General features: G+C 41.2%; 2 protein-coding genes across 2 annotated transcripts; both read left to right on the top strand.

The window, feature by feature from the left end:
- Positions 1-15,493: 15,493 nt before the first annotated feature.
- On the top strand, positions 15,494-16,254 carry LOC145401399 (histone H5-like). Its single transcript, XM_080273737.1, has one exon. It carries the CDS (start codon positions 15,542-15,544, stop codon positions 16,082-16,084), a length of 543 nt encoding a protein of 180 aa, XP_080129863.1. The 5' UTR covers positions 15,494-15,541; the 3' UTR covers positions 16,085-16,254.
- A 1,280-nt stretch (positions 16,255-17,534) lies between these two features.
- On the top strand, positions 17,535-53,586 carry LOC145401329 (EF-hand domain-containing family member C2-like). The gene is made up of 16 exons (XM_080273654.1): positions 17,535-17,546; positions 26,147-26,285; positions 29,103-29,179; positions 31,837-31,962; positions 36,008-36,114; positions 36,963-37,173; positions 38,921-39,031; positions 39,839-39,974; positions 40,464-40,635; positions 41,971-42,113; positions 43,802-43,977; positions 45,426-45,585; positions 46,403-46,534; positions 48,093-48,231; positions 52,806-52,902; positions 53,423-53,586. Exons 1-16 carry the CDS (start codon positions 17,535-17,537, stop codon positions 53,546-53,548), a joined length of 2,064 nt encoding a protein of 687 aa, XP_080129780.1. The 3' UTR covers positions 53,549-53,586.
- Positions 53,587-60,948: the final 7,362 nt, after the last annotated feature.

The following is a 60,948-nucleotide window of genomic DNA, read 5'->3' as shown; positions in this document are numbered from 1 at the left end:
GTGTGGTATGGTGTGGTGTAAGATAGGAGTTACCAATGTAGCTGGATCAGTTAAAACAGAGCTGACATTTAGAGAGAGAGGGAGAATCTGACCAGAATGTGATCAGAATGACAGATGTGTAATGCGATATGTAATAAATGTGACTGATAAGTGATATGTTCTGTAACTAATGTGAGAGTGTAATGTCTGCGTGCGTGTGTGGTGAATGTGTGACGTGCAATGTGCGATGGGTGATGCTTAATGTGATTAGGGTTCATAATAATCTATAGTGTGGTGTGATGAATATGTGATGTATAGCGTGATTAAATGTGATGTGTCGTATGAACACTGATGTGATATTTGATGTATAGTGTGACGTGTAGTGTGATGAATGTTGTGGAATGTGATGAAGTCTGATGTGTGTACGTGATGGGTAATTAGTGAGACAAGATTGAACTATGAATGTGTGAAGCGCCGTGTTGTAATGTGCATGTGATGTGATGTCCTGCATGTGTGATGTACATGGATGTGCAGTGAGCAGACCTATTATGATGTGCGGCGCTGTACGAATGTGCGGCGCTGTACGAATATCATGTATATATGTGAAGTGTAGTGAGATGAGTATATGTGAAGCATATTTTGACGAGTATATTGTATGTGATGTGCTGTAGGTGCAGTGTAGGTGATGTGAATTCGTGATGTGAGCTTGTTTTTTAGTGCGATGTGAATGTGATGTGGATGTGCAATACTGTAAGTATGAAGTGTAGTGTATGAGTATGTTTTATGTAGTGATGTCTGTAATGTTATGTTTGAGATATGAAATGATGATGTGGATGTGATGAGTATCTGTAGCACAATGCGGTATAGTACATGTTTTGTGAAGTGATTGTACTGTGTATGTGTGATGCTTGAGCTAAATGATGTATGTGAGGATGTGATGTGCAGTGTTGTGTGAATCCCTAAGCCATGTTGTGTGTAGTGTGAGGAAGAACATAAGAAGAGAGGATTACTGCAGTAGGCCGGTTGGCCCATGCTAGGCAACTCCTAGAAGAGTAACTGAACAACTAGAATGAGATAAGGATAGCAGGAAGGCAGGAACTAGGTGGACGGATGAAGCAGATAATTTTGCTGAGCTGGCATGAGCAGGGTGACAACTAATACGTGTCCTCCTCACTTTCTCCCGCCCCCCCCCCCTGTCTCTCTCACATATACACTCCGTTCTCTTTTTCTCTCGCAGACCCCCCCCCCTCTCTCTCTCTCTCTCTCTCTCATCTGCTGTGTCTTTTGCTTCTCGTGTACACAGTCCCTATCCTCACATACTCATCTTCCCCTACACGCTTCTCTCCTACCACGCCCTCGTCTGTCTGTCCGTCTTACTCCCCCAACACCCTAATAGTACCCCTGCACAGGAACTGTCTGTGTGAGTCAACCAGCCTATTGCAGTATTTTTTTCCTCATGCAATTGTTATTAAAGGATGAAGTGACGTAATACAAGGTGATGACAACGACGACGACCACGATATGACGACGATGATGACAATGATTATGATGAACAGAAATAAAGAATGAATAATATCAGATTGATTTATACTCACCTCTGTCTTAGGATATGAGTAATTACATAACCGTACCAAACATTAGTTATATCCTAATCCTAACACTTTAACACACACACATAGATAGATAGATAGACAGATAACTAGACAGACAGATAGATACAGATAGATATGTCTAACAGAGAGAGAGAGAGAGAGAGAGAGAGAAATGTGATGTGGATATGATGGCAAGTGTAGTCATGAAAGTGTGGTGACTGTGATGTGAATGTTTAACTGTAACGTAATGATTGTGTGGTGAACGTGTGATGTAGCCTGCATGTAGTATAATGTGATGTTATTTTGCGATAAATACATGTATAGCAAATGTGCAATATGTAGCGCGATGAGTATGTGGTGAATGATACAGTGTGCATAAATCTTGTGTGAAGTGACGTGTAGTTAGGTGTGATACGCAGAGCCCTGTGTATGTGAGATAGTGAGATGGAGTGAGAGGATGAGGCAGACCAAAAAAAAAAAAAAAAAAAAAAAAAAAAGTCTGGTACTTTCGCTGGGGCAGAATGGAATAGGTTAACAACCAGTGAGTCTGAGTGGAGATAGACTTGTGGAGAAAGTGAACTAGTTATGGATGAAGACGACGAAGCTCTAGGCGATTATCATGATTTAATTGGTGAACCGATGTAATCACAATAAACTAAATAAGTAACTATAATAATAATAATAATTAGTGGTAGGTGGGGGTGCTCACCATCCACTCACTCGATGTAGTGCTGCTCTCGGGTGTCTGCCCTTTCCTCTTCTCCATCCTTCTTTCCTTCCATCCTCTTCTGTCTGTCTTTCCTTCATTCTTTCCTTGTCCTTCTGCCTACGGGTGACTTTACACTCCCTCTTCTGTCTTTCTTTCCTTCATTCTTTCCTCTTCCTTCTGCCTGTGGGTGACTCTACACTGAGTGACAACCCAAATGGTTTCCTGTACACTAGGAAACCAATTACTACGCTGGGTGGTATCCATATAACCAAATTTTGGCGCCTTATGGTTTAGTAGGTAATTACTGTGATCCAATCGGATTGAGCCGATGAAAGTTTATATCCAAGGGGTGGTTGGGGTTGATTGCTCATGTAATGCCACTCAGGGATGAGTCAGGCTGGTCACTCTCATCTTAAATGTCGGGACCAACAGCCTAGCCCCGGGCTCCTACGCTCCTCATTGGGCAATGTAGGATTGGATGATGGATGGATGGATGGATAATAATAATAATAATAATAAGACACGAAATAAAATTATAAAATCTTATCACACTGATGTTCACCAAATACTCTTTGTCTACAGCTATATGAATGCTTTGAATTTGAGTGGGTCGGTATTTCAGTTAAGATTCTACCGGAAATTCCATATCTTACTCGGTGTACTTTGGTGTGGTGTTGGTATGGTGTGTGTGATGTGTAGGGTGGGGTAGGTGTGGTGCGTATGATGTAGGTGGTGTGATGCAATTATGTGGTGTGACCAGTGGTGTGGTGAATGTGAGGAGTGGTGTGGTGTATGTGAGGAGTGGTGTGGTGTATGTAAGGAGTGGTGTGGTGTATGTAAGGAGTGGTGTGGTTTAGTAAGGAGAGGTGTGGTGTATGTAAGGAGTGGTGTTGTATATGTAAGGAATGGTGCGGTGTATGTAAGGAATGGTGTGGTGTATGAGGAGTGGTGTAGTGTATGTAAGGTGTTGTGTCTGTGAGGAGTGTTGCGGTGTATGCAAGGAGAGGTGTGGTGTAAGTGAGATGTGAGGTGTAACGAGGCATGGTGTGTGTGTGTGTGTGTGTGTGTGTGTGTGTGTGTGTGTGTGTGTGTGTGTGTGTGTGTGTGTGTGTGTGTGTGTGTGTGTGTGTGTGTGTGTGTGTGTGTGTGTGTGTGTGTGTGTGTGTGTGTGTGTGTGTGTGTGTGTGTGTGTGTGTGTGTATTGTAATGTCTGAGATGTGGTGTAGTGTATACTGTGTGGTGCAGTGTATATGTGAGGGGTGGTGTAGTGTGTATGAGGGGTGGTGTAGTGTTATGAGGGGTGGTGTAGTGTGTATGAGGTATGGTTTAGTGTATGTGTGAGGCGTGGTGCAGTGTATGTAAAGTGTGGTTTATGTGTGAGGTGTGGTGTCGTGTAAGTGAGGTGTGGTATGGTGTACTGTATGCGTGAGGTGTAGTGTTTTGTGGTGTTCTGTATGTGCGTAGTGTACTATTTATGTATAACGATGTAGTGGTGTGCGTTTGTGTGTGTTGGGTGCATGTACTGTTCTCGTATGGCAGTTATTCCATTGTCCAGTCCTTTCCTGCCCAGAAGCGTGGGGAAGGTTAGGTAGAGAATATATATATATATATATATATATATATATATATATATATATATATATATATATATATATATAAAGCAGGGTTAAGCCAGGTGACCACAAGAGGTATTCCATTGGCTTAGTGGCACCGTTTGGCTGGAGCAAGAATTAAAGTTGAAATTCGACTGGCAACAAGGAGGTTTGAGTTTCCAGTCAAAAATTTGGATTTCGAAAACTGTTTTTATATATATCAGACATTTTAGCGTCAACCCTTTGGCGGGAAAACCAAAGACGACAATAGGACGAGCTGTAAGTCTCTGGTGGGCCTATATTTACAAACTTTTTCGAGCTTAAATTGTATATATCATTGTTAGTTAAGTTTATACATTGTCTTACCCATACTGCTACCATACACTTCATAGACAACCTTGAGGGAATACTTGGCAAAACACACAAAGAAGAACTTTCTGATAGGAGTTGGCTGCTGTGGAGACTTGCTTATCCTTGAAAGTGCTTAAGATCCCATTTAAATACTTCCTCAAGACAAAGTTTTAGTTGCTCATACCAGCATTGTTGTAACATTATCCTTCTGCACTGTGATAACTCACAGTGACAGTAACTTAAGTATTATATGCAGTAGGACGATTCTTTTTTTTTTTTTTTTTTTCCCTTGTCCCAACCGTGATATTTTATTCAGACTAGAATAAATTTTCGAACTGGATGTAACCCTGATTAAACCCAAGGTCTAGTGAGATAACACACCTAGATTAAACCTTTCACTATGAAAGGCCTCTTGAGATGCGTAAAATTCTGGGGGGTAGCAAGAATAAAATGAAACGTCCTTGGGCTGAAAGGATTAATAACAAAAAAAGGGGCGGGCAGCCACTCCTAATGATAATATCTTATGAAGAAATCGTCTCAAGCTACATAAAACCGCCTTGTAAGTTGAATAAAATCGTATCTGTAGCTAAATATTAAGCCGAATGTCTCAAATATTATACTCTCCTATGCTCACTATAATAGTTTCCAAAGTCCAATATAATAATCAAAGCTGAGTACTGTTGTCTCCTAAATTAAATATAATAATCTTAGCTGAATATAATCGTCTCAAGTCAATTGATAATCTAAGCCGATTTATATCCCAAGCCAAATAATTTCTTAACTTGAATAAAATCGTACCGGTACCTAAAAATCGTCTATACAGGCAGTTCTTGACCCAGTACCACTATTCACCGTAGCGTACCGTGCAATACTGGTTCTGTCAGGGTAAAAACTACCAATTTCTCCTGTTTTTGTATATTCATTTCGTCTTGCACACACACACACACACACACACTATAGCTTAGTTACTCACTGTGGTGTTTGTGATGGATATTTGGTGGTGTGATGTATGTGGTACGGTTGTGTGATGTGGCGTATGTATGGCTTGCAGCATGTGGTGTGGTGTGGTGTATGTGGCGTCGTGGATGTGGTGTGGTGGGAGTTGTTACGTGGCGTGGTGTGGTGTAGTATGGTGTGGTGTGGCATGTGGTGTGGTATGGTGTAGGTGGTGTGGTATGTGTGGAGTGGTGTGTGGTGAGGTATGTGTGGCGCGGTGTGTGTGGTGTGGTGTGTGTGGTGTGGTATGTGTGGTGTGGTATGTGTGGTGTGGTAAGTGTGGTGTGGCGTATATGGTGTGTGTGTGTGTGTGTGTGTGGTGTGGAGTGTGTGTGGTGTGGAGTATGTGTAGTGTGGCGTATGTGGTGTGTATGTGTGGTGTGGGCTGTGTGGTGTGGTGTGGAGTATGTGGTGTTGTGTGTGTGGTGTGAAGAATGTGGTGTGGAGTATATGGTATGGTGTTGTGTTGTATGGTTTGGTGCATGTGTGGTAGGGTGTGCTGTGTAGTATGGTGTGATTTATGTATGGCTGGGACTATATGTGGTATGGTTATTATTTTTGTGGTTTATGTGGTGTATGCGTGGTGTGGCGTACGCTTGTGTTATATGGTGTAATGTGTGGTATGGTGTGCTGTGTTGTATGGTGTGGTGTTTGGTATTGTGTGTGGTATGGTGTGGTGTATGTGGTATGATGTGTGGTATGGTGCTGGGTGTGTGGTGTATGTGCGGTGCGATGTGATGTGTGGTGTGTGTGGTATGGTATATTCGTATGTGTGGTATGCTTTACTCGTGTATGTGGTGTGCTGTATGTAATATAGTGTGGTATGGTGTGTGTATGAGTGGTGTGGTGTGATATAGTATGGTGTATGAGTATGGTGTGGTGTGCGTGGTGTATGAGTGGTATGGTGAGGTGTGGTGTATGAGTGGTATGGTGAGGTGTGGTATATGAGTGGTATGGTGAGGTGTGGTGTATGAGTGGTATGGTGTGGTGTGTGGTGTATGAGTGGTATGGTGTGGTGTGTGGTGTATGAGTGGTATGGTGTGGTGTGCGGTGTATGAGTGGTATGGTGTGGTTTATGTATGATGGTGACTATGTGGTGTGGTTATTTGTGGTTTATATGGCGTGGTGTTATATGGTGTGGTGTGTATGCGGTGTACGTGATATGGTGTGGTGTCTGCAGTGTGACTTGGCATAAGTGGTGAAAGATATTTTGTTTATGCTGATATGAATGGCATAATGTGAGCATCGTGTAAGTCCTGTAGCAAAAATATGGTATATTTATAGCATGTGTAATTGCATGTGGTCTGCATGTATGATATGTATTTATAATGAGTTCACGTGAGTTATGAAATAGGGTGCTATAGCTTTGAATTCATATTAACAGCGATGGAAGTTTACTTTAGTTGTGATGGAAGACAACTCAGAATGCACAAATGACTACTGTACAGTACATATTTTCAGACATGAATGGACTACACAAATAAAATCAACATCCATGAGCGGTATTTTTTTCGATCTATATAGAAATAAAATTCTTTGCTAATCTAATTGCCCATACAAAGTTAAATGGGCAATTAAATTCACGAGCTATATGATTTATATAAGGCTTTGTTAAAATATATATATATATATATATATATATATATATATATATATATATATATATATATATATCCGGGACGAAGATGTACTTGGCAGGTTGGTGATGGGTCGAATGCAACGTGTCCGAATAATATCGTTGTATTATAGTACTGTAAGTTTCGATTCACATTACCGATAATGATTTGAAATACAAAGATGTTATTCGGACACGTTGCATTCAGCCAGTCATCACCAACCTGTCAAGTGCATCTTCGCCTCGATTTAAAAAAAAAAAAAAAAAAAGTTTAGTACCTGAGACTACTGGTGTTGTATAAATTGCTTCCGTAGTTACATAAATTTTACACGAATAGCAGCTACATGACATTTTTTAATTACTGGAAATGTCGTAACTAACATTCTACAATACGTAACAACAGTTTCTAATAGTAACTCCCACAGAAACATAGCTCTCTTAGAACACTCTTTCCTTCACTGTTGTAACGGTACGAGGTGACGCGAGCTTAGCGCCCGTTTTGAATCCTACGCGTTGATTGGACGACTCGGTGGGAGCGCACAGTATGAAATTTCCCGCCACGACAACCACACTCCCTCCCTTCCCCTCCAACACGCTCTCTCTATCCTTCCACCCCCTCCAGCCCCTACCTCTTCCATCCCCTCCCCCTCCAGCCCCTATCTCTCCCTTCCCCTGCCCCTCCAGCCCCCCTCCCTCTCTTTCCTCTTTCCCTCTTCCCTTTTCTTCTTTCCCCCTTGCCTTCCTGCACTTCTCCTTTCACCTCACCCTCCGTCCCCTCCTTTATCGTCTCTGCTACCTACCCTTCTCCCCCTCCCCCCCTGCTGCTTCTTCTCCCTCCAGGCCCCCGCACCTTTCTACAGTACCCCCTTCCCGCTCTGCTTCATCTCTCTCGCACTCCCTACTCCTACCCCCTCCCTCCCTAAACACCTCTCCCCACTCTTTCCCGCCCTGCTTTCTCTCTCGTCTCCCGCCACCCTCACCCACCCTTGTCTCTCCGTCCCCCTCCCCTCCCTCTCCAACCTACTTCACTCATCATTCTCTCCACCCACTCAACCACTCTCGTTTCCTTCCTCTTTCACTCCAGCTCAATTACAAAAATGCATTTTTTTTTTTTTTACAATTAGAATGTATCTGCCTTTATGTATCAATCCTTCAGAGAGCAGGTCCCCAGTATAAAATTCTGATTACGATTTTATTCAGATGAAACCACTGCCCTCTTAGCCCCTTCGACAGTAGCCCTTTTAATATATTATTGTTGGCTCTGGACGATGTTATGCAATTTGAGACATCTTTTGTAGCGTACGGGTAAATTGTTCTCTGGAGATTAAAAGAATTACACAAGAAAATCGTCATAGGATTGAGGTTAACTTAGCACAAGGACTATACACCTTTGCTCTTATCAGCACAAGGACTTTATCCTTGATCAAATAAGACAAAATTTAGACCATTCGTAGTGAAAGGAACATCTTTCATGACTTTAATGCGAGGTATTTAAAACTACTGAAAATTGCCTGAAGGTGGAGAGTTTTCTCACTGAAGGGGATAAATACAACAAGCATGCTCAATGGATCTGCTGTCAGTGTAATCCATACAGTTTCCATCGAAACTATTTTAGACGAGGTATTAACTAATAGCTGAATATGACTGTCTTGAAGTAAGGAAAAAAAAATCCCCTCGGAGAATAAAAAGCATGCGCAATGGATGTGATGTAAATGTATATCCTGAGTACCATACTATAATTTATAAATTACCGTAGATATGTTTTCTGTCGCCAGTACATCCCAGGTAAGCCATAGTTGCAATATACAGTTTCTAATCATCAGCTCGATTTATGACGCAGTGTCATTTGATGAGAAATGAGGGGGTTAAATGCAACAAGCATGCGCAGTGGATAAAATGTAATCTACATGCGTCATATATACTCCATACAGTGCCGAAAAAAAAATATATATACATGCAGTATTATACTGTGAATATACCTACATCACGCCACTTTTATATTATCTGCTCCTTGATGACGCAGTGTCAATTTGAAGCATAAGACATCAAATTACAGTACTCTCGTATGTTTCATATTCTTTTCACCGAGAATATTCTGTGATTTTATATACTTTGACAAAACAAGACAAAACCTATTTCGTAATGTTCCTCTCAGCTGAACTGTGATTTCGTCAGATTTTTTATTGCGTATGCTGCTACGAACAAAGGAAATCCAAGCTACCAGAGCAAAATAAAACCCTCCTGAGTGATGCTGCTAAATGTGTTGTAGAGTGAAGTTAAGGAGCATCAAGTTCCCGCTATAGGCAATACTTTACCAAGGTGAAGGCAAGTGTGCAAGTGTGCAACAAGCATCGTTCATCCCCCACATGATCCGAAGGCACCTATCCCCCCCCCCCCCACATCCCTCTCTCTCAGCGAGTTCAAACACACGGAGTGAGTACCCCCTTGCGTATCTACAGCGTTGCCAGCTCACTGCTTGACGAGAGAGTAGACGTGGCACATTCATTAACATGCTATTATCTTTCAAACACATGATGTTTTAAGAAAGAACAACTATCCATACGAAAGTTCTAATGCGAACTCACCATAACAATGTGATGCCAAAGGATAGGGGCTTTTTTTTCATTTGCTTTCCTCTCACTTGAAATTCAAACTTGGCGCGTCTCCCCCCCTTCCCTCCTTCTCCACCCGTTGTCTGGCCGCGCGCCAACCCGATGTCAAAAACTGAACCAACTTTTCCTTAAGGTTTCGTATGTTTCATATAACTTCGAAAACAATAGCTCTGAGAATACTTTGCATAAGCTGGGAGTCACACGGTAATTGTTACTTATTTTGCCACAACCACTGTCTTTTGAATGATCTTCACTCACAAAAAGATGCGCTAAATATAGGAAAAACTGGAGATGTACTGGATAATTTTGTATATGTTGCCTGTCACATCGGTCACTCCCTCCCAGCCCCGGCTCCTCACCCGCCTCTCCCGCGTAGTTCAATCTCTGTTCGGTCTGCCACGTCTACACTAGCCTCTTGGTGTTTATAAACACCAACAACAAATGCTGTCTGTCATAAATTATACTATGTTTGCTCTGCAGTCATTTTTCTGCTCACCTAGTTAAAGTTTCATAGATGATACTTGTAAATGATGAAATGCAAAATTCATGGAACTTATATCACGAAAAAAATGTTGCCCCTAAAAAAAAAAAAAAAAAAAAAAAGTGAAAGCTGAATGAGTCATTTAAAGTTATTTTTATGTAATATCCAATTGTTTACATAAAAGAAAGTAACTACCACTATCCCTAGAACTGACGATATATATTTAAATTATTCATACAATCATCATATACCTTCCTCACCTGGTCCAGTTGCTGAGATGATTCAAAGGCTTAAATATAATCAACGCGGGAGTTATAGATTTGGCTAGTGTCTAAGGTTGAGCCCCCCTACCTGCCATCGAGGGCTTAATTTTAGCTCCCGGGTGTAATGTAGGTGAGTCAGGTCTTGCTGTTTTCAGGGCTACTTGAACTCACACCGTTTTGGATTCACTCCAAAATATCGTACCATACTTGATCTGTGTATCCCACTTTAAACGAAAATAGTTACACAATGAAATCACACTACAGTGCCTAAAATAATTTCAAATAAATTATCTGCACTGAATTCAAAAGTGCACACTGAATTCAACCTGCAATACCTACACGAATATATTTATACCACTTTGAATTTGCACGTAAATAACTGAACCATTGAATTCGCATCACCACTCTGAATTCACTTTAAAATGCATACTACACTCTGAATTCACACCAGACACTCCTTTGAATTTATACTAAAATAACTGCATCATGAATTCATACTAAAATACCCACAATACTTTGAATTCACTAAAATATCTACTTTACGCCACTTTGAATTCACACTACAGTACACCACATAGAATTCACACTAAAATATCGATATACAAAAGTCGTTCAACACAGCTCATGCAAAGTTAATGGTATACCAACCAACATGACACCTTCCTGTCTGTATGACTATTATACCAACACATCTACCTTACAATTGGCTTTCTAGATATCCGGCATACAGGCTGGTATACCAGTTCAAACTAGATATACCGTCTCACTAGATATATTAACCCATTTTTAATACCGTCAATAGATTTATCTTACTGCCTACACTACAGTCGTATATACCAGTTTATACCCGATATGCCAACTCATATATACCACAAATAAAAATATGCGTCAGTTTTATATCGTCAGATCTATCTTGCTCACACTAGATGATCATTGTCAATTCAGCTAGGTTCCAGGTATACTAACCCATTATAGCTATGCCTTTTAATATGCTATACTATTTTAGGCTAGATATACCAGTTAACACGATATATTCTAACCAGTTCACACCTATGAAGCTTACATGACTGCATACACCAGCACTCTGATATCCTAGGCCAGTTCACACCAGCCAGCTCACACGACCGAAAACCAAGGCACGAGATATCCTATACCCGTATCAGTTCACACCAGCCACCTCACATTAGTACTCATATCTGCTCGTCGGGGCATATAAAACCTTTCAAGGTACCAGTCTAATTCACAGTTTTTATCATTATTATCGATAATTCGTAGTTCTCGCCTGATTCACGTAAGATATCCGAATTGTATATAAAAAAAAAATAGATACTACTACGGAAATACAGTGAATTAGACATGATTATGACAGTATGTTCTTACGTTCACCTTTAATAACCATTTCTAAATATCCTAACCGTAACTATTTAAGACTAGTATATAGCACAGTACTTTACACCAATGCAAATAAAATACCAAATTCATAAACATCGAAATAATACCACGTTCATACCCATTTCTTGAGGATACGAAAAATCTCTACCAAATAAAGCCAAGAACACTAGTAAGATACCAGTCATCACACCAAAATTCCACCAGGTATATCATCAATTAATACTTGTATTACCGGAGGTTTGCATTATACCAGGCTCATACGAGACATTATACCACAACATATTAAACAGCAATAATTACCAGGTCATACCAGCCATTCATACCAGAACATGCTCGACAGCCACATCATACCAGGCCATACCAGCCATATCATTGCACGTAACAGCCAGCAGTATCATAGCAGATCGCTAGGCATCAGTCACGTGCCACACTATACCAGAGCCATATACCAGATCATGAGTCATCAGGATATACCAGATGACCATATCAAACTAGTAAATTGCTAGATTATACTATATACTAAGATATAACAATAGTCAAATAATACCATGCTCATACCAGGAATCCGTATAATATCGGGCATACTCAGTCTAGACTACAGCATCATTTTTAACACCAGAAGCATCTCGTTATACCAATGGTGTGGAGCCTGCACTACCCCGATCAACGTAATAGTACAGCTTTCAAAGTAATTCACCATATACTAATATTCACACTAGAAATGCAGCATCATTTTATTGCCAGGAGTCAATTGATTATACCAGGTGGTGTCAGACGACATCTCATGATCAATCTATTCTTTAAGGACTCACGCCAAGATTCAAACCAGAAACTCAGCATCATTTTGAAACCAGAAAAGGCAGATGGTTATACCAGCTGGTTTGGTACTGCTTTTACTATCAGTATAATATCGATACTTTCAAATAATTTCTAGAATACTTCTGCAAGGACTAAAAACAGAAGCGCTGAATAATTTTCATACCAGGAGAGGCTTCTGATAATACATGCTGGTGTGGGGCCATGCTCATCCTCTTACCACTGATACAATACCAGTACTTTGTAATAATATACCACAAATAACAAAGAGTACATCACGTTATTACCAAGAGGCAGCTGATTATATCGCGGTGGTGGGCAGGACTGCTTTCACGATCAGTATAATAATACCAGTCAGTACTTTCAGTTATATAAATTCAAAGATAGTGTTATACTATGGGATTCTAGGAGACATACCAAGACTCATACCGAAAGCGCGCATAATTTTCCTATCAGATGAGGTAGATGATCATACCAGCTGGTGTGGGGCAGGGCGGCTCTCACGATCACGGTCAATAATAATACCAGGGGCAGAGGCAGAGCGTCGGCACAGCTGCTGGTTACCTAGAAAAAAAAAAATTCTATACCATGACGGACACGTACTTTCCTCGTATTATTATTATTATTATTATTAAAAATCAGTCAGTTTTTAGTACCCATCCGATTTATGCTGGAAACATGATGATGGTGGTGGTAGTGGTAAATAAATAATAACGGTACTACTACTACTACTACTACTAATAATAATAATAATAATTCATATCCTGTAATTACCATTATACGTGAGAAAAGGGTGTGTGAGCTGGGGGACGGTGGCGAAATGGCGGGGAACAGGACGACGTGGAGGGGATTTGTTTGTGGCCACCCCTGTCGATATTAAGGCGTCTGAAGTGATTGGATTATGTATACACAGAATCATTATACATAATTTAATCACTTCAGTACGATGAAACTTATAACTTATCATTTTTGTGTGAAGAGCCAGTTAAAATAATTATAATTTAGAGAAATCCTTCATAGTGAGGTGGGGGCAGATTTTCATTCTCACTACTGTCAGACGATTGTGTTCACCCCGTACAGTGAAGGGATTACAACGCTGTGCAAAAGGATGGACCGTGTTTTATTCTTGATAATCCCAGACGATTTCATTCAACTTACGAAAGACTCCTCGTAATGAAGCGATTAAAAAAACTACAGTACAAATAGCTAGAATAGGAAGACCAAAACTGGAAAGCTGATATAACCATCTGAAGACGACAAAAAAACAAATTACTGCAGAACAAAGAATAGAAACTACAGTAAAAGCTAAACAAAATCTAGTTAGAAAAGCAAATACGAAAGTTAACTGCAGTTTTCGGTGTCACATCAATTTACCTGGCCATACTAGTACAATGCAAAATTAATGAGAATGGGACAAAATAAGAAATAAACCAATATATTCTTCGGTATATTCAACAGTATTTTAGCCTTTCAGTACGATGACGTTTTTTCGTAAACTTCTGCTAGTTAATTTTAATCAGCTCAAGAATGTTCCGTAGCAATGAGGACAATGAATCCTAACTCCTCCCGCTCCATGTCTCGGTATGTATATAGCATTTAATAATGTGGAAAAAGATGTTATGGAATCGATGAGGGTAATCGATGCAACATGAGTATAATTCTAGCAGACAAATAGTAGGCCTATAAATAGTGAAGTGTTTGTAGAAACATTTCCAGTGAAAAAATTTATTACTGTATTGTATCTGCTGCTATACAACATGGAAGCTTTCATCCTAAACTGTGATGAAGAATGACATGATCTGGTGTGTGCACTTCGTGGACAATAGTATGTTCATATTCTGTATCACCAAATATGGCATGTGGTGAAGGTACTTAAGAATTCATAGAGAACTTAACCTAGCCTACAGTATCCAGGTCTACGAAAGTTACTGAGGCATGTATGACAGTATAATAATGATAACCATATAAGTTGTTACCTAGGTTAGGAAACCGTTACTCTATAGGGACAAAGTAGGCTGTATCCTGCAGCCTAATACCTAGGTTTGCTTCTGCTATGTTCATCAATAGAAGTTTCTCATGAACTAGTCCACCGATATGGTTATCTTGATGCATTAGCATAGGTAGGCCAGAATAATGCAAAAGCTGGAGTTTTTGTCTGCAAATGAAAAAGCCATTGCAAACTGATGAAGCTAGGGGTCCTATACTTCCCTGTTATATATCTCATTTCCCTCATCACTTCTTTGACACAGTGCCGTTACATAAGGATTTCGTCTTACAGTGAAGATTGTCACTGATTCTCAAAATGAAATCAAAGTCAAGTAATCAATTAATATTATTAAAGGTAAGATTACTCTGGCACACTCCGACCTCCATGACCGCTCCATTTTCAACCTCTCTAGCCAGGGAGTAACTCGATGAGATCAGGCTAAAAATGTCTTTTTTTCTCCATCCCTGGCTCAAAGTTGTATGATTTATGCACTACAGTTACCTATAGAATTGTTCTGAGTTCATACACTATCCATTTCAAGCCTTAGTTAAGTTTATATTGAGAGAAAAATGAGTAAGACTTACTCATGTAATCTGGAGACATGGCCGCGAGAGGTGCAGTTTGTGTTTGTTCATCTAAATTCTCTCATTTATTATACTAAGTCAGTGGGTCACAGTGCTTATTCACTAGTATAGTTCGGACCACAAATACTTCTCCTATCGAATTATATATAGATTATGGTAGTTAACATGCATATATAGGAGATATAAAGCCTTAAATAAGCCGAAGTACAGTTTCGTATTCGACTTGCTCTCGTATATACGATGATTTCTCAGTGCAACTGCATCGCACTTCGTAAGATCTGTTACAGAATTGTAGCTGAATCTATATTCTACTGATACAGTGCAAAATTATACAAAACAAATGATTCTGAAGGCTGTGGCATCCCATGGAAGTAAGTTAACAAACACAAATGGTCGCGAGCCCCGATCAACTTCGAACGAAAACGAGTGTTCATGTTTACGCTGGTACTTTTGCGTCCGCACCACCCGCATATAAGTTCCGTCGAGGCAGCGTGAGACATCATTCGCTCACTAGCCTCCGAGCAGTAAATACATCACTTGCACCAACCTCTCCATATCAATAGACCAACGCCATGGCTGACGCTGCTGCTGCTGCCCCTGCTCCTGCCAAGAAGGCCACCAAGGCAAAGAAGCCTGCTCCTAAGCCCACTCATCCTGCTTACGCTGTCATGATTGCCGCCGCAGTCAAGGCTTTGAACGAGCGCTCTGGGTCTTCCCGCCAGGCTATCTTGAAATATATCGTGGCTCATTACAAGATTGGTGACGAGAAGAAGGCTGGTGCAAGTCTCAAACTTGCGCTGAAGAAGGGAGTGTCATCTGGTGCCCTGAAGCAGGTTAAGGGAGCTGGTGCATCTGGGTCTTTCAAGCTCGTCAAGGATGAGAAGCCAGCAGCCAAGAAGGTCAAGAAGCCTGCAGCCAAGAAGCCAGCTGCCAAGAAAGCCGCTAAGAAGCCTGCTGCGAAGAAGGCCGCTAAGAAGCCTGCTGTTAAGAAGGCCGCCAAGAAACCTGCTGCCAAGAAGACTCCCAAGAAGGCAGCTAAGAAGGCCGCGAAGAAGCCCGTAGCCAAGAAGCCCGCGCCGAAGAAGGCTGCCAAGAAGCCCGCTGCCAAGAAGTAGATGACGAGCAAGACCAAGTTTAGGTGTTAGCGGCATCTCTAGGTGCGACCTATATTACTTCTGTAAGAAGTGTTTAGTTTTAAGTAAATTATATTGTACCTGAAAATTTTCTTATGCAAGAGTCTTCTTTGTATATAATATATATATAAATATTCTAGAGTTTTTATATATATCTTTGTTTCTTTCTCCATGTGATTAAGGACTGGTACTGGGAATAGTTGAAAAGGTGAATGCAACACGGGTATTGAAAAATAAAACGAACATTGGTTATTTAATGAAATGAAAACTGGTTGACTGATGAACATTGAAGAACTGGGTATTGGGGAAGCTGAAATACAAGTTTGGGAAATTGAATTATAAATTTGTGTCTGCGATGAAAATTGGGTTTTCAGAGCAATGGATGCATAAGATTTTGAAGGGGGGGGGGGAGGCTGTAAGGGAACGGTGAATAGAGTACGATACCTTATCTACATTGATGGGTTGGGAAAGATGAGGAAGGAGAACTAGTGAAATGAAATTTGAGAAAACTAGAGTGGTTAACTGATGAACATGCAAGTCTAAGTAGTGGACATTGAGAAATCTATATATAAAGCTTGGCAGTAGGGGATCTACAGTGTTGAGCTGTCTACTTTGGGTACTTCGGGATGTAATTTGGTCATTAAAAGCAGTGGTTATCGGGAAAAAAAAAATTGGGAGGAGGGGGTGGGGAAATGGAAATGGGCTATAAGAATATTGGGAATTCAGAGCATGATAATCTACAATAGGGTTGGCAAAGCTGAGGAAGGAAAAATAGTATGCTGAATAACGGAACTGCCACGTAATAATAATAATAGTACATAAATCCTTTAGAGATGAATATTGGCAAGTGCTGACGTTGAAAGGTAGGAAGCTATTGCTATACGTAAAATGGGGAAACATTGGTTAGTGACATGGGTTGAGTTGAAATGGCTGAAACAATTTTACACAAACTGTACCAGCTAACGATATTTGTTAAACGTACATGCACGTAATACCACGATGATTGTAAAGAGGAACATGCAGTATATACCGAGAATGACATTGGAGCAAAAGGGATGTTGATCATTCTGCATTTTGGGAGTGATGCCTCGGTTCGTCACCTAACAATGGATGTGATCTAAATAATCAATACTCTGCCTAAATGAACCTTGTGTTGTCGAGAAATGAAACTTCGCAAGGTTTGTATGCTGTCACAAACAACAGCTTGCAACTAATAATCCTAAGTATTTTATGGACATGTAGGCAAGATAATGATTGGCTATCAATATTTGAGTCAGTTCTCTAGAGAGGAAGAAAACGGGTGTATGAGGATTACAGAAAACTGGTGTAAATAAACGTTGCTATGGCAACGTGAACGTGGACTCTAAATTAGCAGTGTACATTTCTCCAGCTTCCTATTTAGCTTAGACATTCGTGACTGGCTTGTTTAATCATGGGAGACAAGGTAAGTTTGGATAAATATTTGCCTTTTTTTTTTTGTATGTAATTACTCTTGTCAACAGTGAGCTGTAATTCAGTTACTGAAAATGCTGAATCAAAACTATTCAACCTACCAGTACAGTGACAAATTTAACCACGTAATGGATTTTATAAATGCAGGGATTAAGGATACCTGGATCACTTGTACGGAGTAAGTTACTGAGTAGTATTTCTTTAGGACAAGCTATATTCTGGTTACCACGATGCGATTTAGCAACCTCTTACCGTAGGAGAATAGTAGCTTTTGGGCACCCATCTGACGGGAACGTCGGCAAATTTATGGTCCCCATTATATTTTAATCTACATGCATCTCTGCTCTTCAAGACTTAAGGGTTATATATTATGAGAAAAGCATTATATTACTAAGTAAAATCAATCAACTTTGCCATGATGAGAAGTATAGTATTTATAAATTATTATTATTATTATTATTATTATTATTATTTGTAGCGAGAGAGACCTTGGCACTTACCGTTTGCGATTTATTTGATGTTATTGAACCATTCCCTTGCATGCTGTTTGTAGCGTTTTATTTTCGACTTACTTTTAAGTAAACACTCTTTTAACTAGATAAACTTAAAGAGGATATTTGTGTGATGCCAGAAAAAATAACCACAGAAGTGTTAGGATTTCAACAAACCCTTTTACAATACGACCTTAGGAGTAAAGTTGTCTGCCCTACTTCTATCTATCTGTCTATTGGCAGACACCTTAATCCCTTATATTGGGTGGCCACAAACAAATCGCCTCCACGTCACCCTGTCCTCTGCCATTTCACTGCCCTGCTCCCAGTTCACACCCCCCTCTCTCATATACCTCTCCACTCCATCTCTCCATTTCATCCTTGGCCTTCCCCTCCCTCTCTTCCTCTTCACCTTACTCACACTCTCCTTGTCAGTCTCTTACTCTCCATCCTCTCCACATGGCCAAACCACCTCAGTGTGTTTCTCCTAACGCTTCCTGTCACATCCACATCCACACCACAACGCTCTTACACATCCTCATTTGTCAGTTTGTCTCTCTATGTGACTCCACAGGCTCCTCTCAAATAACTCGTTTCCACTGCTTTCACTCTTGACTTGTGTCCCTCTAACAACGTCCAAGCTTCAATTCCATGTGTTTGACTTGGTATCTCAATACTGTCATATAATAACTTTTTCACGTCCATGCTCACTTCCATTTCTTATCACTGCCTTCAAGGAACCAGCAACCTTTCTTCCTTGTTGTACACTTTCAAGCGCTTCACCCTCCTAACTTCCATCCTTACATATCACACTACCCAAGTACTTAAACGTACTCACATTTTCCATTTCATCATCATTCAACCTCACTGTATATTCACTGAGTTCACCTCCTCTCGAAGACCATAACTTTACTCTTCCCATGCAGATTCATCTTTAGATTCTGTTTCTTACACACTCTCCTAAACTCAACCACCAAGCCTTGCAGCTCCCCTTCGTCTTCAGTTGACAACACATTATCATCTGCAAACAACAGTACAGGGAGTTTCCAAACACTGCCCTCTCTCATTAAGGCCATTCCAACATCCACTGCCCTACCTTGTATCTCTTTTATAACCCCATCCATATACAGATTCAACAACCATGGAGACATGACACATCCCAGTTTCAACCCAACCTTCAAATAGAAAAGCTCACTCAGTTCACTATCCATATGCACTGCAGCCTTAGCATCCTCATGCATACTCTTCACAGCATTCAACAACTTCCCATCTACTCCATAATTATATTCTTAATACTTTCCACGATCCTTGTCTATCCACCCTGTCATATGCTTTCTCCAAATCCATGAAGGCCACGTACAACGTCTTTCCCTTCTCTAGAAACTTTTCCACTAAAGGTATAAGAATGAATATCTGATCTACACAACCTCTTCCCTTCCAAAAGTCTCCCTGTTCTTCTCCAACTAATTCCTCTGTTATTTCCCTAACTCTGTCAATAAGTATCCTACCATATACTTTTCCTATTACACTAAGAAGACAAATGCCCCTATGATTAACACACACTTCTTTTTCCCCTTTTCCTTTGTACAAGGGAATAATTATACCTGACTTCCAATCCTCTGGGACCTTACCTTCCTCCCAGGCCAATCTGCACATCTTCCACATCCATTCTACACACACTCCATCAATTCCTGGGGCTTTCCCCATTTTGACTTTCTTCATTGCTTCCACAACTTCCATCCTACTGATTTCTTCCTGTCTTCTCACCTCCCTCCTTCTCCCAGCCATTCCCCAGCCACTTATACTAGCATTACTTTCATTCTCTATATTCAACAATTCATTAAAGTGTTCTCTCCATCTGCTCGTTTTTTCTCCTTTCTCAACTATTAATCTACCATTTTTGTCTTTCACTCCCCTACTAACTTCACTGCCACCCTGTCTGACTCTCTTTACCTCTTTTCAGAACATTTTCTTACATTTCCTCCACTTGACACTCAAATTCCTTCCAAATTCCTCATCCACTCTCTTCTTACTCCCTCTTACTAATGTAACTCTCTCTTCCGCCTCTCAACTTCTTCCACGCCCCTATTTCTCATCCATTCATTGTATGCTTTTTTCTATTGTGCCACAGTCTGTCTCACCTCTTCATTCCACCATGCTGTTCCTTGCACCCCCCTTTGTCTTCTCGTCTCCCCCCACACCACCTCATATGCTGCACATATTTCTTCTGTGAATATCTTGCACACATCTTCCACGTTCCCCATTCATATTTACCCAATTGTTCCTCCCCTTCTTTCTTTTATTCTGCCTTTTTCTCATCCTCTTGTAACCTTTCCACTCTCCTTGCACATACTCCTTCCTCCCGTCCTTTCCTTCTTCTATTTCTCCATTTTACTTGGACCGTGATTCTGACCACCACCAAGTGGTGGTCAGAAAGTCCACTCCCCCAACCTCTATATGCTCTTGCATCCATTACACATCTTCGCATCCTTTCATCCACACACACATAATCAGTCATTGCCTTTCTTTCATTCAGTTCACCATCCACCCTTCTCATCACTCGCCATGTATACATGTGAATCATTTTGTGCCTGATGAGGGTACTGGCTATCACCAACCCCCTTCCGGGACAAATGTCCACTAAAGCACTGCCGTTCTCATCTGTCTCAGCAGGCCCTACTTTAAAGCTGTTTATATGCCTTCAGTCCGATGACGTATTTTTCGCTTTTTTCTTGATCTCTAAACTTATCCAAAATTTGAGAAACTCTGGTGATGTTATTCGACTGGGAGAAACCTCTGGAAGTGAAGGTGTTATCATGAGGCGAACTGATAATCCCGGGACCCCCCCCTTTCTCTCTCTCTCTCTCTCTCTCTCTCTCTCTCTCTCTCTCTCTCTCTCAAGATTGCCTGGATACGCATGTCTTTACTCATGCAGCTAGACGCCTAACAAAATCAGTGTATGTTAAAGTGGCAAAAATAGACAGGCAAATAGATATACAAACAGATGGAAAGAGACGTACATAAAGCAGTGTGTGATTTTAGTTAACTGGTACTGAGTTATTTAAACTGGTTATAAATTCTTGATCGTATCGTCTCCACTGACCCTCCCCACCTTTGTTAATCCACTCGTGGTCGAGGCAGTTTTAGTACTCTGTCCCAGTTAACGCCGGTCGATTTTATCCACCCGTCATAAGAGCCTGCGCGTTTATACTGTCGCCATTTATTCCATGGTCTGGTCATCTGTACTCCTTTTACTCAACTTGGTCTTAAATTGCCGTGTCTCCTTGAATGCCGAAATATAACAAAAGATTAGAATATGATGCTAGTCACGGAGAACTTGAAAAAAGCTAACTGTAAAAGGATGAAAATCTGGGCCAAATTAGGTAGGTATGATTCTTGTTAACACCAGACGATTTGATTCCACTTCACGACAGACGAGTTTATTCAACAGAGATATTACTTCTAGCTGAGTGTGTTATTCCTCTGTTGACACATTACATGAAATTTACCTAGGCTACCCCAGAATTATTTTATTCTGCTGATGGTAAAGACTGTTTTGTTCAGCTGAGGGGAAGGACGATTTTTTTTTTTTTTTTTTTAACGAGGGTAAGGACAATTTTTTCTGGGGGTAAGGACGATTTTTTTCTGAGGGTAAGGATTTTTTCTGCAAAGGGTAAAGGAGATTTTCTGCTGATGATAAGGATAATTATCTGTTGAGGGGAAGGACGATTTTGTTCAGCTGAGAGTAATAACGATTTTGTTCAGCTGAGAGTAAGGACGATTTTATTCAGCTGAGGGTAAGGACGATTTTTTCTGTTGAGGGTAAGGGGTTTTTTCTGCTGAGGGTAAGGATTTTTTTTTGCTGAGGGTTATAATGATTTCGTTCTGCTGAGGGTTATACTGGTTTTATTCAGCTGAGGGTAAGGAAGTACGATTTTGTTCAGATGAAGGTTAAATGATTTTGTTCAGCTGAGGGTTACAATATTGTTCATCTGCAGATAAGGACGATTTTGTTCAGCTGCATATAAGGACGAATTTTTTCATCTGAGGGTAAGGACGATTTTGTTCGTCTGAGGGTAAGGACGATTTTGTTCAGCTGCGGATAAGGACGATTTTGTTCAGCTGTGGATAAGGACGATTTTGTTCAACTGAGGATAAGGACGATTTTGTTCAGCTGACGGTAAGGACGATTTTGTTCACTTGAGGGTAATGCTAGTGGTCATATGGTTAGAAAACTCAGGATTAACCTCTGGACTACATGAAATTCCCTGTGCTTAATAAAAACCATTAGCCTGATTAAAACACCCTGGTATGTCCGTAGCAGTGAAAGGTTATTCGGATGGCGTAGTATTTTATTTTTGATGCCTCCAGACGATTTTATCCAGCTTCGGGGAGACCGTGTAGTGAAGGGCTAAGTGAAGGTAGTATTTCATCTCAGTCTGAAGTCTCCCAAGCTTAGTAACCTTGGAGGTATGAGGAATATAACAAATGGCTAGTAATGAAAGGGTGAAAATAGGCTTGATAAACCTCTCCAGTTAGAAGTCTCACACGCTGAATAAAATCGTCTGGAGATAGCACGAAAAAACATATGGCTCGTAGTGAAGGGGTTAACTTTTTCCTGAATATTAAATCGTACAGAGAAAATATATAAAAAAGATCCAGCTGTATCTAATTGGTTTCTTTTTATCAGCAGATCGTCTCGTGCCGGGAGAAATGATGTCAAATTGTAATCAGCTTTAAGCACTTAATCTTCAACTATCTGGTGGGGAAAGAAAAAAAAAAAAAAGGGTCCCTGTAAACCTTGAAAGAAAAACGCGATATGCTTCCTTATCAGTGTTATCTTACAGTATGGCAGTATCTGAGTTTCCCTGATTACATTTTGTTGTACTCGTTCCACAGGAGACTTCTTAGCACCTGTTTCTTTTCGATTTATTTTGCGTAATACATCTCAAATTCCCTCTTACAATATCGTTTTAATATCATCATTCGCGTCAGTCAGAAAAAAAGAGAAAATACAGGAATACAGCAACTGGCAGAAAAAATCAGTTAGTAGTATGAGATTATTTTATCAGAGCGACTAAGAATATGATCAGTAAGCTGTCCCCTAAGTGGGGGTGGAAATTTCTGAACGCCTCTTTCCTAGCGATTTATTCTGCAAGTTACACCTCTGTCCTTTCGTGTGTTACTAAAGCAAACTGTGTCGATATTGTAACGATATAAATAACATGAGACTTAAGGTGTGGTAAAATAAATTGCTATGAAAAAGGTGTGACGAAACCTCTTTTTCCATCCAGAATGACTAGCATCATCATCATTATTATTATTATTATTATTATTATTATTATTATTATTATCATCATCATCACCATCATCATCATCATCATCATCATTATTTTAGCGTAATAAAATTCACCTTCACCTTAACCTCTTGAAGCTGGTGATGTATTTGAAAGTTTCATTCTTGCTACACGGATCTAACTTGGGACAGACTGCTACTTGTGAAGGGGTTAAGGATGACTGTGTCCGATTCCTGCAGTTCTTCACCGCTGAATAATATAGTTTGGTGGTAACAATAATAAACCAGGTGATCCTGAAGTGGGTTACCTTGTTCACTCGAGGACATCTTTATTTCATTCTTGCTAACTCATGACGAATAATTCAGCTTAGGATAGTGCTGGAGGGGTTGGATATAACCATTAATTTTTTCACCACCAGATATCTTTTCAGACGTCAATAAAATTGCCTAGAGATAATAAAAATGTCTCTGGATTGAAGTTGTTAATATGAGAGTAAGACCTTTTGGGTGCTGGAGATGGATGCCCTCATGTGGTGGCACCGATGTAACCAAGCGGCTGAACTGCCTGGTTGTATAAACATCCGTCAACTTCTTCCCTACCCCCTCGAAAGGAGGGTGGTAGACTGCAACAGAAGTTCAGCTCAAGCCTGCAGTCCACTGGGTTCACGTTTCAGAAGAGCTGGGGGACACAACGAGGCGTTTTGTTTCAACCCCTGCAATTCCAAGACAAATATTTAATTTCATTCTTGCCATCTCCATACGATTTTTAAAATAATATTTTTGGGCATTTGGCGAACTAATGACGTTAGATAATCATCACCATCATCATCATTATTATTATTATTATTATTATTATTATTATTATTTTTAATGCGAGAGACCCTTGCTAAGCTGAATGAAATTGCCGGAAACTACAAGAAAGAACGTTTCTGGATTCGGTACATGGCGTTGGTCAGTCCTCTCATAGGATTTAGATATAGTGTACCTTATCCTCGGCGATTGATCTGATATATCTGTTTATCTGTCTGTTACTGGTGAAGTCTCATTACGTAAAAAGTGAACAGCATACAAGAGAATAACCCGGGTGTAATATGCAAAACAAATAGCATGGGAAGAGCCTCCTATGCCGCCAAGATTATGATGACGCGACAATAAATATATGATTATTGCATTTAAGTGGTTTATGTTGGCCGTTGTATCAGAATATAACGCGACACTAAATATATGAATACTGAATTTAAGTGGTTTATATTAAGTACTAGACCTCGCCTATGGAAGACGACTAATTACAGTATGATGCTGTGTCAAGTGCAGCCACTCATATGATTAGATAAATTATAGTGGTTTTATCAGAGTTAGACCCTTGAGCTAAGGTTATCAGTCGAGGTCTGATTTTCCCACATAATTTAGTTGGTCACACTCGCCTTAAATGTCGGGACTGAGTTGACTAGCCCTGGATCCCTACGCTGCTGAAAAAAAGTTGGATGATTAGCCTATATAAGGCCGAGGGAGACATTATAGCTGTAATGTTACTAATTTGCGTACTTATTTGTATTTAATGTGGACCGTATCAAACTATTGGTAACATGAAGCGAGCGATTTAAATTCGAGACAGAAAAAAGTATCGTACCCGAAAAATTCCTTCATTACGTGAATTCTTATGATTAATAAATTTATGGCTGAAGAAAAGTCTCATTGAAGGGGGATAATGGAAATTGTAGAAAGCATTTAATTTTTTTTTTTTTTTTTTTTTTTTTTTCTACAGGGTAGGTACGATAGATACTGTATTCATGCGGATGAACTGGCCAGTAACAGACAACGAAAGGCCACTCCTAGACGAAATACAACTGACAACAGGAAAATGATTTATGCCGTTGCCAGAACCAATGTAGGTGACGAGGAGTCAAGTCTTCGTCGACTTTAGATGCAATGTGATGCACGAGTAACTCATTTGTAGCATGATGTATCCTTTGATGTATCTTTAAATGTGTATTTAGATTAGTACAGTGTCTAAAAGGTGCGTACGAAGACTGCAAAAAAAAGGCTTGGTTTCACAATCTTATTTTTCGTGTTGTAATCAAGACTATTTATCAGGATCGCAAAGGAAAGTGGAACGCGCAAACCTCACGTCACTTACCCTTCCTGCAAAACAGATCCATGTTACAAAGCGAAATAGATCCCAAATGTGAATCGGCCCGACCATAATCGTATCCCGCCGACCCCAGGTGAAGTATTTACAAAAGATCTTAATCAGTTTTATGACGTAGGAGTATCAGTTTAAATATTTTCATGAATAATATTTGTCGCATTTTCCCGTCATTAAGCATTCTAGATAGGTTGTGAATTGTTTGGCAGCCGTATTAAGTGTATGGATGGAGAAGTGTTTGGTATCTGTGTATATTAAAAAAGTACAGGCTGAAGTGTGTGGTAGGTGTATGATTTAAAAGTGTAGGTTGTGAAATGTTTGGCAGCTGTAAAAGTTAAAAGTATAAGGTTATGAGGTGTTTGGTAGCTGTATAAGTAAGAAGTATAGGTTGTGAAGTATTTTGTAACTGTACAAGTAAAGAGTATAAGGTGAAGCGTTTGGTAGGTGTATAAGTTAAAAGTATAGGTTGTGAAGTGTTTTGTAGCTGTACAAGTTAAAGTATAGGTTGTGAAGTGTTTGAAATCCGTGTGAAGTGTTCGGTAGGTGTGAATGTCAGAATTATAGGTTATGAAGTGCTTGGTTGCTGTATGAATTAAAACTATATTCATATGGTCTCTGCTCAACGTTAAGCCCTAGAACGTCTATGAATACACGTGCAGATCCTTTGCTTCGGGGCGGTGGAGGTGGAGGACGAGGGAGGTGGCGTGGGGAGGAGGACTGTTCGAATCTACTACTACCTGGAGGACGACACCATCAGGGTGGTTGAGACGCCCACACACAACGCGGGTGGAGTGCAGGGTTGGTAGAAGTGCTTTTCATATTTCAGCAAAGAGGCAAGATCTGATTCGGGCGGAAGTGAAACAAAAAGTAGCTTACATGTTCTTGCTACGTGGTTAACTGCGTTTTTTCTGATATTGCAGCTAATGCTAGACGACTTTTGTCCCTCTGATAGTGAGTCACAGGAGCATGAGAGTATTATAGTGTCATAAGCTCTGTTCTCAGTATTTTCACTTCGATGACGCATTTTCTATTTGATTCTTGCTAATTTTAGATGATTTTAGTCAATTCAGGACAGGCCTCTAGCAGTGAAGGGGTTGATGCAGATATATCCAACTCCTGTAGTTCGAAAAATCATCAAGTCCAATGCAGCTGTCAGATATCAAGAATTTGAAAATACCTAATCGGACTAAAGGAGTTGGAATTAGCCCCACCAGCTGAAGTCATTATTACTGTATAAAGTATCGTAGCCATACCTTCATCGCTAATCACTTCGGCAGTAACCGGCGCTATAATTATCACTAAAAATAACACTGATTTTACTTCAGTACTTTATTAATGAGCAGCAATTTTTGTAAGCTGTATTTCTGTTAGTGATAAACCAAACGAGAGCATGCAGCAGTTAGAGCTGTAAGTCGATTTTTTAATTTTATATAATGGATCTACAGTATATACGGAATGGTATGCGAGACCTTGCTTTAGCCCAAGTGTCTGCTGTAGTCTACCTTAACACTGCGGTGAATTTCTGTCCTTTAGAAGTGTATTTCACGTAGTTCAGTGACATTAGTTTATACAACGGCTGTACATAGTTTGCTCATTTTCTTTTTTTTTTTTTTTTCATGACACTGTTTATTCTAGGGATAACCTCTTGGTACATCATCATTCATTTTGGAAAGAGGACAGTTATAAGAGCAGACAGACTGTAATGTAACTATTTGTTCTCATAGTCATGAGCAGTGACGATCATAGGATGAGTTAAGAAGCTGCAATGTTCGTGAGAAATATAATAAAATTTAGAGCCACTGAAGTATACCGAGAAACAGATTTTGGATTTAAAACATCATCGACAAGATTTTATTTTGCATATTAGCGAATAAATATTGACCTCCATAACACCTTCAGCCCAAAGACGTGTATGTATGTATGTATATATATATATATATATATATATATATATATATATATATATATATATATATATATTACTTTTTTGTTCTTGCTTCCGCCAGAAGATTTTATGTAGTTTACACTAATTCACTAGTAAGGAGGAGGAGGAGGAGCTGTAGTATGTAGTAGTAGTAGTAGTAGTAATAGTAGTAATAGTAATAGTAGTAGTAGTAGTAGCAGTAGGAGCAGTGATAATAGTAGTAGTGGTAGTAGTAGAAAGGCTTATTTGTACTACATGATCGCTAACCATGATAATTTAACGACTCTACTTGGAGGAATTCATTCCATCACTACATAATACACAAAATGAGTCGCTAAGGAGGAGGTCCTAAGGAGCCTTCTAAGTCGCGAGAAACTGCCCTTTGATTGCATTTAGGATTTTGCACACAGACTATAGGTCTAATCTTCGTCGTAACAAAAATATCGACTCTGATTTCGTCTTTTAAATATTATTCTTGTCATCTGTACACGATTTTATACAGCTTTGAAGAGAAATTAGGAACTGGAGGGATTATATGTCAGACTTCATTAACCTCTTCAGTGTGCGAGGGCCTTCCCAAATTGAATAGGCTGCATGTACCAAGAATAAAAAGAAAGAAAAAAATCACCACAGCTGAAGGGGTCGGGAATATCAAAACTAATCCTTTCTACGCCTTACTCCGATTTGCTTGTATCATTGCATGTCCGTCTTTTCCAACATGCTTTTCCAGTACTAGGTGTATTTCGCTTCATTTACAGTATATTTATGTCGAGCACTACCTTCCCTCTTGTCCCTTCTGCTTCATATTTTACCCCCCTGCCTTAAGTAAAAAATTCGTTGCAAGTCTTATCGCATGCTAAATGCTGGAAAAACGCACATTTAGCTGTAGCTGGGGAAATTATGGGGAAAAAAATCAGTATGGCAGTCAGATTATTATGAACATTAGCACATTTAAGCTGTTGCATGTAAAAAAAAAAAAAAAAAAAAAAAAAAAAGGTAAAGTTAAGGATGACTAGCATAGACTAAATTCGGCGAGATTACTTCATCATCATCATCATCATCATCATCGCCGTAGTCATCATCCTATTTCTCCCCTTGTCGAAATTATTTAATTATTTGTACGGACTTTAGTTGTAGCCACTTGTGAAGTCTGAGATATGGCTAGTGAAAATGCACACTAAAAATTTGGGTAGTATAACGAAAATTTGTGAACGAAAAAAGAAAAAAGTAACCAGTGTGAAGCTAACCACAGATAAAGCTGTCTTTGAGCCAGGGGTCGTAGTTTCCTTTTTATTCTTGCTGCCGCCAAGTTTGACAATTATATCGTAATTTGAATGAAAACCGTCAAATCACTGCATAAATAAACTGGTAAAAGGTCACTGAATTCGTCAGGAGATGGCAAGAATTAAAGTATCCGGGCTGAAGGGGTTGTAATTGAAGTATGATGTGTGAGTTGAGCCTTGAATAAGGTTAGACAGGTATATCAAGATAAATGAAATTACTGTGTGTAACATGAGCCAAGATAGGTGATACAAAGCAGGTGAGCCAAGAATACTGACCCAAGACGAGTGAGCCAAGAACATTTATTAAAGACAGGTGAACCAAGACAGATGAGCCACGACAGGTAAACTAAGACAGGTGAGCTAAGATAGATGAGTCAAGGCAAGTGATTCAGATAGAACTTTCGGCAGGCACGCTGGTGGGACGGCAACGAGTGGCCACAGAGTCCAGCCCCCTGGCGCCACACCTCAACCTCAGCAACATCAAGGTGACGCACTGAAACACCTTCACTTTCATCCTTATCTTTCACACCTTCACCCTCATCCCCTATCATTCACACTTTCAAATTCACACCTTCACTTTTATCCTTATAATTCACAACTTCACTTTCGTCCCGTATCTTTCACACTTTCACTTTTCATCCCTTATCGTTCACGCTTTCACTTTCGTATCTTCGCACTTACCCCTATCTCTCACACCTTCACTTTCATCCCTTATCTCTCACCCTTCACATTCGTCCCTTATCTCACACTTCACTTTCGTCCCTTATTTTTCACATCGTCACTCTCATCCCTTATCTTTCACCTTAATTTTTACACCTACATTCTCATCCCGTATCTTTCACACTTTCAATTTCACATCGTCATTTCGCTTCATATCTTTCCACACCTTCACTTTCGTCCTTATCTTTCACACCTTCATTTTCGTCCTCCCCACACCTTTACTGTATTTCCACACCACTCAAATCCCTTACCTGTACCTTTTAAACACACCCACTTGCACACCATCATCATATACAGGAATGCCTTTATGGAATCTAATCTTTTAGAGAAATAAAATCACCACTGCGCCTCCAATTCACAGTCACAGTCGTACGTAAAAACCTGTCATATTTCGTAACACTCGTGACATAATTGGAAGTGTCTATATAAGGTATCAAAATATGGCAGGGTTCTCCAGCTTTGGCAGTTGTCATCATCTGTGTTGTTTTTGCCTAACCCCAATATCGTCGATTTTTTTTTGTTTTGAGCGATCGTGCATGTGCCATTTCTAAAATATGATGGAGCTCATTTCATAGGTAATTTCACTTGGTTATAAACAATATGGCAAATAAATAAATAAATGAATAAATAGACATATAAATAATGTAAATATATAAAAATAGACTAAACGGTTGACTATAATGATTCGGTGTTAATAATGTCTGCTGTAATAATCAAAAAGTCAAACTAAACTAACAAACGAACAAATAAAAAAACCTTCAAATTTAATTACAGTAACAATAGATACACTAGACGCAGGATATAGCTTTGTCTGGGGTTCCCGTCACAGGATGCAGCGTCATGCAACAAAACCTGACAGATAATAAGGCAAAGGTATGAGAGCCAGGTAGACGCAAGCATCCAGCAGCAATGCAAAGGATAACTGTGAAGAAGCCTTGTTTGGTGTTTATCTTCGTCTCTGTTTTGACTCGGTTGTTATGTCTTGTTGTTCTCAGTTTTATTCCTTTTCTCTTTTATTTCCTTTGTACCGGAATTCATATAAGATATTTTTGCTCTCTGTCTGTCTGTCTGTCTGTCTGTCTCTCTCTCTCTCTCTCTCTCTCTCTCTCTCTCTCTCTCTCTCTCTCTCCGCCCTTTCTCACTCCCAAGGTCTCTAGTGCGTGCTTGGCTTCTCTATTGCTTGTTTTTTCATCCTCCCGCCAGATGGCATTGGTGAGGTGCTAATAAAGACCACAGAAACATGTTGAAAAACTATCTGTACCCTGTTCACTTTTACATGGCTTAAAATTGCCGTCTCTCCATCTTGATTGCTGAGCTGTAGCAAGAGACGAATACTGAATATGATGCAAGTCGCAAATTGTTATGGAGGGGATGTAGAGACGTAGCATCGTTTTACTTGCTACTGAGCTACGGGGAATATGCTGAAAAATTACTAAAATCACCGCCTAGTTAAGGTGGAAGAACTTAAAATCAAATCAAATCTAGCCAATGATGAAATAACTTGAATTTACCTAACTTATCTTCAACACCTACTCTACCTAAGCATAAACAAACTTAACCTACCCTCCTAACTGAACTGAACTGAACCTAAACATTCCTTATTTAACCCTCATGTTAGGAGAAACTAATTCTGCTCATCCCCCCCTTCTCCCTCCTCCTCCTCCTGCTTGTTCCTTCTTCCTTGACATCATTCGTTTTCCTTCTCTTCCTCCTCCTCTTCTCCCACATCTCTCTCCTAATATTTTTTGCGGTTGTCCCATAGTGTTATTTCAGTAAGGTTAAACTAACAGTCCAGTTTTTTCTAGTCTATCCTAACTCAGCTAACCATGGTAAATAAACCTCACTTAACCTAACCACCTTACATACGAACATGACGATCAGAGAGTAACAAAAAAATACATAAAATGCACTGTAATCGGTAATATATCAGTATACTAATAATCATCTGATCCTGCTATTGGTTAAAGTATGGAATTTTTTGGCCAGCATTCTCGTTCGTCAAGAAGACTTTTTAGCACCTGTGGTTAGTAGATGTAGTAGTAATAGTAGTAGTAGTAGTAGTAGTAGTAGTAGTAGTAGTAGTAGTTGTTGTTGTTGTTGCTGTTGTTGTTGTTGTAGCCCCAGGTTCATCTGAAACTTGAACCAGGTGGCCTCCAGGCAGAAATTGCCTTCATCCTGCAGTCCATTGGCTTCCCTTGGGGGATAAGGAGGGAGTTGAGGGATCTTTGTATAACCAGACAGTTGATCCACCTGTTTATATCGGTGCCACCACATGAAGGCGCCCCCGTCCAGCACCAGCACTTGGGGTTGAAGGAGGTATACTGAGTGTGTATTAACAGGTGAGCCAGTTTCTACACGTATTGGGTCGATGGCACCTAGGCATCATCGTACTGAAGGGGTTAACTGAGTGGTGTAATTACAGGTAGGCGAGTGTGTGAAGGTGTTGGGTCGACGATATATGGTGACCAGTTGTGATCCCGCCACGCGCACATACCTCACCTCCCTTGGTATGGCCCCGCCCCCTGACCTCCTGCCTCACCCATCACCAGTACCACCCTCTAAGGTAGATCGCAGTATCGTCAGTATGGTAATTGTAATGATAAGTGATTAACCTGCCTCAGAGCCGCGGATATGGGACCTGCCTTGCCTCATCTCCCTCGATATACTGTAGTTCTGTCTCATAATCTACCTCACTCGTCAAGACAGCCACCTTTTAATCTAGGTCACAGTATCGTCAGTGTTGTTATTATCCATCCATCCAACCATCCATCCAACCATCCATCCAACCATCCATCCTTCCGTACGTCACAATCCCTCTTTTCCCACATAAGAATGGAATAAGGTAGAGTCCAAATAAAATAAGGTGCAGGAAGGAACAGTCAACAGCATCCCTAATGCATGATGACACACACACACACACACACACACACACACTTTCACTCAACAATCAAGCCTCACAGACCTAACCATAAGCACATACTTTGATATTTTTCCTTAACCTGTCAGATAGTTAGTTTCGCAAGTCTCAAATTAATCAACTCTCAAGTAAAAAAAACAAAAGCAGCCACACCCTTGTCATGTGGTCATCCGTATGTAATGAATTCAACGTGAACAGTTATATGTGTATCGGAAGCATTACACCCACCCAATTTTTTTTTTTTTTTAATCAGGCGTGTAGTAGGGAGAGAGAAATGGTTTGGCAGCTAGGAGGGTCAATTAGGTGAAAATGAAATAGTGTTAGTGGATAGGTGTACTGTGTAGATTTTATACCTTATGCCTCACCCCTCATCTCATCCACCCTAGATTCAGTACCATACCTCTATAGCTCTATTATTATTATTATTATTATTATTATTATTATTATTATTGCAACTGCCACATTTTTATTAATTATTAAAGTTTTTTTTTTAGAGCGAGACACCTGGTACTGAAGGGACCTATAATATTGCTACGTTGTAACGAGTGAAAATTAAAAATACCGGAAATGTTTGTGTGAACCTGCAGAATGTGGTGAATGTTTTTTTTGGCGTATCCGGTAGAGCCAGGATTCCGGGGGCTTGAATGATGAGTGAATGACAGTGTGGCCTATTTGGATTGGGCAAGTTTGTGCTGTCTGGACATTGCTACTCCTCACCCTGCCCTTGGGTGGGAAAGGAGGTCCGGATGATGATGATGATGATGATGATGATGACTGAGTAGTTTAATGGAGACAACTGTGAATGGTCTCCCCTAAGCTTAAATTGTCTGACGGTAACAGCAGCAGAAAACAGACTTAATCTTACTGAAAGCTTTTGCCCGTAACTTCAAACCCCGTAGGTATGTGCAGTCTCTCAATAGGTCAATAAAAATCTGGTGGTAACGAACAGAGTAAGGATATCAGTGAAGGCGTAGAGATTAATATGCATAACCTGACGAGAGAGAGAGAGAGAGAGAGAGAGAGAGAGTCAACAAAAAATATATCCAGTCTTACAGGTTTAACGGAGAAAAAGTGTAGGGTTGTGTTGCCATGGTGAGATACGGACGCGCGCACACACACATCTCTCGGACGCACACAAATCTCTCACGCATAGCCATCACCATTCGAATTCAAAATTTTGGCGGGAAAGTCTGTGTTCTAATGATGCCAGCAGAAACTTTAGGGTTAATTAAAATGTTGGTGATAAATGTAATCCTGTACGAAAGCTTTTCCAATCTCACCGATAATGCTAAACTGTGCCGCCTGTGGTAACCCTGGCCAGACGTACGAGGTAAAACACACAGACAAGCAAACACACAGACAGGCAAACACACAGACAGGCAAATACACACACACATACATACATACATACAGACAGACAGACAGCCAGACACAGATAAGACAGTCAGCTCCCTACACACACACACACACACACACACACACACCGCTCGCTGGTGCAGTGGTAACGTTCTCGCTTGCCAACTGGTGGACGGGAGTTCGCGCCTCGCTCAGGTTGCGAAACGTTTCACTGACGAAGTGGGTGGTTACTGTCCCCCTTGAGCAAGGGGACGGGTGTGTGCGTGTGTGAAGGTCACAGCCTTGCCCTTAGATCGGACTATATGAGCTCTCAGCTCCCTTCCGGGAGGGTAAAAGCTGACGATCACGACCATCAAGTGATCCTGACCGACCCGGTGAATTTACACACTCGGCCAAAAGCTGTAGTCTGCCAACACGATTTTTTTTTTTTTTTTTTTGGCCACCGTCTGACAATTTTATTTGTCTTACGATAGACTTATTTTGAAAGGGTCAGTGAGGGTGACATCTAATCCTTCCATTTAAAAAATAAAAAAACTGAGCTGAGTAAAATAGGAGAAAAAAACAAATGACAAAAAAGAAAAAAGAATATTGGAAGGGTTAATTCATTCATTCATTCATTCATTGCCAGACGCCACGTATCCCAGACGGGGTGGCCAAGGGCTTAGAGTTAATTGTTTTACGGGGAGGGGCACTAATCCTCCACCAACCCCACTTGACGTAGGGATGCCAACAGCATCTGGTGTTCCCAGGCGGTCACCCATCCAAGTACTAACCAGACCCACGTCCTCCCATTTTTATGTAGATTTCATCATTAATACAGTTTTTTAAGCAGATTCCAAATTTGAATGTTGTTTTTGGGCGATTAGTTTTAAAACAAGTTAGGATAGGTTAGGTTAATTAATAACAATAATTAGGTTAGTTAATAATGACAATATTTAAATATAACATTTATTTCTCAATAACCAAATACAAAAGATGCATTTATTGTATTATCTGCAGAACATCTGAGTGCCAAGTGAGGGGTGGAGTGACGGCGGAAACGTCCTCACCTGACCGTCACTCCACCCCTCACTCGCCACTCAGCTGTTTTGCAGATAATACAGTAAATGGGCCTTTTGTGTTTGATTATTGTGAATTACATGTAATACTTGAATATTATTTGTTATTATTATCAAATTACCTAATTATCATTATTAACTACCCTAACCTAACCTACCTTAACCTAACTTAAAAAAAAAAAAGTTCTAAAAAGTATATTCAGATTTGGAATCAGCTAAAAAAACTGTATGCTTGACGAAATTTACACAAAAATGGGAGAACATGCACCAGACACCAAAGATCCAGTGTTTGGTTAATCGGCATATATATATATATATATATATATATATATATATATATATATATATATATATATATATATATATATATAAATCGGTACGAGAAGTATTCAGTCACAATAACTGTTCAGCAGCAGCAGGCATAAGAGTAACTACAGTCGTCGGGCAACAGCAAATATGAAGTGAAGAGTTGCTTCTAACCTCCATAATCTTACTCAGCTTGGTAAAGAGTTTCTGAATCAGAGGATTTAGATACACCCTTCATCTTCCCCTCTATTAATTTATTGCTCCCATACCCTCAGTAAAATAGTTTGGTAGTAGCAAGAATAAACTGTCAATAAAAGTCATCGTGATGGAGAGGTTAATCCATTCATTCCGGTGACGTTTTTCAAAGTTTTCTTCATGTTAAGTGATTCATTTAGAGCCAGGATTCCGGGGACTTGAATGATGAGTGGATGCAGGGATGGTCCATTCTATTGGGCAAACTTGGGCTGTTTGGACGTTACTACTCCTCACCTGCCCTAGGGTGGGAAAGGAGGTCCGGATGCTGATGATGAAGCGATTCAGTTTATAGGAAGGATCCCTAATAATGAAGATGATTTTTTTTTTTCTGTGGTTGTAGGCCCCAGGTTAATCTGAAATGTGAATCCAGTGGATTGCAGGCTTAAGTTGCCAGTCTGCAGTCCGCCATCCTCCTTTTGAGAGACAAGAGAGTAATTGAGGGGCGTTTGTTTGACCAGGGAGTGGAACCGCCTGGTTATATTGGTGCCACAATTTGAAGGCGTTCTTTTCCAGCACCGAGGCATTAATGAAGGCCGTTATAAATCCTCCATTTGGAAAAACTCGAACTTAATGCAATCGTCAAGAGGTAACAAGAGTAAAATTACGTCATGGGACTGAAAGGGCTAACTGAGATATTAATCCTTTACACAGGACTGTCTAAAATATCTTCCTCTATTTCCTTTCCCTTGGGCTTGGTACAGGAGGCGATACCGGAGCTGACAGGTGCGGCCAAACTGCAGTTCATGGGTGACTGGCCAAAGACACACCCCTTGGCCACCTTCGTTATGCACAGTGGCCAAGTGCTCAGGTGAGAAACACATACAATAGGTGTGTGTGTGTGTGTGTGTGTGTGTGTGTGTGAGAGAGAGAGAGAGAGAGAGAGAGAGAGAGAATCACGTCAGGAATTTGTACTTTCGGGTTGTGGTATGGAGGGGAGATATAATGGTCTCACTAATTAAAATCGGTTCTAAGGTCGTGTATAAAACTATTTGTTATTAAAAGTATATTTACAAAGAATGCAGAAAAAATTACTGTTACAACTTAACGTACAGCACTTTCATGGGAGTGGAATATCATGCACTAAATCCATTTTGCATTTTTTCTCATACAAGGAAGTCTAGGTTAGTATAGGATAGGATAGGTTGCTAGGTTAAAGTAATAAAAAAAAAAAATGGAATAATGACCATCCTGGGAAAATCAAATAGCGCGTACTATGGCCTAGTGAAAAATTGATATATGGAATGGAAATCTGCGTCCCAGTATCCATGGTCTAAACTGTTATGTATATGCTTGTGTATATGTGCACATTATATGCTTGTGTATAATTTGTGTATGTCGGTATCTGCTTTTCTTTTATGTATCCGATTGTGGGCATAAAGTTGGCATTCCGCTCCCTGAGGCCCATCAGTCCTCGCACTTGCCACACCCCTACACATGTCGTTCCGTTCTAATACCCATCGGTCATAATACATACTAGGGATGCCTCATATAGGACTGATGATGGTGTCTTTATGATACGTCAGTGGGTCTTGTGGAAGATCAGTAAAACCTGGTTAGAAACTCAGGTAAATTGTCCCCTGTCGTAACGTGGGATCAGACTTGTGACTTTTCGAACAGGAGACCCCATCTCTATGACTACGTATTCATAACCCCCAGATTCTACGGTGAGTGGGTGGATGGTAGTGTTATGGCTGAGGGTGTGGGTGGTGTGACGGAGCGGGTGACAGAGAGGGTGGAACTACGATACTACTTGGAGGATGACACTGCAGAGGTGAGAGTACATCACCTCACCCCACACCAGCACGCCCTTACGCCCACACCGCCCACACTTCCCACAAAGCTGCTGAGGCGGTCGCCCATCCCTAAAGTGAGTCGAAAGTTAAATTCTGCATCATTACCTACACATCTGCTCATATATTCTTCTCCAGGGTGTCCACAAATGATATTTACAACTTTATAGGTGGTGGGATTTGTATGAAATAGAATCACGGTTTTTGTGGCACTTAAGTGTATAGTCTGAATTATTACTGACAAATCCGTTAACATGGGTATGGGCTTCATTGATGCTGTACCAGTCAGAGTTAGTAACTGGCAAAATTTTCAAGGAGTCTACCGAAGTGCCATATTTAGAAAATGGGTAGTTTGCTGGAAATTTACGTAGTACGAATATTTACATATCGTCTTAATTTATTCTCGATCTAATAATTACAATCAAGGTACACTTTATGGAATTTATAGTAGACTAAGATTTATTACAAGGGAAGACAAAGGACATAACCACGAGCACATATATGTAATGAATTATTGTGATATATTTATCGCGAGGTAGGTCTTGTATTATTATAGTAGTACATTAGCCCCCAAAAGTATCGCGGAGGCGGGCTCCAATGACATCTGGAATAATTACTGTAATACAGCTCATGATGTCCAAAGAAGATTAATGTTTTATCATCTGAGTACTTGAAGGAAAACAATCTATATTATAATGATCCGATTTCTGTATGTTTGCTGGTTTGTTACTAACACAGGAAAAACGGCACATGTAGTACAAATTTTTGTTAGAGCCAGGTATCGTTAAAATGCTCTAACCTGAAGAATGAAACAATTTCCAGGCCAATCGGGCGACCGGTTCCCGAGTTATGATTCATTTCTAGCCTTTTGTTTGGAGTGGAGGGGATGGATTCGTTCTTGGTCCGGGGTTGAAATTACCACCATAACACAAGAGAGAAGAATGACGTATTTCTTGTATTATCACTTTCTCGTCTCTCCTTCCTCCCTCCTTATACTCCTAAAATTGTGTAGTATAATGGTATAGTATTATCTATATTATAATGACCTGACTTCTGTATGTTTGTTGTTTTGTTGCTTGACATTGAGCAGAGGCCACCGAAGGCAGCCTTTAAGCGATTACTAATTAAATATGTAATAAGCTTACTATGTAATACTTCCTTATGAAAAAAGGTATACAAACGTGGGATGGAATCGTTGAGCATTTTGCAACAACCATTGCCTGTGGTATCAGATTGTCACATGCGAAGTGGACCAATGCATTTTGGAGCATGTGTGCATCGGACTAGCAGTTCGGAAAATTTCTTGTACGTCATCATTCCTAGCAGTACCGGACTAATGGATTGTCGTCAACCACACTAGTCGTTTTTTGGGTTATTGTGTGGAGTGCCCTGATCCATGGCTGAGTGCTACCTTTGGTCATTCTGTCCATCCCTATCCAAGTGTCCAATTACGATTTCTGTCTATCCATTTTGTCTATCCAATCATTCATTTTGCCTATCTATATCAGTCCATTCAATCAGCCATTCTGTTTGTCCATCCACCCATCCATAAGTTTATCACTGTCTATCCGAACAAAGCAGTTATTCTATCCGTCCACGCATCCTCAGTCTGTCTTTCCATCGTGCAGAATGTAAGGTGCTGGGTATTGCCTCGCAGTGTGCAGACAGTATGCCTGTGCCAAATCATTATGCTTGTCATTTTATCAGTTTAATCTGCGTGTGTGTGTGTGTGTGTGTGTGTGTGTGTGTGTGTGTGTGTGTGTGTGTGTGTGTGTGTGTGTGTGTTTCTGTCTGTCTGTCTGTGTCTGTCTGTCTGTCGTACAGGACGCAAGTGAGGTGTTGGGTGCCTCGTCGCTGGGTGCTGAGAGCCGGCCTACACTCAACTTGCTGGGGCTCAGAGGGGGCAGGGCACACCTCAAGGATCGCAGGCCTCAGGTAGACTCTCACACAGGTATTCTCTCACGACGATAAATCTTGGTTATGCTAATGTTTAAGGGGAAAGATGATTTGCCACCATGAGACAGCTAGTATTATATAGACTCAGAAATGATGTAATTACTGCCCTCTGATGTTTCCAGTCGGTGACTGGAGCTCCTGTAACTGAAGTGAGATGTGCAAAATATGCTCGCCTCGTAATGAAGCAAAATTAAGAAGTAAAAATTATTCGCAACGTCAAACTCTGACATGTAGATTCGCATAAGGCAGTCACTTTGTATAATTTTCCATAGGTATGCTCACCTGCGTATATTATATATATATATATATATATATATATATATATATATATATATATATATATATATATATATATATATATATTTTATTGCGGTATACTCTTAGATGCTAACGGCACCAGCTTGCACCAGTCAGGATCTTGGTGTACCGTCTTAGTTAACCTGGGGAAATTTGCTAGTGGTTACGATTTTTTTTGTTAAAAAAAAAAGAAAGCATCAACGGCTTAGAGTCTGCAAGACTTGTCACTTCCAAAAAGAGTTAAATAAAATTTAATATTAAAATTAATTACACTTTCCTGCGTTCAAAACTCTGGAGGCCATTGGCTGTGGGGAGATGAATAAGACAGTTCATAAAGGCGTATCCAGGACTGCAGGCAGGGTGTGTCCACTTGGCAAAATGATAACCTCGAGTCCTTGACTCATATGCTAACAAGGGGAGAGGGAGGGAGGGGATAAAAAAAAATCAATGTGTTTAATGTCCGGTGTGTGTGCTTGTGCATGTATACAGGCAGGAGCTCGGCCTGGGATGCTGACCCCTTATGACCTAGTACTTGGGAGTGAGGTGAGGGTGTGTGGGCGCGTGCTGAGGCTGTGTGAGTGTGACGCCTTCACCACAACGTATTACAAGAACGTACTTCACATTGGTAAGGCCAGTACAGGGACTCACCGTGCTTTCCTTCGCACTATGGAAAAAAAGTGAAGAAAATTGAGGTTTGCACCTTTTTTTATGGATAATCGGAGCTTTACTGGGCTTGGGATGTTTACCTATCTTTCTTTTGCCTTTGTGAAGTTTTTTTTTTTTTTTTCAAATAGTAATAATAGTAGTATTTAAAAACTGGCACATGTAGTTTTCTATGTTTAACCTCGAATTAGATAATGTATATATTTTTTATTTTATTCTTCCTATTTCGGGAAGTTCTGTTCAGCTTTTGAGAGACTTCAGTCTGAAGATATAGCCTTCATGAACCCCTTCACAGCGAGAGGCCTTTGTTAGGTGGGAAAAAAAGTCTGTCTGTAGCAGGAAGAAAAACAAAAATGCCTCACCGGATTGAAGTGGATTGTGTCCCACGGTACATTTTAGTAACGTTAACCAGTACTATGTGGAAATAAGAATGAAATACATATTCCTCCAGACCAGGTTCCAGTTGAGTACCAGTACCTGTACCGGAAGCTGACTGTGCCCCCTGTCCCCCGCACCACCCCCTTGGACCCCCGCTGGCTGGAGGAGCATCCCCGGGACCCCCTCCACCCCTTCCCAACCTCCGTCACCACACTCGTCGGAGGCTACCATGCGAGGGACATCAGGCAAGGCTTCAGAATCACTCGCAACACCTTCTTTTTTACACAAATCCGTAAATACCAAACACCACTAAAACAGAGTCATATATTGCTCTAATACTCTTCACATACCTTACCTATCGCGGCAAATTAATATATGCTCAGCTTCACTGTTTTTACTCTACCCTGGCCCAGATTTTCGTTCTTTTGTACCCCTTATTATACAAAGGTCAGTGGCAGAAAAAGATAATGCCACGAACTTGCATCCAGTCCGTTGCACTGTTTCGTGACTAGCACAATATTCAAGTGTTAATCTGTTGCTATAATTTAGGTTTTAGGGTGGAGAGATGGCGATTTTAGGTCAAGTTAATGTAAAAGCAGCACAGTACCACATTTAAGACCAGACACTGACAGAGACAGGCACATGGAGTTACTTATCACTCTCCTCTGATTCTACTTAATTATGAACTCATCTTCTCTGCAACAAATAATATTATTTATGTTGTTCGCTTATCTGTTGCATCCTTTGCACTGTGAACTGAGACTGAGAATCACACCAGAAACACATGATCTATGTACAGCTCTAAGCCAAAATTATGGAATAGCAACATTAAAAACTTTCAACAAAGTCGCTCATTAAAACCACACACACACACACACACACACACACACACACACACACACAATTTTATATATATATATATATATATATATATATATATATATATATATATATATATATATATATATATATATATATATATATATACACAGTATATAAATGCGGCGCAGTAGCAACCCAATATTGTTACCATTTTGATATTGCTTTTCTTTGCAGAATCTATCTATCTATCTGTCTATCTATATTCAATCTTTTCTATGAAATTTCCATGGTAGTTTTTCTCTGCTGCCTGGTAGTCCTCATTTTTTCTTGCTCGTTTCCACTTTTGAGGGCGGGGCGGGGTGGGGGGGATCAGTCATGCTTTTCTATCCTTGCCATCACCTCATAGAATGAGATATCAGTCACAGCCTTTGTAACAAAGCCTCGAAAGGACTATTAGGTCTGTTGCTGTTTGATTTCCACTGTTGTCCTTTGCACAGGCTGCATAGGGAAAACCATTATCTGAAACTTAAGGGTTTACTAAATAATTATCGTAGTTGGCACGGGTATAAAAAGACAAATATCGACAACATTATTTAACAAAAAAATAACATATACTGAATTGTTATTCGTAATAATTCAATGCTTCATTCACTGCAACTGATCACAATTTTTTCAGAGTTTACCCTAAATTTCCCTGGAGTAGTTCCGTGTTCTCTTATACGTTTGGTGCACTGTACATTTTCTCTCACTTTTTTCAGGGACGGCTGCGAAGGAACAATCCTGCGCTTTGGCGCTAAACTTATCACCGACAAGGAAAAGGACAAGGACAGAGAGTTCGTGGTGAATTTCTACGTGTTTGACTCGACCATCTCCGTCTACGAGATACCACGGATCAACTCAGGTGCGGAAACTAGTGAGAAACTGAAGAGAAGCTTAAGTTTTAGTCTGCATATTGGAGACAGGGCCACTTCATAAAAATTAATTTGAAAAAAGAAAAAGTACAATTGAATTGATTTAGTGACTTCGTAAAGGTGTACAGAAGTGCATTTTCGAGTGTGAAGAGGATCCATCAATAGACAAGGAAATTATAATTATTTTATGGATAGTTTAGGTTATTAAGTATGCTATTTTAATAGGTTAGATTAGGTTAGGATAAAATATGATAGGTTAGGTTAGGTTTAGTTAGGATAAATCAGGTTGGGTTAAGTTACGAAAATTTAGGTTAGGTTTGGATACACAGGCTCTGATAAGGGTAATATCGTTCAAGAACGGCGTTCTAAAATGGCTTCTGTATCACAGGATGGCGTCCGTCTGTTTTCGGTGCTTTAGTGATTAGTTTTTTAAGCACCGCCTTTTAATCGCTTTCCAGCACTCTTAAAAGAAATAGAAGACATCGAAACTTTAAAAGAACACATACACAGATTAGGGTAACATTAAAAAATGGCGTTCTAAAATGGCGTCTGTCTATCTTTGCGAATCACAAGATGGCGTCCGTCTGTCTTCGGCGCTTGGTGGTTAATTTTTTTTAAACACCGCCTTTTAATCGCTTTCGACCAATTTTAAATGAAAAACATCTAAACTTTAAAAGGAAACAGGAATATACTCAAAGAATCCTATGAAAGCTAAAGATGAGAAGAAACATAGACTGTTGGCCTATGTTTCCGATTACCAGTCTTTGGTCTACTTCAACAATGTCTTACGTTCAGTGTTTCACTGCAGAGTCAGTGCAGCACTGACATTACTAACTACTGTACAGCATGTGGGGCGATGAGTGGTTCTGCCTGTTTCACTAGCTACAAGCATCTACAAAGCTATTTATTAAATCATACTTGTGTGCTATAGGCCAATAATTAAGATGTTAATTACGATCATAACTAGTCTGAAAACCCAACCATAGAATTTATAACTCTGTTTTAGTCTGTGATATTAGAAACTCTCGCCCATTACTCATAATTTTCCCTTCTCTACGTAAACGTACTTTTTCCATAATTGTCATCATATTCGAAAAAATACTCTCTAAACTCTATAGTAGGCTATGCTTTCCTAAGTCTCGTGATATATCTCAAAATTTACTGGACAAAATCCTCCCAGTCTTGATGGAAAGTATTTTCTGTCAGGAATAAATGTAAATTCCTTTTCCTTTCTACCAGTTATGTCTGTATAACTGAAGATTCAGTCTGGCTGGGGAGGGGGGAATCTTTGGTGATTTTGATATATTCCGCAGACACCAGATAACAGGCCATAAACAGGATAGTGTTACTCTGAAACATTTTTTTTTATGGTAAGTATAGTAGCCCCTCGCCTCTCCATCTCACACCGTCATCACTTCCGCTTCCCCTCTCTCTCACTTCCATTCTCCCAGATCTTCCTTTTCCACTCCCTTTCTCCCACTCCTTTCTTCTCTTCCACCCCCTTTCATCCACATCTTCCCGCCCTCCCACTCCTCTCATACTCAGTCTACCTTCCCCCTCTTACTCTTTCCCCTCCCTCTCTCTCATTACGTCTCTTGTGCTCCCTTTCTGTAACACCCTCCCTTTCACTTCCTCACTTTCCCTCTCAACTCAACTTTCCCTCTCCTTCTCTCTGCAGGTCAACGTGCCGGTATGTTCCTTGGGCGGGGTCTGGTGGTGTATGAGGGCGGGGAAGGCCACGTGAGCGCCCAGGATCTGTATGTGGGCGCCTGTGTAACCCTCAACGCCCACGATTTCACCCTTACTTCAGCAGACGAGTTCACCCAAGCCTACATGGAACGACATGCTGACGAGGTGACGTGTTTGGTGTGGTGTGGTGTGGATAGTTTATAACAGTAACACAGAACAGCAAAATACAGCGCTACACTCCTTTACCCTGCTCAACACGGCAAATCAGCTTAGGAACAACATAATAGCATACTACTAATTTACACAACACACGTCATAACTGTACAATGTAGAACACATTACAACAGTAATGCTCATCTGCAACTTAATACAACATTTCACTCATCTGCCAAGTCGAGCACAACAGGGCAGCTCAATATAAAACCACCAAACACAACAGCAGAGCACATTTCATGACAGTATAAAACACATTATTTCAGAGAAAAGAAGCACATCATCCCTGTCCACTCCCGTATAACACAGAAAGACATGACATAGCAACTTAAGACCATAAAACCACATAATTTCCTTTCATAACCCAGTGAGACTAACACAGCAACTTCTGTGCACATAGGACATAACACCATCAATAATCTTCCACTGTAACCCTGAGATCACAACACAGTATCCACAGCATCTTAAGAGCTTAATACCAGTTCTTTTTCTTCCCTAACCCTATCATATCAGAGGGTACGAACCAATCCTGCCTACGAAATGAGGTTTGCCTACGAATATTATTGCCTACCCAAACCCTTCCCACCCTATTCCTATAGCCTACTGTGGGAATACTAATGGTGAGAGAGTGAGAGAGAGAGAGAGAGAGAGAGAGAGAGAGAGAGAGAGAGAGAGAGAGAGAGATGGCTAGTGTTAATGATGAACTAGTGTATGGTTGATTATCTCCTCGCAGTGTTTTCTAACGTACTAGCCCATAAATGCTAATTATCTTTCCATTCCTGAAATTTTTCATTTTTCGAATAATTGTTTCACTTCTGTGTGCACAGCAGTGAAAAGTATCATCTGTTTATGACAGTTTTAAAATAAAGTATTCTTAAGGTGTATTTTCCAGTAATCTTATTTTCCATGAGTAGATTTTCAGCTACTTGTCTAAGAACTTTGGACTGTTTATAACAAATGCAGTTCATGAATTTAAAGTTATCATCATCTTACTCCACCTCCCATGTTACATCAGGTTGCAGGGCAAAGTTGTTGCTTTGGGAAATCTTAGATACAGTTTTACTGCTGTTGTCCAATAGTAGCAACATGTATCACAGCACAGCAAGTGAACTGGTCAAGTAGTCAAGTTTCCCTATCTTGGCAACTGAACCTTTCCTCGTCCTCTCACCTTAGCCTCTTCTAATCCTTTTCTGACCTCATCTTGACACCTGGACTACTATTCATCCTTCCATCTGAACCTATCGTAACTTTTCCTTGCCCTGTCCTAACCCACCCCGGCCCTGTTGAACTTCCCTGGTCCAGTCCTGCCACGCAAACACCTTCTCACGTTCACCTAAACCTATCCTAACCCTCCGTGGCCCTCTCTTTCCTGATAAATCTTGACACCCCCTCCCCAACAGTTCCCGCAGGCCAACTACAACGTGGCCCTGGACGCAGCACGGCGTTGCCTGGACCATCACCAGTTGACCGCCCTCCTGCGTCAGTACACCTCCCACGATCCCGACAAGACAGGCTTCGTTCCAACCACACTCGCCACAAAAGCACTCGCAGACGCTCTTGGTAAGGAAGGCACTGTCAGGGACAAAAGCTTGTATAATATTTTTGTTTTGCATCAGCTTCTTACTTTCTTCTGCTGGGAACTGTAATATTCCTAAGCTGACAGATGCGTGGTGTTTCTCAGCCCATAGACGATGCTCTTTGATACGATTCGTTAGGGAGGAAAGTGACGGACATGACTTGAAGTGTGAAGCACAGGGGAATAATAAGCCAACATTTGCCTCAGACTACATGTACTCTGTATTGCTATTGCGAATACATCACAGTTTTGACACGATAACGTCATTTTCACTGCATTCTTATTTCCTTCGAACAATTTTGTTGTACCAAATGAAAGCTTCTCTAACATGAAGGATCAGAAATATTTTCATTTATTATTTTTCTACAATGATCCTCTTTTTATAGCTTATGCTTTCATACCCCCAAGTATTTTATTCGGTATAGGAGTTTGAATTTTCAGTATAATAAACAAATGGATAAATTTAACTTCATATTAATCTCTGCCTATCATTCATCTGTGAATAACTTCGACTTTTCTTCAGGAAATATGTCACAAAGCCTATCCTTCGTTAACTCACCCTGCTCTTCCTAAGCTAACCTGTCAGTAAGCTCTTACCCTATTGACCACTATTCTGGCACACATTCCATTTTTCAGAATGTAAATCACGATGAGTTTATTCAGACAGACATTCGATTTTCGATGTCACATATTCCTTCAGTTGCAACCGTCGAATGTACGATCCGTGTCTCCATTTCAGATCTAGGTACGGTCAGGTTGGGTTAAATAAGACTGATCTTATTCTTAATGATTACATCCCAGGGGGTAGTGAACTGAGCCGTCAACAGGTAGCAGCACTGACCCGCCGACATCGACACCTCCGCGCCTCACCGCTGTCCCGTCAGCAACTCACGCATCTGGCGGCGCTGCACCTCAAGCGACACAACTTTCACGGTTTGCACAGTTACTGTATTTAAGTGTATCATGCTAGATGCTCAGTATGCTCTATAAGACGCCGCCTCTCCCAATAAAGCGTCTTAGATGGCGCCTCACACACACTACACACACCACATACATGATTAAGGCTTTCCCACGCCAACAGGAACAAACACACAAACATGTACACAAATTTCGCACACAAGAACACAAACACCTCTCACCCTTTTTCTGCCCAACTCTAATGCAAGAGTTAATCGATATTATCAGACCTTCATGTCTCAAACAGGTTATATCTGGAACTACCTTCCACAGTCTGTATTTCCCCTCTTCCCATGACGTCTAGACTTTTAAACACATTACCGGTATGTCAAGGCATCTCGATTTGAACGGATCTTGAATTTGACTCGTATCTTTCTGTGGAAAGAACAACTTGCAGGCTTCCAACCTTTACTTTTTTTCACCTAAATAATAATAATAATAATAATAATAATAATAATAAAGGTTCCAACACAACAAACACATGCATATGCATACCCACATGCCACTACCGCTACAGCTGTCACCAACAGGAGCAACAAAAATTATAATGTAAGAACTATAGCTACGGTATATACATACGGAAATACTGTATATATCTTTTCTTTTGAACGATACACAGCACTGAAACAAGACAAACCTAACTAGGCCATGTCAGTCATGTATTCGTAAGAGAGAGCCAAGGTATCCTGCAGCTCCTTTAGTTACACATGCAGTCAGGGTTCCGTACTAAAAAGTTTCCAGCACGTTGCATTATTAGTCCTGGTTATTTTCATAGGGCTGCGGGTCTGGGACCCCTGAACCTAGATTCAAACCCGTTACATGATTTTTCTTGATCAGCTTTCATCATTCCATATTTCAGTGGAAATAAAATAAAATTAGCATGATGATGATGATGATGATGATGATGACGATGATGACGATGATGATGATGACGATGCTGATGATGATGATGACGTTTCACTCTAGTGAAATACAGGATTACCGTGGTGATAAAAATAACTCATAATTGGGTGGTAAATAATATCAGCATCATGATGATGATTAGGATAACGTTGTTAGCAAGAGCCTTTTAAGCTTTGGCACCCTTAACCGGATCAGTACGGTGACGCCTTGAAAGGAAGTCACATCTTACCATCTCCAGGCAGTATTATTTAGCTGAGGAGAGACTTCGAACTGGAGGGGTTGCTAAATTAACCCTTTCACAACTAAGCCGAACAAGATGGTCTAGACTGAGGTAGTAATTATACGACTTAAAAAAAAAAAAATAAAAAAGGTAATCGTGCTGGAAGTGTTCCTAACAATCTCTCATGGTTACATATTTAGTATCCATCTTAGGTAACCCCAAACGATTGTATTCCGCTGAGAGTAATAGAAGCCTGAGAGTACTGATACTGTCATGATAAAGCTTATCATGGTCGCAACAGCTCTAACATTCAGTTCCAGCTAACCCCAGATGATTTAACCCAGCCAAGTGAGTCACAGGAGCCTAAGAGTGCTGATGAATCTCTCGTTCTTTTCATACTGGGCGTGGCAGGGATGGACGAGCTGCGGGCGGGTCTGCAGGGACGGGACAAGGAGAGGTGCGGGCTGCTGGGGGCGGGGTGTGTGAGGGCAGCACTGTTGGCCACCCGTCTGCCCCTACCACCTGCCCTCATTGATGCACTAATAGACAGGTGAGTGGAAAGGTGCTGAAAAGCATGCATAAACGAAAAATGATAAGTACTTAGAAAATAAGAATGAGAAAACACTCAGTGAGTGCACACCTACGAGAACGAAATAAAATTTATAATTTTTTGCATAATTCCTCTTCCCACCCAGACGAATTCTTTATGGTCTTATAGTCATTTAATTTTCGGTCTTACTGTGCCCTGTTAACAAATCAATGGGCCCATACCTTCGCCAGTGCCAATAAAAATATGTGATGGTTTGGGCATGTTGAGAGGATGGAGGATGGCAGTTGGATGCGGAAAGTGAGGTGTGAACGCAGGGGGTAGGGCTGCGAGAGGCAGACCGAAGAAGACCTGGAATGAGGTCATAGAGTGTGACCTCAAGAATAAAGGACTGAATAGGGAGGCTGCCAGAGATTAAGCAATGTGGAGAGCCACCATTAGGTGACCAAGGCCAACGTATGCAAGCATGTTGGAGCTTTTATAAACAATACAAAACGAAACGAACGAACTCCCTGCATATGGATGCAGATCCATCTCAAAATCTAATCAACTCCTCCCTGATCCACTGCTCACCGATCCACCAAATTTCATTGAAATTCGATGGCTTTTTGAGACAGACAGATACTGGCAAATACACAACCACCTCCAACTTTGTTGGTGGAGGTGGTAAACAGGAACTAAAGATATAAATAAATATACACAAACATTCGAGTATATAAATACACGAACTTACACAAACGACAATGAAAACTACACCAATTTACACATTAAGCGCGCGCGCGCGCACACACACACACACACACACACACACACACACACACACACACACACACACACACACACACACACACACACACACACACACACACACACACACACACACACACACACACACACACACACACACACACACACACACACACACACACACACACACACACACACACACACACACACACACACTGTACTCATACCATTACCGCTGACAGTCCATCTGTGACATACTGCGATGATGACTAATGACACTGTACCCATTAACCGATGGCCCTGTACAAATTCGTACTGGCTCCTATCTACTGCTTCAGGCAAAAAATGTTGCTTGTTACGACAGGCCTTCCATAAACTGGAGAATACCGTCTGCGAGAAGAATGATTAAAACAAAAAGCGTTCTCGCGCCCTGAAAGGGTTGAGGAAACTTGTACATCTTTTAGTCTATCAGGACAACTCAGCTGCTTTGTTTTGGTAATTCAGTTTAATGCTTGTTTACACAGATCAGCTTACTCTCGTGGCACATGGCAGCCCACATGTAACTTTTCCTCGGAGAGAGAGAGAGAGAGAGAGAGAGAGAGAGAGAGAGAGAGAGAGAGAGAGAGAGTCCACGTATCTGAAATCAATAGAAACGTTACATCCGTTTATTAGCGGTAATATCTGTCAGTCTGTGTCATACTTCTCAGAAACGGGATTTTTGAGTAGAAATCAAAATACTCTAGTCATCTCGAATCACTACCATAAAAATCCTAAAATAGCACCCACCCTTCATGCGTTACCAGGAGAAGGGTAACAGAGTAACGGGTAAGACGAGGCGACACAGATTCAGTACTTTAATGGTTTAGATTATTGGCTGTTGAGTGAGAGCGACGTAATTGTTGGGCTACTTGGTGATGGATGTGCACTGTTACCATACACACTAGTTAAAGTGTGTGTGTGTGTGTGTGTGTGTGTGTGTGTAAGAGAAGCGTCTGTGAATAGCAAGAATAAACTACAAAATGACGTCATGGAATTAAAGTGCTTGAAAGAAGAAAGCTGATATTTAAGAACTGACTCCGGTTACCAATGTCCCCCAAGCCATCAAAAGGAGATAATGGCGGGGCTTTGTTCAACTCCCTCCACCCTCAACCCGTCAATTCCCTGCCACTTAGAAGGTTATTGCAAAAACTCTCTATTCACCACACTAGCCTACACATCGCTTACCTTGCCACAAGACACAGCCACACCACATTACTTACGATACTCCAGAGCAAAACACAGCACCACACCACAACATTAGGTCGATCCCACCACACGTCACGACACGACATGGCAGATTACAACACAGCATTAATCCGAGCACAGCATCTTGTATCACAGCACAGCACGACAATTCCACCACATCACACTCCACATCACCAGCCCCCTCCAACCACACGACTTCACGCTTCATCATACACAAGACCGCCACACCATACCACACCACCATAGCACTGCACATCAATTCAAACTCCGTCCCTCTACACCCATCCCAGAAAACCACCCCACCACACCCCACCCCACCACACCCATCCTGTCCTATACCACACCACACCACACCACATACATCCCGTCCTACCACCACACCACATCACACCACACCACACCCCACATTTCACGCCTGACCGAGCTCTTGTGTCGGTGATGGGGAAACAAAGGCGAACTATTGTGACGGACTCTTCCACTTGGCTGACTGGGTACGAAGGACTTACTAGGCACGTGTTATCGTCCATTTACCAGTCTGTTTACGATTTATTTTGCCTCTTTAAAATCACACGTACTCTTTTGTACTTTATTCACTGTTTTCTTATGATAAGGAGATGTTACGCAAACTCTTGAGCCAGTGTCAATTCTTTCCTTATGAGACGTGTTCTGGGTGGCATAAAATTTTCGTAGCGTTTTTCCCTTTGCGATTAATGTTTCATACCGCACTTCGCTGCTATCACTTACGTTGTCTGAGTCTTTTTATATGGACGTAGATTGCAAAAACCGTATGCTATTTTTTTTTTATATGTGCGTAGATTGCAAAGCTAAACAAGAGAATATTATGAATGCTCCGTATGCAAAAAATACACAGGTATGGAAGAGGTGACAGAAGGACCCCTAAGCTGATGCGACTGTGAATTTTAAATACGTTTTCCCGTTGGCAATGGAGCTCACTTCATCCCTGGCGATATATTTTGCATGTTACAACTCATTCTCTTGTACGCTGTATATATCTTCTTAATGGATATACTTTGCATTGGTAACATACAAGAAATTAATCTATTCATCCTGAGGTATTTTAACTGTTTTTCATTAATTTTATTCCTGGTAAATGCAGACGTTATCATTCAGCTTAGGATTTTGGGTCTGGAGTGATTATATATATTCTTCATGAATCTCTTCGCTACTAGAGGAATCCCTCTAATATGAATAAAATAGTTCGGTGACCTATCAATCTATCATCTATCTATCTATCTATCTATCTATAATTGTAGCCAGACGCCTTATTCCTGGAAAGGGAGGCCAGAGACGAATCGCCTCCGACATTAGGCTGCCCTCTCCCCAGCTTACATTTCTCACATTTACCTCTCCACCCTATCACTCCATCTCAACCTTGTTCTTCCCTTTCTCCTTTCCGCCCCACTTCACTCACACACACTCTCCTAGTCAGCCTCTCATTCTCCATTCTCTCCACATGCCCAAACCATCTCAAGGTCTGCCAACAGCAAGCATTTAATAGAAGCGACGTCCTTGAGCTTAAGGTGTAAAGTTTCATATAAAATACCCGTCTGGACATTGTTAATCCCTTCACTATGTTGACTTAAAGCTATATATTTTTTCTGTAGGTGTCAAGTATAACCCCAAACAGTAACAATATATAGCTTAAGGTGTAAAGTTTCATATAAAATACCCGTCTGGACGTTGTTAATCCCTTCACTATGTTGACTTAAGCTACATATTTTTTCTTCAGAAGTAAAGTATAACCCCAAACAGTAACAAATATGAAAACAAAAACAACAGCGACAACAGTAAGCAGTAACAGTAATGAAAATTATCGCAAGCAGTAACATTAAAATAACTGCCAAAACATATCCAACAGTGTCGATGAAAATAACGAAGAAGCAACAGTAACAACGATGAGAAAGAACAATAACGGTATCAACACCCACATACTAAAGCAAGAACAAGAACAAGCATAATAACACAAGGCATCAACAAAATATAATCACACGAAGAGAGCCACAGCCCATTCATAGCAGCCATCCAAGGCTAAATACTACTCATGCACAGGTCGTCAAAGGAAAGATAATCATGCAGCTAGGTCATGCAGTCTCCCTGGTCTGAGATGCCACCTGAATAGTATTAAGAGGCTCTCATGTGGAACCAGAATATGTGATTAATTAAAGGAAGGATGGTGTGGTAAGGATATTTTGCGGTCTTTTTTTTTTTTCAATTATGGCTCCATGGTCAAGGTGAATGGTATGAATGTTGTTGGTATGGTAGAAGTATGTGAGAGTATGGTAGTGGGTATGGTGGGAGTGTATGGAAGGAACTTGTGGTCGGAATGCATGGAAGGAGTGTACTCAAGGAGTGAAGGAAGTAGTGTATAGTAAAATTCATGGTAGAGCAAGGTAGGAGAGAAAGGTAAATGCTTTGGTGTAAGGGGTGTGTTCGAGTGTAGGCGGAGTGTGTTCGAATACAAGAGTGGTGTGTTCGGATGTATAATCAATGCTCTCAAGTGTACTAGAGTGTTAAGAGGAGTACTGAGGCGTAACGTATGTCCCCTCTTTCGCCCACATCCCCAGTGTGAAGGGTGAGGGTGAGCAGGTGGAGTATGAAAGCCTGTGTCGAGACCTGGACTGGCGCCTCAGACCACACATCCACACCACACCCCCGTGCCAGGTGAGAGGCAGAGGGGAGGGGAGGGATGTGAACTGGAAATGCAAGGGAGGGGAGAGGAGGGGAAATTGCAAGGAAAGAGGAAAAAGGGGAAATTAGGGTGGGGGTTGGAGAGGGGAGACAGGGGAATAGGGGAGGGAAGATGAGGGGGACACAGAGGAGAGGAAGTCAGGAGGACGGGGAGGGGAGATGAGAGGAAGGGAAGATGAAAGGGTATAAGGAAGGGATGGAGGAGGGGAGTAAAGGGGGTAAGCGAGAGGAAATTAGGAGGAAGCGGGGGGGAGAGGGAGAGGCGGAAAGAAGTGACGTAAGGGATGGGTCAGGGGAGAGGAGACTGGGTATAGGAAGGAGAGATGAAAGGGAGACAAGAAAAGCGAGCTGAGAGAGAGGAACAAGAAGCGGATGGGAAGATGAGGTGAATAAGAGATGACTAAAGTAAGTGTTGAATAAAGAGAAGAATAGGATAAGTGTTTAGTAGTAATGTGACATCTATAATAGTAAAGTGATGTGATGTGTGTTGCAGCTTGATGAGGCCTCCCTGACCGCTGGCCTGCGTCGAGTGGAGGACCTCACCGACTATGTCAACCTGGTGGCCGATCTTGAGGGCAGCGCTGCCACTCATCACTTTGCGGGCACGGGGCTCGTGTGACGCTCTCTGTGACGCACTGCATAGCCCTTGTGTGACGCATTTCCTAGCCCTTGTGTGATGTTCTTGTGTGACGCATCCCAGCCATTGTGTGACGCATTTCCCAGACCATGTATGACGTTCTTGTGTGGCGTTTTTGTGTGACGTTTTTGTGTGATGTTCTTGTGTGATGCCCTTGTGTGACGTTCTTATGTGCTGTCCTCGTGCGCTGTCCTCGTGTGCTGTCCTCGTTTGATGTCCAGTGTGATGTCCGGTGTGATGTCATGGTATTATATTTTGCGATGTCCTTGTGTTATATCTTTTTGTGATGCTCGTTTGTGATGCTCTTTTGTGATGCCCTTGAGTGGTATCATTTTGTGATGTCGTTGTGTGATGTCGTTGTGTGATGTCGTTGTGTGATGTTGTTGTGTGATGTGTGATGTTGTGATGTCTGTGTGATGTCATTGTTTGATATGTGATGTCAAATGTTGTTGTGTGATCTTGTGATGTGTGATGTATAATGTCAGATGTCTGTGTGCTGTCCTTTTGTGATGCTTTTGTATTGCGATCGTGATGTGTGATGTTAGATGACAATGAGTGATGTTGCTGTGTGTGTCCCTTTGTGATGCTCAATTGTAATGTCCTTGCGTGACGCTGTGTAATATTCCTGTGTGTTGCCCATCTTGTAACGCTTATTAATGTCCTTTTGTAACGTCCTTGTGTGGATATATTATGTAATGACCCTTTGTAACGCCCTTGTGTGGTACTCTCGTAAAGCCATTTTGTAACGCTGTTTTGTGATGCTCTTATGTAAGGGACTTTGTGACGCCCTTTTGTGATGCTCTTGTGTGTCGTCTTCTTTCAGCGCGTATCTGTAACACATTTAACGTAATTTGGAGCCCTTGTGTGACTTCTTTACCTTCATGTGACACCCGTATGTGACTGCCTTGTGCCACACCTGTGTACAGTATTGCGACCCTACTGTAAAGACCTTGTGTGATGGTCTGTGATACTCTGTGTGACGCCAGTGTGACACCCTCAACTTAAGTCACAGTCTCAGCACGCGTCAAACTTGCTCAGCGCGTGCCGTATCGTCAACAAGCGATATTCAACCAAAACATGTGCTACTTTATCACGGGTCACATTGTCACACCCTGCGTCACAACATTAGCAAGCATCACATCAGCAGCATGCGTCACATCAGCCTCCATCAGTGCCTCATGCGTGAAACAAACTTAGCGACCCTTCCTCCATACCAAGGACCGTATTTCTCTACGTGTCTCGGGTTGGGGATCGTGTACACCCATATCTATTTGCTAGGTAACCAGGATCTCGATGCCTTTACACCTGAGCGTGCTGTTTTTACACAGGAACGCACCTCCCTAAATTCCTGAACACACTTGACCACACCTGTTTACACATGAACGCACATGAGCATACTTGAGGGTAGACCTCTTACATCTGAACGCACTCCTTTTTACACATGAACAGAGTTCTGTTTACACATGATCACACCTGACACTAGAACACACACCAGAGTATATTTTTTTTACACCTAAGACCATCCTTCTTACGTCTGAAGACACACGCATCATTCAATTCATGATCATGACCATCATGATCATGATCATCATAATGATGATGATGCCCATGATGAAAATCATTATCATGATCATCCTCATCATCATACCTTGGTTTCCCTGTATTCCAGATATATTGGTACGAACATTAAAGGGTAGGTGGTCGGCCTACTCCTTTAATTGGTTTACATAATAGCAAACTTGAATCACCTGTAGAAATTTATTATACGAGTATACATGTATATTTGTATCTATCTGTCTGTCTGTCTTTCTGTCTCTCTATACTGTATATATATAAAAAAATGTTTGGTTTAGGGTGAGGGTTAAGGGCTGCAAGGTGAAGGGTGAGGGGCCATGTCCGGGTACACCTCATGTTTCTCTGTAAGTGCCAGGGCGCCTCACTGACCACCCCTTTTTCTCCTACTGTGGTACGTTCATTTTATATTTATCTATCTTACCGTTACCATTGATGTAATTAATATATCCATTATTTTTTTTTACAGTGCAGGACATTCCATCAGTTTTTCACTCTAGCTACTGACAGGGTAGGAACTATCTTAATCTTCTGCCGGGCGGGACGGCACCTACGTAATTCATTCTTGCTACTATCACAAAATATTATTAAGCAAAGATACCCCCAGCTCCGCAGACGTTCAGATTTGTGGGTCAACTCTCCTCTTAGACGGAAGAATTGTACACTCTGAGGCCTGCTGGACTGTCCTTCTTAATTCGGATGATTCAGTAGTTAAGACCCCACTTGGACCCTCATAAGTTGTGACAAGCGGTGTATAATCGTGTGTGTGTGTGTGTGTGTGTGTGTGTGTGTGTGTGTGTGTGTGTGTGCGCGCGCGCAACTATCTATCTGTCTATCTGCATGAAGTGAGAATTCCGTATGTGTATAATTATTTCATTTAAACTTCAAGGCACTGTGATATCAAGATGCACAGTACTTTCAATGTTGACCCAAGTGACCGCCAGACGAACACAGACAGACAGACAGACAGACAGACAGACAGACAGACAGACAGACAGACAGACAGACAGACAGACAGACAGACAGACAGACAGACAGACAGACAGACAGACAGACAGACAGACAGACAGACACACACACACACACACACACACACACACACACACACACACACACACACACACACACACACACACACACACACACACACACACACACACACACACACACACAAAGGCCATCCGTTTCATCCATTATCACAATCAGGAGGCGCCTACCCCAGTCATCTTACAAGGCTGCTTATGTGCAAGGTGTAATTACGGTACACACCCATACTCCTAATTGGCCTCTTCGCACAGGCAGTTGGGTGGTAAAAACTCGCCTGTTATCGCAAGGGTGTTTCATTACATTAACCCGCACTATCATAATCCCGGGGTTAACGAGGCTCACTCATGGAAGGCAAACAGGCCCTATCGACAACACCGCTCGTTGCCGCTACTGAGAAAATATACTCTTGACGCCACACTTAACCCCAACCATTCACCCGCACTGAGGAACCACACACACCCTGAGTAAAACACACATGGACTCACGTACGTACGCACGCACGCGCGCACACACGCACGCACGCACACACACACACACACACACACACACACACACACACACACACACACACACACACACACACACACACCTAGTATCCCCCCCACACAAACACCTAGTATCCCTCCCACACACACATCCAACAGACAGTAACGAATAGTGACTAGTTCTGACGTCACCAGGTATCAAGTAATAGCGATAGCAGTGCCAATGAAATTACATTGACAAAACCACGATTTCGATAAGTCTGCTAGAGTTTCGTTAAAATAGTGCCATGATTCACAGTAACAGTGTTTAGTTTCGTGACAGCTGTGATTGTGTGATGGCTCCTATATATTTTTGTTAAGACACTTGCATTAATTGTAACTGCGTAATGACTTGTATGTACTCTTGGTATGACACTGCCATGCTTCGTAATGGCAGATGACATCCAGCAAATATTTATGAAAGGTATTCTGACTTGGACACTATCCACGCCTGTAAAATCCCAGTTACGCCATCTGACAGGTGTGAGTTGTTATTCCTGGCGATATCACTACATAACCTCTTTAGTGCTATGGTGAGTTACTCTACTGTAGCGAACGCCATTATATATATTAGTTAGTTTAGAGGAAATATCTCGTAGTGCAGGGATTAGGAACACATCCATTAACCTCTCCTCTGCTTGGGGTCTCGCAAAGTTGAATAAATCGTCAAACGGTAGCAACAAGAGGCGTCACCTTATTGAAGGGCTCATGTATTTCTTTTTCTAGCCTATATTAACCCCATGACAGCTGATACTGTAAGCAAGGTGGTAATATGTTTTTCTTTGGGCATACTTCGAAGGAGATGGTACTTGATGCATACACACTGTATACTGCAGTAATATATTGAATTTCGTCACTGTTTAGAGACGTTGTAGAATCATGGGCAAAAAAGTTTATGTGACTGATATAAATCACAGACAAACAAGTTAGGATACAGAGCATCCTTGTCGCTCAACTGTTGCAAATGAATGAAGCCTCAGGCATTAGTGCACATCATCAGAGGTCGGAGCATGTTGCCAAAAAGCCGAATTTCCAATCTTAATATGGTTTTAGAGTTTTTCGTGTTGATTTTGTTGCATAGCTTACGTTTACTCTTCTTTATCTTTGTTTACGATACCAGTAAAGTGCGCTTTGTGAGCGCGCGACAAGCGAGCGAGCGCCATGTTATCATAACTTCCCTCTGATATAAAAATATAGGCGGAATCTCCGATATTTAATTGCTAGAGCTGATGCCAAAAAGCAGAGTTACGACAGAAAATCTTTTTTAATCTGATTTCGTAATCGAGGCGTTCACCGATTACAGCCGAACACTCCCTTGGAAAACTCGAGATTCCAAGGGATTCTTACACATTTATGGGTGAGTTTGTAGTTGATAAACAAATTTACTTGAATGAATGCATCACATGCAGAATGAATTTCAACTCTGCTTCACATATGAGTAAAGTTATTATCTGTCCCCGCCCCGGAGGGGCTGAAGGACGGGCATTGTTTTCACTCGGTCTGTCTGTCTGTTTGTTTGTTTGTCTGTCTGTCTTAACTTTCCGCGATAACTACTGGTGCGATTTTGACTAAAATTACAGGGATGATGGACTATGTCCTTCTGATCACCCTGTTACATTTCGGGCCAAATTGGGCCAAGGCCCAGGCTGTAGGCCCCCCAAATGTAAAAAAATGAGGACGGGTAAAAATAGTTTTTGTTCGCCATAATTCCATTCAAATTCGTCATATCGACATGAAACCAAAACCTAAAGGTGGATCTTTCAAATCTGCATCCTGTAACATGCTCCATTACATTAGGGGGGTCACCCCCCAGTTAGGGGCAGGGGGTTAGTGTCAGGTGGGTCGGGCCAAAAATTTCAAATGGGCATAAAATAGTCAATTTCACTCGACTTACCCCAATTTTGATATGTGACATCTTTGCCTAGTTATCCTGTTGTGTTTATACGTCAGCACTAAACTGACTGCCGGAGACAGGTTTGCTGTGCCTTGGCACCACTTGTTATTAGCTTCTGCTTAACGCTACGGTCGGGTTGGGCCGGGACGCTAATTTCCAAACTTAGATGAGAGAAAAAAATATCGCTCGCTCGCTCGTAATAAGAAATATTTTAATACCTTAAAGTGACTTGAAATATTTGCCGGGGTTCACAGAAAAAATGGGGGTCACAGAAAAAAAATGGGGATCACAAAAAGTGGAGTTCACAGAAAAAAGGGTTCTCATTTTTTTTTTTTTTGAGTTTTATCCCGTGTCCCCTTTTTTCGATAAGGGCTAAGGTGATGCCCTTGGGAAGAGGACATAGGTTTGGAGCGTGTAGCACCTTATGACCGGATGCCCCTCCTGATATCAAAGATTCTCCGAGATGAAATGTGCCAATCCTAGTAACATGGAGACAACTGGAGGCAGGGAAAAGAGAGTCAGAGGGTGCCGGCATGCGGAGAACAAGATCCCCGGAGATGATGGCAATCCCTGCAGCGTTCGGCTAACTGCTGGAGTTCAAAGATTAAATGGGGCTCACAGGAAAAATACAAGAAGTTCCGAGTTTTACGAGTTAATCTTTTACAGTGGCCACCCTCACAATTATTTTATTTTTGCTACTGCTACAAGAAATGGGGATTGTAAATAAATCACACACACACACACACACACACACACACACACACACACACACACACACACACACACACACACACACACACACACACACACACACACACACACACACACACACACACACACACACACACACACACACACACACACACACACACACACACACACACACACATTCATTAATGCAATTTTCCCACCTATGTGCTCTAAAAGTTACGTACCCATTCTCATGCCTTTTACTTTCACCCTTCTTTGTTCTTTACTTCTTGCAATTTATTTATCGTTTATTTTGTGCTGGTAAGGTTGTTTCATCCTATACCATGAAAGCAGGCGCGGCAATGAGAGGCAGGAAGGCAGGGCTTGGAGGTAGGGAGGCGGTGAGGCAGGAGGGTGTGGGATTACATTTATGGTTCTAATCACGACACAGCCGCGTGGGTGACAGGGTACCACTGTTCCTCCTTTGCTATCTACCTCGTTCATTCTGTTTTCCTCTCCCTCCCTTCCATTCCCACTCCACAAGTTGCACATTGTTCCTGTTCGTCCTCCTCTCTCCCTGCTTTCCTCCTCGTCCCTTCCTCTCCCATTTCCACTTCCAATCCCTCTCTCACAAGTAGCACACTGTTTCTATTCTCCCTATCTTAACTTTCCTCCTCTTCCCTTCCACTCCTACTCTTAGCAATCGTCGTATTGTTCTGTTTGTACATTAAGGTCTCTACAGTGTGGAGACTAATTACATTTGTTTATTCTTTTTTCTTTCTTCCAAACACTTTTCAGTTTAGTTACAGTCCTTTTATTTCTTCACCAATTTACTTCAAACTTGATACAATTGTTCCCTGGGCAGTGGAGTTGATGGGATCGAAGTTCAACCCACACAAACACAAATTCTGGATAATGTTTTGCTGTGTGTTCGTTAATAATCCGGACAACTTACGCATAAGCATGTCAGTGTAGCTGTACGGAAACCATCATGTATTCACTTCAGAGTGTTGACAGCCTTTGATTCATTCATTTTGTATTCCTTCCCCTCCCGTCCACCTCCACTTCCACTGTCACATCACACTGCTCCTGCCCCCCCCCCTCCCCTTACACACACACACAGACACACACACACAGACACACACACACACACACACACACACACACACACACACACACACACACACACACACACAGACACACAGACACACAGACACACAGACACACACACACACACACACACACACACACACACACACACACACACACACACACACACACACACACTGTCTGCTCTTCTACCTTCCTTTCATTCTGCTTTTCTCTCCCTTCCTTCCACCCTCACTCTCACCGAGCCAGAAGCGGTTTTTCTATATATCTCCCTTTCATTGTGGTTTCCTGCCTCTCCTTTCCATAATCCTTGCTCTTACCAACTAGTATATGGGTCCTGGAGGCTGGACGGCTCGCGCATCACTACTCTTATTCTGTAACAAATTTTGGAGAAAAACTTACGAAATCACTCTCATTTTTAACTAGGTTAAACGCCTAAAAAAAGTATAGCACGATTCGTATAAATAAATATGATGGCCATTGTCGGAACATTTGTATTAGTCACACACAACCTCTTTACGTCGTTTTTCCGCTATGGGCAAACT

Source organism: Coenobita brevimanus, chromosome 55 (genome assembly GCF_032717465.1).
Source record: "Coenobita brevimanus isolate Jiangsu-jjx chromosome 55, ASM3271746v2, whole genome shotgun sequence".
Taxonomy (NCBI): domain Eukaryota; kingdom Metazoa; phylum Arthropoda; class Malacostraca; order Decapoda; family Coenobitidae; genus Coenobita; species Coenobita brevimanus.
Note: the sequence above shows the minus strand (reverse complement) of the source record. Positions and strands in the feature narration are given on the sequence as shown.

Coding starts and splice junctions, on each gene's coding strand:
- LOC145401399 (XM_080273737.1), top strand. CDS start 15,542: ATGGCTGACGCTGCTGCTGCTGCCCCTGCTCCTGCCAAGAAGGCCACC.
- LOC145401329 (XM_080273654.1), top strand. Junction 36,115..36,962: donor CACAGTGGCCAAGTGCTCAG/GTGAGAAACACA, acceptor CATAACCCCCAG/ATTCTACGGTGAGTGGGTGG. Junction 46,535..48,092: donor CAAGCGACACAACTTTCACG/GTTTGCACAGTT, acceptor TGGGCGTGGCAG/GGATGGACGAGCTGCGGGCG.